General features: G+C 43.6%; 1 protein-coding gene across 1 annotated transcript; it reads left to right on the forward strand.

Annotated features, from left to right (window-relative positions):
• The first annotated feature begins 18,718 nt into the window (after positions 1–18,718).
• Positions 18,719–49,006, forward strand: EDA2R (ectodysplasin A2 receptor). Its single transcript, XM_036740461.1, has 8 exons — positions 18,719–18,795; positions 33,580–33,715; positions 35,486–35,664; positions 37,123–37,208; positions 38,085–38,249; positions 47,681–47,806; positions 48,331–48,755; positions 48,865–49,006. The coding sequence occupies exons 2-8, from the start codon at positions 33,629–33,631 to the stop codon at positions 48,898–48,900; spliced, it is 1,104 nt and encodes a 367-aa protein (XP_036596356.1). The 5' UTR covers positions 18,719–18,795; positions 33,580–33,628; the 3' UTR covers positions 48,901–49,006.
• The last annotated feature ends 23,083 nt before the right edge of the window (positions 49,007–72,089 follow it).

The following is a 72,089-nucleotide window of genomic DNA, read 5'->3' on the forward strand; positions in this document are numbered from 1 at the left end:
AGAGAAAAAGAGAGTCCATTCTGCATACCAGGGTCCAAATTCTTTAATATTTCATTTACCAACTTAACAACCCAAGGTGGGCAGGTACATATAGAAAAACCTACTGCACAGTAAAACCAGAAGTCCAAGATGTAACAGTGTATCATTTATCTATTAGGACTGTAATAAATAAATTTTTATTGATTTGATATCTTTTGCTTTTATGTGACTGACATTTCCTAATGTCTCCCTCCTCCCCTTCCCAGGAAGTAATCTCTCATAACAAGAATGAAAAATGAGGTAGAGGAGGGAGGTGGGGAAAAACAATTCTACAAAACTAAACAACACATTGAAAAAGTCTAACATTATACGTGGTGTGCCACATTCCCATTAAAAATTTCAGAAGGAGCAGCTAGGTGGTGCAGTGGATAGAGCACTGGCCCTGGAGTCAGGAGGATGTGAGTTCAAATCCAGCCTCAGATATTTGACACTTACTAGCTGTGTGACCTTGGACAAGTCACTTAACCCTGATTGCCTCCCCAAAATTCACTTTTAAAGAAGCTTATTCACTGAATGGGCATTGCCTCCCTCAAAGTGTGAACCTGAAAAAACCTTAGCCTGAAAGGGCCCAGGGTCTCCTAATTCATCCTGGGCCATTTCCAGTGGTCCTGGTGAATATCAGACCACTGGACCCAGATGGCTCTGGAGGAGAAAGTGAGGCTGGTGACCTTGCACAGCCCTCCCTCACTCAAATCAAAGTCAACTGCAACTCATATCATCATTCCCTAACATCATGGTCCTCTTCGAGAATGAAGGACAAACACACACACACACACACACACACACACACACACACACACACACACATTTCATAAAAGATGTCAAATTTATTATTTAAAAGGTCTTGCCTGATTCTATAATTCTTAAGCACCAGGAGTTTCTTTTCCAGGCATAAATTTAGTTCTCCCTTCAATGAAACAAATCTTGGAAGCAAAGAATCTCCTCTTCTCCCTCTTCTAGGTTAGGGGGAAAAATTAGTCCAATCAAATCTAACTTCAACCTTAATCAGCCAGTTTGAATTTTTTTACTGATATGACACAGACTCTGAAGCTAATCTACTGCCCCACTCAGATTAGCAGGTAAGGCCCCAAGAGTTTGGCAGTTACAGCTCCCTTCAAGATTTTAGGGTAATCTTAAACACTGAAGTTCTTTTCAAATACTATCACTTTTGAGCCCCCAGCTAGTGTGTGGTATATTTTCTCTCCCTGCCTCCCTCCTACTCATATCAATTACCAGTTAATATCTTTCCAAAATCATTTAATCAATTAACATCAATTAGCTTTTACAAAGGGATATTTATTGGGAAGGAATAGCAAGAAAGGAAGTACAATAATCTTCCAAACTGATACTTCACACTCCTCTACCACTTCAGCCTCTGGGGAGGGTGGGCTCAAATGTCAACATCTTTGCCACAAAACATTCACCCTACAAAGCTCACTTCTAGGCCTAAGATCAAGAAAGAACGAAATACAACAGAGACAGAAGAAACAGTGAGGCCATGTGTTCATGTCCACATGGTGGGGGAGATGAGACCATCTGCAGAAGGTGAAAGGCTATCTTTCCTCCCACCCAGAGGCTTCCAGCCATTCTTCCTTCAATTGCCACCAGGGAAGAGAAAGGGAGTTCATCTGTTCAAGCCTTTTTATGAAGACTCAGTTCAGACTCAGCGACCAGTTAGAAAGCTTTTGATCACCAGGCAGCAAGCCAACAAGAAAAAGTTAGAGGATATCTGTTTATGTTCTGAAGCAAGGAGAGAAAGGACCCTTCATTAGGCATGTAGATTGACAGCAGACAGAGCATATTGCCTGAGCTTGAAAGACTCGACCCTCAGTGGCCATTCTGCATGCCCCCCAACCCCATTATATGGAAAAGCTTCCTTCCCTGTCTCCAACTTGATTGAGGGTTATTTTCCCTTCTCACTGACTGTCACAGACCTAAAAAAAAGTATCGTGGTAATCATTTTAAAAATGAAAAAACAAAACCATTTAACTGTTTTTGTGCCATATCTGTTTCAATTCATGCCAATTTTCTCTTTTCCTTTCACACCTTCCCAGGCAGTATGAGATATGGGAAGGGGAAAAGGAGGAATAGGAGGAGAAGGAAAAACATGAGTAGGAGCAGGGAGGAAATGTAACTCTTATCTCAGAATTTCTTTTTATTCCCTAGTTGCTTGTCAGGTTGGTAAGCACTAATCTGAGGGTTGACTGGATTTGTCTGTCCCTGAAATAGTTAACTCCCTTAACCCTGTTGTTTTGCAGACTCAGTCATGCCAGGGCTTTTCCTTGTACAGCTGCTTGCATTTTTCTTCCCTCGAGCTGGGCAAGTGCTCTGAACTCCTGGGGGTGGTGGGGGCGGTACCCTTGCTGCATTCCCAAAATACAACCCAAAACAATTAGTCCTAAGCAACATTCAGGGACAAAGCATGTGGCATTTTTCTCCTAGGGCCCATTACCTTTCTAGGGAGAGGAGGGAAGTGGGTTTTGTCATTGGTCTTCCGGAATCTAGACTGGCCATTGCATTTAATCTCAATTCTGTTGTTCGTGGTGTGATTTTCCTTTCCATTATCATACTCATTTTATTATGATATTATTTACCTGGTTCTACTTTCTTCTCTCTGTGTCAGTTTATGCAAAATTTGTCATAGTTCTCTGAAATACTCAATTTGTTGCTTCTCCCAGTATAAGGGTACTCCATTACATCCGTAGAGGAAAATTTATTTCTCCCCTTTCCGATTGATGGGCACATAATTTAAAAAAAATATTCTTTGCACTACCATGAAAAATAAGTATCAGCTGCTGTGAGTATTTTGTTATATCAGGGACATTTCTTTCTTCCTTTTACCTCCTTGGGGCATATAACCAGTAGTTGAATCCCTGGGAAAGGGAGTTCTTAAGAGTTTAGTCCCTTTTCTCATGTAATTTGAAATAATATTGCAGAATGTTTGATTTTCCACAGCCCCTTCAACATTGACTATTTCTGTCTTTTATCACCTTGGACAATTGAATGGGGTTGAGGTGAAGCCCCAAAATTGTTTTAGCCTACAATATTCTTATTATTAGGGAATTGAAGTGCTCGATGTAGTTGTTGATGATCTGCATTTCTTCTTGTGAAACTTTATATCCTTTGTTGACTTAGCTATTGGGAAAAGTTAGCCCTGTGTCCGTGGTCTGTGTATAGTCATACCATTGACTTGTCAGAGCTAAAATCAAAATGAATAAAAAAGAAAGAAGAATGATGAGAAAAAGAGATGGCAGAAAATTGAACAACTCATTCCTGACCTATTTAAACAAATAATTAAAAGTCAAATGAGGAGGAATGGACAATATAAATGACATCATTTAACCAATGCAAAGCAGTGGCAGTTAGCAAGAAAAAAAAGAATCCCAGAATGTGTATTTGCCAACAAACATATGACTTACTTGCCAGAGAGAGGTGGCTGCCAAAGGCAACAGCGAGTTAGAATATAAAATTGTTTATAAAATCTTACTAAGAACTGTGATGAATAATCATTCATCTTGAGCAGTAGCATCTCAAAAAGCAGAGAAAATCAATGGAGGGTAAAACCAGTTTAAAGACAGCTTGGCAGGATATCTAACTAAACAAAGTCATCTCGAAGACATTTAAGGATGGTGATAGAAAAAGAAAACAAACAAAAGAAAATTGGAAAATATTTATAAAAATTATTGTAGCGAGCTGTTTTCTCCATCACAGACAATGGAACTCCGCCACCCTTGGACCCTTGTTAGCATCACAGCCCTGGAAGTGATATAAAGGAGGTCAAAATGGCAATAAAGAGAAGAAAGACAAAGAAATGCAGACAGATTGAAGTAAGTCTAGGGAGGGACTGGTGCTTGAGATGAAACGATTGTGTGAGTGTTGGGCTATAACAATACTCTTTCAGATGAAGAAACTTGTGTTGAGGGCAGTTAAGCAACTTAGCCAAGGGCACAAAGCTAGTAAGTGTCTGAGACAGGATTTGAATGCATTTAAATTCCTGCGTTCCATCTACTATCCTACCTAGATGCCAAATAGACCAGATACCTGCAGGAAGAGAAACTAGCAAAAAAATATGGGAAAAAATCTTGGGTTTTAGTAATTTTTGGTGGGGGGGAACCAGTGGGCAAGAAATCATCACTATCCTGTGTCCTTTCCTCCCAACTATACACAATCTTTATGAGGATCGTCTACGCGTGAATTAGGGATATCAGTCAGGAACAAATAGGCTTGGTTACATAAGTGATAGTCTATAATGGACCTCATATGTAACTGAAAGATGTAGAGGATATAAGATTCCATAGTGTTTGTTATTTGTTGATTATGAAGAAATCATTTGACTTGGGAGAACAAAACATTACCTTAGAGTCTCTTTTACAAGGTATCTGTTATCCATACGTCAAAATCATTTAAGAGTTTTTGAAACAATCCGGTTCAATGGGTCTCTGATTATAAACATCAGACTAAGCATAAAATGGGTCGATGTATACTAGCCAAAGGTGTTCAGCATTGTAACAGAGGAGATGCAATGCCAAGTCCAAGTTGAAGAGGAATTCCCCCTTAATTGGGGGTACTCTGGATGCCACCTTTTTAAAGAAAACTATGCCGATTTCATCAAACCCTGGAAAAATGCAGCACTTCCTAGAAGGTATCTGCAGTCCCTCAAAGGAATTTGGCCTGACTACTCATGAAGGAAATATCAAATGGATGAAGAATATATTTTGCCAAACTTATAACATGTAATTATATGAATAACCTAGAACACCCCCCCCCCATTTTGTATCACAGGTCATACAAATAGACAGTCAGCTGGGCCTGGAGTTGAACAGGAGGAGCAGAGGGGGCTGGATTCCTTTCAGGATATTGCAAAGCTCTTTTATTGACCTCAAGTTCCTACAAAAACAAAGAACAATCTTTTAAATTCTGACATTCTACTAGTGTTGTTTTATCATAGGGAGAATGAGACTGCTTCTGAAGAACTAAAGATGAGCCTCACACAGAGGACAATGATAGGTGTGAGCAGGCTGCAACATCTAACCAACAAGGAATTCTGAAGAATAGCAGGAGTAAATGATGTCATCAAAGAGAAGATGGATGGTCCTGTGTCAAGAGTTAGGAATGGGAGACAGAGAGCCAGTGTGCTCCCCTGGTACCCTAACAATATCAGGAAAAATTGAAGAAGGCTTTCAGCATAAGGTATGGACACATGGTGGGGGGGGGGGAGAGGGGGGAGGTCTTCCTAACTTTGGGGCTAGTACTCTATCTACTGTGCCTTCTGGTTGCTTGGCATGGCTGGATCATTGGTGGGAACTTCCACATCTATCAGATCACAGATTCATTTGATTGTTTGAATATCAGACTTTTACTGGATGTATTTGACACAAAGCTTTTTTTCCCACTTGAAAGCCTCTCTTTATTCTAGCTACATTAATTTTGTTTGCACAAGGACTTTTCAATTTTACATAATATAAATGTCTATTTTATCCTCCTTTGTGGTCTCTCTCCCCCGTAAATTTCCCCCCAATCATAGTTGCGAAAGATATCTCCTTCTCTCTCTTTCTCCCCCACTCAGCCTTAAATGATATGACTTTTCCCATGGAGATCCCACATTGTTCAATTTTCAGTATAAGCATTTACACCTCAGAAATCAGCAAATACTACAAATCATGACTTGATTGTTTTGTTAAGTGCCTAGACTTAAGAAAGTGATAGAGAAAATATTAATACAGATTAAACTTAAAAGTGTCATGCATACTTTTGTTTCCTAGAGAGCTGGTTACTACCCATTTACCAGTACACCACTGTCCTTATCCCTAAGCTACATCTTCTCTTCAAGGTTCTAGGGGTACTGCTGAGGAGTCTAATGCTATTGCCTCAAGCCCCCATCAGTGATTCCACCTGAGATTATCAGTTGTGAGTCAGTTTAGTTAGTTTGATTATTTGAGTATCATACTTTTACTGGAAGTATTTGACACAAAGCTTTTTTCCCACTTGAAAACCTCCCTTCTTATTCTAGCTACATTAATTGTGTTTGCCCAAAGGCTTTTCAATTTTACATAATAAAAATTGTGGTTTCCCCCCCCATGATTATAAATGATAATAAAGTGATAATAAGTAATAATAAAATTAGCCACTTTAATTGGCTTTTAGAAAGGGACTTTTACTATGGTGATACAATCAGAACAATTGTTACAAAACATCCCCCTGAAAGTATGTTACACACCCTCTCATAAGTACATACAGATTCCAGGGGAAAGTGGACTGAAGTTTAGAGGGTACATGTGGCAAATGGGATAACTCACAGATTCTGGTTTCTGGAAATACTTATCTCCAATTTATGGAGTGTTCAAAAGGTTCCCCTTAGGTATGGTATAGTTTCTTTACTAGTCTCTTTGTACATCCATGAATCTACATCCAGGGTGCCCTTGGCTCCTAATGCAGACACTGTTGCCAGCTAATCCAGGGATACCACTAATGGGAAAAGGGGAAGTCTAACAACTTTTGGACCCTTAAAATGTAGAAGCTCCACCTCTAGCCAAAGGGAGTGAAAAAGGAGTCCCAGGCCAAATCTAGAGCTGAGGCCTCTCCTTCCTTCCTCCAAGAAATTTCTCCTCAGAGGGGTTGGCTAAGAAGGCTCTATTTGTTCCAAAATCTTGAATGACTCTATTTCTAAACTCCCTTGATAATGGTGAGCCCTGGGGTATAAGCAAGTTTCCTCAGCCTAGCCAAACATGATTCCTGTCCAATGTAATAGAGTTCCAAGGACTTTTTCACACTTAGTCAAGGATTGAGACTTATGTACTGAACGTCTGATCACCTACTTGAAGTGGGGGGGTGGGGGGTGGCTTGATTGAGTAAATCAATCAACCCCACCCTTATACTGGCCTTAATGTCTTTTCTGTCAAATTATATTCCAGTTTTCTCAACTCTTCTTGTTGACTCCAGTGTCATTCTCCATATAGCTTGTTTGCTTGAGTTTATCCAACATGAAGCTACTGTATTCATCGGTTTATCTAGTCAGTTTCACTGAATTACTTTTCATTCTTTTTCTAGTGCCAAATACATTCAACGGTTATTGCATTTGAGTATCTGTGGTCATCTATGAAACCCATCATTCCAGTAGCTTTTCCTTATCCCATCTGAGCTTCATCCCTCTAAGTGAATTTTGTTATTATGTCGTATATTCTATAAAATTACACCTTGGTATTGGCATATATTCTATAAAATTACACCTTGGTATTGGCGTATATTCTATAAAATTACACCTTGGTATTGGTGTAGCACTAAATGTCTAAGTCAGTTTCTAGACACATCATCATTTTTATAATAATAGCACGACTCTGTTATGAGCCACAGATATCCCTCTAACCATTTTCTTCTTTTATTTCTATAAAGAATATTTTGGAGTCATGGCTATTTAAATTCTGAATGTGCTTTAGTTGGTTAATGCTCAGATATTTTGTCCATTTGATAGTTATTTTGAATGGAATTTCTTTTTCTTTGTCTCCCTCCCTTAGTGACTTTTGTCAATTTATTTCGTATTCTGGTATTAGCGAAACCATTGTAATTCTGTGAGGTTCTTTAACTACCCCCCAAGAATATTTGCCGATGAACTGGAAAGGACGATACTATGGCAGTGAAAAATGGAACAGATTTACCAGCAAGGCTGTAATGATCTTGTCTCATCATCAATAATGGCAGAACCAACACATTTGGACTCTACTGCCTCAGTCCTTTGTGTAGTATATGAGAAAGCAGAAACGGCACATGAGAAAAAGAAGAACATTCAGGTTTAATGAAATCCCCAACACTCCCATGGTTCTATGATCTCCTGAATCAGGATGGTCCCTCGAAAGATCCCTATCTCTGCCTGCCTGTTCTTTGTGACTCTTTCTTGGCCATGACCTCCCCCAAGTTTGCCACAGGGGTTCCACTCAACATGCTGGGGCTTTTCTCTCTTTTTACTGAAGAAGAAATCTGTACTCAAGGTAACAACTTGAAAGGTGCATTGGAATCCATTTTAGAGATATCTCAAAGAAGAAATGATTCCAAAAGAGTGGAAAACAAAACAGAGGACCATCATTTTAAAAATGTCATCAAAGACACAACAATAAACAATAACATGGTGCAATGATCAACTTTGGTAGACTTGGCTTTTATCAGCAATACAATGATCTTATACAATTCCAAAAGACTCACAATGGAAAATGCTATCCACATTCAGTGAAAGAACTATGGAGTCTGAATGCAGATCAAAGCAGACTATTTTCACTTTTTTTGTTTTTTGTTTTTTCATTCTCATGGTCTTTCTCTTTTGTTCTGATTCTTCTTTCACAACAAGACTAATGTGGAAATATATTTAATATGATTGTATATGTATAACCTATATCAGATTGGTTGCTGCCTTGGGGAAGGGGAGAGGGAAGGAGGGAGAAAAAAATTGGAACTAAAAATCTTATAAAAGTGAATGTTGAAAACTATCTTTACATGTAATTGGAAAAAATAAAATATTATTAAGTGAGGGGAAAACAGCAGTGACTAGTAACTCTGCAAAATGTTCATGAGAATTCTCTGAACACTGAGTTTAGAGTAGGAAAATGTGAATTCAAAACCTGCCTTGGACACTTAGCTGTGTGACCCTGATCAAGTCATTTAACTTATTTCAGCATCAATTTCCTCCTCTTTAAAATGAGGAAATTGGACTCAGTGGTTTCTAAATTCCCTTATTTCATTAAATCTATGATCCTACAATCCTGTGAGTTCCCATTCTTTCATTGCCACTTATTATGTATTGAACCTCATCTCAAAACAAAGGCCAAAATGTTTAGACTACACAGAAACCTCATGGCTATATCTCATGAATACCTTCTTTGAGAAAAGAGTTGGATTGAAAAACTTCACATTTCATAGGATTGCCAATGCAGAATTCCATCTCTCATTAGAGAGGTGGCCAAATATAGGTGCAGAATGAAGCAAACCTAGTCAGACAGACATAGCAAATGTGTTTATTTGTGTGGTTCTTTGTTCCAATAGATAATTCTTTGAGGTGGAGGAGGAGTCATTCATTGCAAAGTGACAATGATTTTTAAAGAGATATGAGGTTCTAAAATATGAGAATCTGAACAAAAATGCCCACTTAAAGGGAGGGAGAGGGAGAGAGACAGAGAAAGACACACACAGAGAGAAAGAGAGAAACAGAGCGAGAGAGACACAGAGAGACAGAGGGACAGACAGAGAGACAGAGACAGAGAGAAGAGAAAGAGAGAGAGAAGAGAGAGAGAGAGAGAGAGAGAGAGAGAGAGAGAGAGAGAGAGAGAGAGAGAGAGAGAGAGACGGGGGGGGAGGGAGGGAGGGAGAGAGAGAAGAGAGAGAGAGGAGGGAAAGAGAGAGGGGGGGGGGGAGGGAGGGAGAGAGAGAAGAAAGCCAGGAGGTAGTGGACATGGTGAGCACCAAATAACATAGCAAAAAATGAAATCGATTAGATTTTAACAGATAGGAAATTACTTGTTACTGAGTCATTCCTGAACTAGCTTTCTGTGTACAGGCAGACCACTGACTTGTTAAAGCAAAGATCAAAAAGGGCAGTAGCAGTTTAGAATAGAAATTCTTTTGTAACATCTTATGGAGGAGGATGGTAGAAGATTATAAGCAATATCACCTTATAAAATATCAAAAAGCAGCACAGGGAAAAACATATTTAAAGAGCACTTGGTGAGAGACCCAACTAAATAAAATTTTCCCAGGGGCATTTAAGGATGAAAATTGAAAGATGACAACAAATAGATAGAAAATGGAAAAGATCTGTAACAGTTTTTATAACAAACTCTTTTCATCATCAAGGACAGTGGAGCCACCACATTTGGACTTTTAATATCACAGTTCCACATGTGCTGCATGTGGAAGTGTAAATAGCATTGAAGGAAGCAAAGATGGAACAAACACTTGAAACAGACCAAGGATACATAGAGGAGGTCTGTGCTGGCAGCAACACAATTCTGAGGGTGTTGGGCAATCAATTCTCAATGTATCTAAGAGTGGGTAGGATACCAGAGAAGTGGGAAAAATTGGGACCTGTATTATAACTGCCAAAGAACTGACTCAACCATTGTGTACTGATATATATCTCTTTCCTATCTGTTCTTAAAAAAAAAGAATGGTTTATGCACATTGAGAGCATGGTTGATGAAGGCATGTGAGGAGAACAGGCAGGCTTACCAAGACAATATTCTACAGCAGACCACATCTTTACACAAAAGGCTGACATTGTAGAAAATACAAGGTAGCCCTGCCCCTGTGCTTGCAGTTTGATGATATAAAAACATAAAGACACTTTTCAAAGTTTCTACCACACATATATCAAAATCATATAAGATTCCATGAAAGATATGGAATGGAAAGATCCTTTTTCAATGAGCTTTTGATCATTAAAATCAAGCAAGGCACAACCAATGGAACCATGCTCACCAAAGCTGAGTAGAGTCTTTGAAATAGAAACAGAACAGTCCAGAGGACCTTAGAAAGGAAAATACACTGTGAGCAACAGGAAGGAACTGTGGGATGATGTAGGGCTAATATTTAAATAAGGGAAGAAGGAACAAATGTCTCTTTAGAACCTTAATGTCTTCAAAGGGGAATAAGGGAGTTCAATAAAAAATAAAAATAAAACAGGATCTGGGGATGAGTTGGTTCTGTTTTGAGTGTTCGAAGAGAAGAAAAAGAACGGAGAGTAAAAAGGAGGAAGAAGAGAATAGAACTTACTACCCTGCCCAGTAGGGGTGTGTGAAAAGAAAAAAAATGCATATATATATAAACATGGTGGAAGGAGCGGGGTAAGTGAACATCCAATGAACTTCACTCTTATCTGAAACAAACAAGAGGAGATTGAACACACACATACACAAACATTTTAGCATAGAAATAAATCAAACTCACCAGTGCAACAAGTGATGGGAAGGAGAAAAAGGGCAAAAAGGGATGATAATATTGGGGAGGGAACAATCACAAGCAAAACAAACTTCCTGACACTGAAGCAATAATTTAAAGGGGAAGAGGAGTAAAAAGAATTAAAATCTAAGGAGGGGGTGCCTTTCATGGGCTCTTAGGCAATTAGGAAATAACTGAACAAATTGTACCTGAATGTAATGTAATATTATTGTATTGCAAGAAATTATGAAATAGATGAGTTCAGAGAACCATAGGTGGCATGAACTGATGCAGAATGAAGTGGGGCAGAACCAGGAGATCAGTTTATACAGTGACAACATTGTAAAGACGAAGCACTTTAAGAGATTTAAGAACTCTCATCAATACGATATCCAATCATGCCATCAAAGGACCTATGGTAATAAGCACATTACCCATCAGAGAAATGATAGCCCTGGAGGGCCGAAAGAGATGTACGTGTTTGGACATGGCCACTGGATGGATTTGATTCCTTGATTGTATTGATTTTTTACAAGAATTTTTCCCTTTTACTCTTGACTAATGGCGGTGGTGGGAAATGGTGGAGAACAGTGTGTGTTCTATCATATTCATCTGTGGGAAAAGGGAGAGGGAAGTGTGTGTTGGTAAATGTTTAACAACAAGATTTCTGAGTAAAAAAATGCACACACAACACACTTTTAAATTTAATTTGCATTATTAACATTTTCTCCATCACTTTCTTAAGTCTAGACAATCAACAAAATAATAAATCAGGCCCTAATTTGTAGCATTTGCAGATTTCTGAGGTGTATATGCTCACATTGAAAATCAATCTGCTTTCTGAAGTCGATGTGAGCTCCCCTAAGGGGAAGTTAGTAATAGTGATGGTGCTGTAGGGGGCCGCTGTAACATGTTTTTAAAAGGCCCAGAGTTCAGAAGGAAATGAAGACAAGGAGAGTTTTGAAGTAGCACACAGTTTTTTTCTATACTTTAAAAAAGCAAGCAGTGTAAATTGGAGATTCATGGTTTCATAAGGAATCCCCCTTTTTAGGTTCTACTATATTCTCTTTAAGTGCTTAAACTTAGAATTTAAAAAATTGAAGAACTTACATACCTTTTTAAAAGCAAGATATGTGAAATGAACATTCATTGTTTCATATAAAATCTTATTTTTGTGTTCTGCTGGGTAAATGGAAATGCTATCTTTTTAATATTCACATTAACCATAAAATTCTTGAAAAATAAAACTATAGACCAATATTCCTAATGAACTGGCTGGTGCAATTATTTGCAATAAAATATTAGCAAATAGGCTACAAGAGCTTTATTTAAAAAGATGACATTCTGTGGCCAGTTTGTACTTAAATCAGAAATGCAAAGCTTTGTTCAATATAAGGAAAACTACAAACATAATAAGTCACATTAATAGCAAAGCTAATAAAAACCCTGTTATACTAATAGATGCTGGAGAAGGGCTTTTGATGAAATTTAATAGCCATTTCTGTTAAACACTAGAAAGCATAGGGAAAAATGAACTCTAATATGATAAGTAATATCTATCTAAAATCAAGAGCAAACATAATATGTGATGGAAAAGATAGAGGCCTTTCCAATAAGATTAGGAATATGTCAAGGATGCCTGTTGCCACCGCTACTATTCAACATCATACTGGAAGTGTTAGCTAAAGCAAGAAGATGAGAAAAACACAGGGAGGAAATAAACCGAGGCAAAGAAGAAATAAAGCTATTGTGTTTTGCAGATTATATGATGTTCTATCTAGAGAACCCCAAAGAGTCAACAAAAATAATTGGAACAATTAATAAATTCACCAATGTTGCAGGATACAAAGCAAGTCCACATAAATTCCTAACATTTTTGTATATCACCAAGAAAACCCAGTAGGAAGAGATAGAAAGATAAATTCCATTCAAAATAGTTACAGAATAGAGAAGTATGGAAGGAATAGTCTATCTACCAAGACACTCATGGGAACTGTATGAAAACACCTGTAAAATCCTCTTTAAAGAAGGACAGATCAAAATAATTGAACTATTAATTGCTCATGAGTGAGTTGTATCAGTATAACAAAATGGCAACTACCTAAATTATTTATTTATTCAGCACCATACAATTCAAACTACCAAAGGATTATTTATAGATATAATAAATAATAAAATTTATCTAGAGGAACAAAAGGTTGAGAATCTCAAGGGAAATGATGACCAAAAAAGTGAGAAACAAGGGATTGTAGCAGTGCTAGGTCTTAAATTGGCAAATAAGCGGCTTAGGGGAGCCTGGAATTGGACTCTTGGGCCTGGGGTCAGGAAGACCTGAGTTTAAATCTGGCTTCAGACACTCATTAGCTATGTGATCCTGGGCAAGTCACTTCACCTCTGTTTGCCTTAATCTATGGGAGAAGGAAATGCCAAACTGTTCCAGCATCTTTGCCAAGAAAACCCCATATGGGGTCACAAAGAATCGGACATTCCTGAACAAGAACAGCAACAGGGTCTTAAACTATGCTACAAACAGTAATCATCTATGTGTGTGTGTGTGTGTGTGTGTGTGTGTGTGTGTGTGTTTGTGTCAGTGAAACAGAAATAAACACAGTAGCATAGTGTTTGATAAACCCCAAAAACACAGTTACAGGGATAAGGACCCACTATTTGACCAAAACTGCTGAGAACCCTGGCAGAACTCAGGTATACCAAGATAAACTCCAAGTGGACACATGGCTTAGACATAAAATGTGGCATCATAAGCAAATTGAAGTATCAAAAAAGAAATTATTTATTGGTTCTAATGGCTAGGAGAAGAATCAATGACCAAAAAAGAGGAATGGTGAGGACCACAGAAGAAGAAGTAAACAATTTTGATAATATAAAATTTAAGAGATTTTGAATAAAGAAAACAAATGTAGGTAAAATTAGAAGGCTAACAGGGGGAGGGGAATCTTTGCAGCAAGCTGCTGTGAAAAAAAGTCTTACATTAAAAATACATTGAAAATATAATAAGGTACTGATTGCAATTTATAAGCACTGAAGCCATTCTCGAATAGACAAACGGTCGAAGAATATGGATAGGCAGTTTTGAAAGGAAGAAATGCAAGCTTTTAAAAGCCATGTAAAAGTGCTCTGAATCATCAGTGATTAGAGAAATATAAATTAAATCAACTCTGAGGTTTCACTTTATGCCCATTAGATTGGTAAGGATGATTTTTTTTTTAAAAGGAAAATAGTAATTGTTGGAAGGACTGCAAGAAAATGGACACATTAATGCACTGTTGATATAGCTGGGAATTGGTCCAGCCCTTTGGGAAAGCAACACAGAGCTATGACCAAAAAGTCACTAAACTGTGTATACCCTTTGATCCGGCGATAATATTATTAGGCTTACACTACTTTCTTCCTTCTTTCCTTCCCTCCTTCCTTCCTTCCTTCCTTCCTTGCTTCCTTCCTTCCTTCTTTCCTTCTTTTCTTCCTGCCTTCCTTCCTTCCTCTTTTCCTCCCTCCCCTCCTTCCTCTTTCCCATCCTTCCTTCCTTCCTTGCTTCCTTCCTTCCTTCTTTCCTTCCTTTCTTTTTCTTTCCTCAGTGGGGGATGGGAGTGGGAAAGGGAGAAAAAAATAAATGCTTGTTAATTGAAAGGAATTAATTAAAAATTTTAAAACATAGAGGATGACCACCAGCTTTTTGGGTGCCACTACCCTATGTGATCAACTTTCAGGGATACGTTGTCAAGAGTGACCAAGAATGGGCAGTCACGGGCAGTGTTGTGACCTGCATCTTTGAACATAGCATTTACATCAAAAGGTTCTTAAAATGCGGGTTTAAACTGCTTGTTTTTGAAAAATATTGTGATAACTGTATTTCAATGTAATTGGTTTCCTTTTAAGTCAATGTTTTTGAAATTTTTAAAACACCTAAAAGCCTGATTCTGAGAAGGGGCCCAAAGGCTTCACCAGATTCACTGCCAAGGGAGTGTCCATAGCATAGAAAAAGTTGGGAATCCTGGATCTAGGTCAACCACTCATGGTTATTTTTCATTTTTATTAAGGTTCTTTTTTACATCACCTTCATTTCTAAATATTTTTGGCCTCCATTTCATCTTCAGCAAGATCTCATTTGTAATAAAGATTTTTTTAAAGAGAGGAGGGAATAGTGGTTCAGTTATAGTAATCTACATATTACCCACATCTGCCAGCACATGCCATGCTCCTCACTCATAGTTCTCCCACCTCTGCAAAGAGAGAAGGGAGATGCCGGGCAGACAGTAGGCACTTAATAAATGCCTACTGATTGATGGGCTGATTTGAGTAAGGATCCATTTTCTCATCACTTCTTGGCAGCATTCACTTCATGTTTTCATTTTCTTCTTTCCAACTACATTGTCATAGTCACTTTATATGAGAAGAAGGAAATGAGTCAAGAAGACAGGCTCAAATTCTACCTCAGTCATTTCCCGGCTGTGTGACTTTGGGCAAGTTACTTGACCTCTCTGTACCTCAATTTCCTCCTCCATAAAATGAAGGGATTGGATTAAATGCCATCTAAAGTCCTTCCCAGGTTTAGAAGTCTAGGATCCTGGATGAGTAGTTTAAGGAACTTTATTTTATCATTCACTTCAGAGTAATCAGTTTATGGAAGGCTATTTTAAACTCTCATTTGACCAGTTCACACTGACGGATGAATGAATGAATGAATGAAGCATTTTACTATGTTTACTATGCCTAAAGAATTGCACTAAGCACTAAAGATACAAATACCAAAGTAAGACTATCTCTGCTCTCAAAGAACTCACATCCTAATGAGGGAGACAACACATATGGATGGTCCCAGGAATGTGCTGGAGAGAGCTCTCTCCATGAGAGAGCCAATTGTTAAATTTTCACTGAAAGCATTCACATCTCAGAAATCAACAAATCCTACAAATTGATGCTTGATTTATTATTTTCTGGGATGTCTAGACTTCAGAAAGTGATGGATAAAATGTTCACGATGCTGATTAAACATGTAAGTGTATCAGTCCATTTTTTGGAGATCCAGTTGTTAAACATTTGCCAACACACCTTCCTTAGGATGCAGCAGCAAATCAAACACTAATGCATCTTCTTTAATGCTATTTCTACTGATAAAATGATCAGGTTCTGATGTTGAGCCATTTGACAGGGTGAAAGACTTGGGAGATAAGAACTTGCTTTTCTGGGTCTTTCATAGATGTGACTGTAGCACCTTGAGGGATAGTTGTCAGGTTCTGTCTCAAGCACGAGCGCAGCTTCCCAGAATGTGCACTGCAGGCAATGGTCTGGAAGTATTGCTAGGCCACGGGTCTTGGTTTTAGTTTCTAAAGCCATTGGAACACTTCTTAATTTATTCATTGACTTATTCCCTCATTCATTTAGTCACTTAATAATCATTTCTATTATTAAGCACCTACTATGTGCAAAACAGTATGTTAAAAGCTGGAGTGGTGGGCATAAAAAATAGGTAAGTGGCAGGAAAGTCCCCAATTAACGTGAGACTACAGGAAGAGAGCTTTTGTTTGGAGACATCATTTGGCTATCACCTTCCCATGGAGAGTACGAGTATGCCTTGCTAAAAGGGTATGGAACTCTTCATTGGTTTCAAGGGACTGGGGCTGCCTCCAAGCTGATTGGTTGATGTGGAAACAGGAAGGCAGAATTTTGTAGGAGAAACCACCCAACTTCGTGGTCCATAAAAGCAAGCTGACAGACATTGTCTTTTGAACTACCTTGTTTCCTTCCCTTGTTCAGAAGCCAGCCAGACCATCATATAGAATAACAGGCCTGATGGAAAGAAGCCCCATGCCTATGTAGAAACAATCTTTCCCCCATTAATTGGAAATGGCTACTTTGGGGCAGAGACATTTAGCAGTTGTATGTGCTTGCAGGCAACCTCAATGGAAAGATCCAGAGCATTCACTTTTCTAGCCCGAAAGAGAGGAGCAACCAAGGCACTTACGAATTTCCTGCAGAAGTCCAGATGTTTGCATCTGTGCCCACTGAGCCCGAGAGGATAGTTCATGGACAATGCCCATGTGCAGAGGAGAGGAAATTTCCATCCTTCAGGTCCTGCTGGTCTTAGAGGTTGCTTCTTGGATAATCCCACATTCAAGAATTGGTGGCTCAGACCATCTAGAGAGAACAGACATCTTGAGACAATATGGTCCTTGGAGAAAGAAGGGGATTTCCCCCATAGTTCCTGACAAGTGCCTTTAAAGAATAAAACCAGTGAGTTATTTGTATAGCACAGATCCAACAGGAAGGAGTTCATTTATTTATCAATCCTCCCAAATATGTTTGACTTCTGTGAGTAATCCAAACCATTGGGTTACATATTGAGTCCAGGAAGGACTGTGTAGGACCTCCAGGGAGGGCTAGGCATCTACCTTCTGTTGTCCAAGAGTTGTCCCAATGACAACTCTGAGTTCAATTTCCCTCTGAGGGCAACTGATGTGTTATTTGAGCCTTATATGATTTCATATGTGTTTATGAGTTCTTTGAATCTTCTGCCTGGCAAAATGAAGGCTGTCCTACCTATATGTATTGCTAGCTAGCTTGGGTACCTTTCCAGGAGCTGGGACCCTGTTACTCATGTTTGAAGAAACTGAGACTCAAGCTCAAAGCTAGACTCAACCTAGATGGCTTCTTGGAATAATTTCATGTGGGGACAATATGCCAAAGAGACATTGAGCTTCTTGGGCCAGCCCTCAGGACTGGATTTGTTTATGTGAGCACACATATGTGGGGGGAGCAGACACCCTGGGGTTGGCACAGACCCTACTTTCATGCAATTCTCAACCTGGTAAATGTTCAGTTGAGTTCAACAAACATTCGTGTCTTCGACATGCCAGGCCTCTACATGGTCTTTGGATATTTTAGCTCTTCAATTCCACCTGGTCCTTGGATACCCTTGACCCTATTCCAGGGAATCGTAAGCACAGATGCCAAGCTCTAACAGCCTATGTACCAGGTGCTAAGGTCCCTCCAAGGTCTGACATTCTATGACTAAGGTGTCTTCCAACTCTGGCAGTCTATATTCAGAAACCTAAAGATGTAAAGCTAGAAGGAATCTGACAATTCAGCAAATCCAACCTTCCCATTTTAGAGAAGAGGCAACTGAAGCCCAGGGAGGTGAAATGTCTTGCTCAAAGTCACATAGGTCCTGAGCCAGGATCCTAACCAGGTCATCTGGTTCTGTGGAAATCACCACTCTTTTCACTATATACCAGAATGCCTCCGCATTCTAATATTCTCTGTTCCAGGGTCCATAGGCCTTGAAATTCTTGACCAGTGCCGATCGATTTTGTTTCTTTGTCAGTCTTTCTTTGTCTCTGATTCTCCCTTGTCTCCTTTTTCATAAACTGCCGGAGTGCCTGTTCATCGAGGTCACGGCTGAGACACGACATGACCCATGTAGGCCTTGGATGCCTTCCCAAACATTCCCATGGCTCATTCAGTTTCAGCTGGAGGTTGGGAGTGTTTACCCAGCCCATGGGTCACGCCCACTTGGAGAGAAGAGGCGGAGACCTGTTTTGGATAGCCCCTCCCAAGTGGGGGGAGAGGACCAATGGTTCTGGGTCTAGGCCTGGCCTGGGTTGGGGCGGGGCTGGAGGCTGGGACTACACGTGGATGAGTCAATCGGATATTTGACTGCTGAAGACTCAATCCCCTGCCAGTTGAGTGTGTTAGGGGGCAAACTGCGAGCTGGGCGGGGTAGGGGTCTGCCTGCTTCTCTGTCTGTCTGCCCTTCTGTCTCCCCAGCTGCCCGATTGCAGATCCTGTCTGACTCAGCCGCTGCTGCCACCACCTCCTAGACCGGTAGGGAGGGGACAGGCAGGTGTGGTGACTGCCCCTGGAGGGGAGTGGGAGTGGGTGGACGGCTGGAATTACGCAGGGACTTTGCTGGGGGGGGGGGGGGGTGCTTCCGGGCAGGCTGTCTTCCTTTGACAATGTTCAGGACATGGAAGGGAGGCTGCTTTCATGCGAGTCTCCTAGCCCCAACCCCTCAGGGAGGTCTCGGCCTGAATGGGGAGGAAAGTGGAGACCATTGTCTCGCCCTGCGCTTGGGCAGCTGTGGCCAGAACAAGTTGGCAGACAGTGGGGGTTGGAGGATGGGAGGAGGGGGGCCGGACTCGACCCCTGCCTTTATGACCCTAGGCAAGTCGTCCTCTCTCTCTGGGCCTCAGTTTCCTCCTTTGTAAATGAGGTCTCTGGACTAAAGTATTTGTAAGAGCCTTCCTTCTAAGTGTCCTGAAAGCTGAGCTTTTTAAGGTTCCTTCCAACTTAAACATTCTGTGTTCGAATGTCCCTTCAAAACTGTGACGTTAGGCATTTTAACATTGTGTCCTCACAATCCAGGGCCCAAGGTCCCTTCTCTTTGTGATGTCTGGTGTCCTGTCAATCTAGGGCCCAAGGTCTCTTCTCTCTGTGATGTCTGGTGTCCTATCAATCTAGGGACCAAGGTCCCTTCTCTCTGTGATGTCTGGTGTCCTAACAATCTAGGGACCAAGGTCCCTTCTCTCTGTGATGTCTGGTGTCCTATCAATCTAGGGCCCAAGGTCCCTTCTCTCTGTGATGTCTGGTGTCCTATCAATCCAGGGCCCAAGGTCCCTTCTCTCTGTGATGTCTGCTGTCCTGACAATCTAGGGCCCAAGGTCACTTCTCTCTGTGATGTCCTAACATCCCAGGGCCCAAGGTCCCTTCTCTCTCTGATGTCCGGTGTCTTGACAATCCAGGGCCCAAGGTCCCTTCTCTCTGTGATGTCCAATGTCCTAATATCCCAGGGCCCAAGGTCCTCTCTCTCTGATATCTGATGTTCTGACATTCCAGGACCCAAGATCCCTTTCTAGGTCTCACATTAGGTTTTCTAAGGTCCCTCCCAGCTCTGACATTCTGTGATTCCATGACCTGCAGGCTGCAAAAGGAGCGGGCTTGGGAACATGCCTGGACGCATCCCGCATCCTTAAGCATCCCAGCCTCTGGGAGGCCTGAGGGGGCGGGGAGGGTTGGAGCTAGAGGGAGGCGGAATGGGGCGTGGAGACTGTGAGGCCAGAGGCGGGCCTGGGCACTGAGATGGAGCTGGAGGGAGGCAGGGGTGGGCCAAGCATCCTCGGCATCCTGAGGGGAAGCTGAGCTTTCTGGCCGCCCACGTGGGCCTCTGGACAAGTCAGGGCTTGTTGCTGTCTGGGGGCTCTCCACTTGCTGGCTGCCTCTCTCTTTCTCTTGGCTAAGTTTCACTTGCTCTCGCTCTCTCTCCGGCTTTGTCTGTCTCTCTCCCCTTCTCTCTCTCTCTGGCTTTGTCTGTCTCTCTCCTCTCTCTCCCCTTCTCTCTCTCTCCCCTTCTCTCTCTCTCTCTCTCTCTCTCTTTCTCCTCTCTTTCCTTCTCTCTCCTTCTTCTCTTTCTCCTTCTCTCTGTCTCCCTCTCTGTCTCTCTCTTTATCTCTGTCTCTCTCTCTCTCTCTCCAAGGTTGGGCAAGGATGATATTTTGATCCTCCCTCATCCCCCTCCCCCTCTTCAGACACTGACCTGGGCCAGGCAGCTGTCAGGCTTTGAAGACGAGAGCTGCCTGGCCCTGGACAGGTGTTGACCATGGAGTCATCTGAAGTGGGATTGGTTGGCAAAGAGGGGTGGCATCCCTCTCAAGCTATAATCTTAGGAAAAAGATTTAGAAGTGGCAGGAACCTTAGCCATCATCTAGCCCAGCCCCCTCATTTTACAGAGAAGAGAACTGAGGCTCAGAGATGTCAAATGACTTTCTCAAGGTCACACAGCTAGTAAGAGTTAGACAGAGCAATGTCTTCAGACTCCAAAGCTGTTTTCTCTACCATGCTATTATTTAAAGGCCTCTTCTTTAGGGTTTCCTGTACTCATCCACATCTAATGGTACTTTTAGTCTTTAGACTAGGAATATACTGTGCTTCTGAACTGAATCTCAGCTCCCCAGGTCCCTACAGCTTCCCTTTCTCTGCTTTAGGGAGAATGATCTGTCTTACTGAAACTCCTCTTCCTTCAGCAGATAAACAGCTACAAGTGTATTGGGCTTCTCTTTGGAAAAGAGAAGTTTTTGGGGAAAAATAAACAGAAATCTTTGAAAAGGGTCATTAGAACCCCAAGCCATCCAATGGCTAGAAATTTGCACAAAGTAGTTATGGCATTTCTTAAGGTGCATCTAAGTCCCTAGTTTCTCTTCTTACTACAACAGCTCACTGTGCCATCCTTGGTCCAGACAAGAAAAACAGACAGAGAAAGGGAGAGACAGAGACAGAGAAAGAGGAGAGACAGAGAGAGGGAGAGAGAGACACAGAAAGAGAGACAGAGGGAAAGAGAGAGACAGACAGAGATAGAGACAGAGAGAGGGGGGAAGAGAGAGACAGACAGACAGACATAGACAAACAGAGAAAGACACAGAGAGGGAAGGAGAGGAGAGACAGAGAGATCAAGCCAGTCTGGGTAATTAATGCATAGGGAACGGGACTCCACATGCTACCCAGCCAGCTGCTTCTGGGGTCAGCTCTAGAGAACTCCAGCTTGACTGGAGGGTGGAAAGAGGAGTCATGGCCAACAAGGCTGGTAGGGAAGTTTGGAGCCAGATTCTGGGGGGCCTTAAATACCAGGATCAGGAGCCTGCATTTTAACCCAGAGACAGTAGGGAACTATGTACAGCCATAAGCACAGAAACTTAAGGAAGATTAATTGGCTAGCTTTGTGAAGGATGGCCTGGTGAGGTGGAAAGCAGAGAGGAGGAGGGGCAGAAGGACTAGTCTAATAACTGTTCTAGGCCAGGGGGTGATGAAGGCCTATATTTACCAGAGTAGAGGCTTACTTTAAAATGCTTTCCAGCTCTGAACCTTATAATGGGGAGCTCACAGTGTTCCAGAGGCCCAATGAGACCTGTGAGATGTGAGCTGGAGTCCAGAGCTCCGGTGAGAACCAATCGGCTGTCTCTCTCTCTTCCAGGAGTGGTATTTCAACCTAGAACTCCTGGGACCTCTGGGGCCCAGGCTCAGTGAAGTTTGCAAATTAGAGGGGAAAGGTCTAGCTTGGATGACAAGAATGGTGGTCATCTCTGCTCCCAACAAAAAAAATGAACAGAAATAAAAATGTAAAGCTCAGGGCCAAGACAGTCCAAAATGCATCCATACAATTTCCATCCCCTGGAGGTGTCCTAGAATCATTGATTCATGGATGGACAGAGAGGGGACTTAGAGACTGTTGAATCCAGACCTTCATTGTGTAGACAGGCAAACTCTCAGCTAGAAGGGCTAGCAGAGGAGAGGGGCCTTGCTTAGAGGTCACAAAGACCCTTAACCACCCCGAACCCCATGTTTCCCAGTACTCGAGGTCTTCCCTTCGCCCTCCCTCAATGATCAGAGTTTTTGTGCTTTTCATTGAGTTGGTATTCTAGCAATTTTTCTTGCCTCTGATGGAGGGTCCGAGTGCTCTGTGGCCCTGGAAATAGAACTGGGTTCAAACCCTAGCCATGTGACCATGGGCAAGTAACTGAGCCATAGATTCCTCTTCTATACAAAGATGGATAAGACTCTTCTGCTATCTGTCTCCCCTCCCCAGATGGAGATGTGGAAATTGGTGGTTGAGTCCACTAGTAGGGGATGGCCATGTGATTGTGGAAAGAGCACTGAAGTTGGAGTCAGATGATCTGGGATGGATTGCTGGCTTGGCCTAAGTGACTGGGCAATTCGCCTTCTCCGAACCTCAGTATCCTCATCTGAAAAATGGAGATGATGAGGCTTGTACCCCTTCACTGGCTGGTTAGGAAGAAAATGCTCCATTGATGCACTAAAAGCATCCTATAATTACAACAAAAATGATAGCTAACTCTTATGTAGCTCTTTAAGGTTTGCAAAGAGATATTATATACGTGTATAGAATACAGATTATATGTGTGTATATGTATGGGGGGGCAGACAAACATTTGATTCTCACAACAACTCTATAAGGTAGGGTTTATCTCCATTTCATAGTTGAGGAAATGGTTGAAGTGACTTGCCCAGGTTCACACAGCTGTTGTGTGTCTGGCAGAATTTGAACTCGGGTCTTCCTGACTCCAGGCCCAAGGATATATCCACTGTGGCATAGTTACCTCTTATTATTCATGTGTTAGAGTATGGATGCAAAGATGGCCTGGGACTCAAGAAGATCTGAGTTCAAATCCCACTAATAATATATCTTGGCAGAGTGAAGTGACCCTGGGGAAGTCACCTAACCTTTGCACCCCAGGCAGCTTGGTAAGACTGTTGATTAAGTTGCAGAGAAGGTACTAATCTTCATTCCTACTAAGATGAAATCAGAAGTCTGATTTAAAAAAAAACACCAGAACAAACTACTCAATTATTCTTATCAGCTATAATAGTGTCAGAAATCCGAGGAACTTCAGAGGCCATATAGTCAGTCAATAGACATTGGGCCTGGTGTGGGCCAGGACTGTGTTAAGCACTGGGGATATAGAGGGGCAAAATACAGTCTGTGCCCTCAGTGAGATTACAATCAAATGGGGGGAGGGAGCAACAAGCAAATAGGTAGGAACAAGCTCTATATAGGGGAAACAAGAAACAATAACCACAGGAAAGGCACTGGAATGAAGAGGGGGTGGGTAAGCATCCTGAAGAAGGGGGGACGTAAAGGAAGCCTGGGGGGTCAGGAGTGGAGAAGGGAGAGAGCATCCAGGCATGGAGGCTGATCAGAGAAAATATGAAGGGAAGGGAGAGAAGAAGAGACTGAGGCTCAAGGCGATAAAGGGAGCTGTCCAAGGTGACCTTGGAATGAAAATCAGCACCTCACCTGCAACTTAATGGACAGTCTTCCCAAGCTGCCTGGGGTGCAAAGGTTAGGTGACTTCCCCAGGGTCACTCTACCCGGCCAGGATGTATCATTGGTGGGATTTGAATTCGGGTCTTCCTGAGGTCCAGGCCATCTTTGCAGGATAGGGGCAGGAGAAATCCCTGAGACCTTCCAACTCCTTTTGTCTGTCTTTGCTCCCTTTGGGTATGTGGGTCCAACACGGTGGGCTCAAAGCTGGGTGCTCTCCACTGCCCTCCATTCGATCCCATTGCTTTTATTAATTTCTCTTTTTCTTTACTTAAAGAGAATTCCTTCTCAACAGTTGCCAGATTCAATCCAAATATTTATATTTTTGATTTTTTCTCCCACTTTCCTTGTGAACTTATGTTGAATTTGTCTTTTGAGGTTTTGTGTGTGTGTGTGTGTAAGTGTAAGGAATTTAAACCATATGGCAAGCATCTGCTTGTGGCTGGGCAGAGAGGGCTGGCTCCTCTTGGCGCACTAACTGTTTTTAATAAGGGTCCTCAGCACTCTAGCCTCTTGCTGGCACCGACTGCCCTGCTGGTGTGAGGAGCTGGCGGCAGAAATTGTGCGCTAATTGGGTGAGGGTCCCTCAAGGCTGATATGCCACGGCACTGATCTTGGAATATTAAACCCAGCTTCCCACGCACACTCAGTTAAAATTCTGCTGTCACTTTGGGAACTGGAGGGACTCTGAAACACTCCCGAAGACCTGGGCCAGACACAGATAATTACTGTGACTTTCCTTTTGCTCTTTTTCTGTCTCCCCTCTTCTCTCCTTTCTGCTCTCCTTCTTTCCTCTCTTTATCTTTCTTTTGTATCCCCATATGGGCAAAATGGAAATACAGATTTTTACTGTGACTCCAGATTAGCATTCCATGCATACAAGAGAAAACCATACTGCTATCCCTCCAGTCCTCATATTTCTGCCCTCTGAAGCATTTGCATTTCTCAACTTTGCCTTTCTCATGATGTTCTGGCATGTGCATGTGTGTGTATGTATATACGTGTGTGTGTGTGTGTGTGTGTGTCTGTGTGTGTATAGGGGGGATGGGTGTAGGGAGGGAAAGTGGGGAAAGGAAAAAAGGTCTGGAAACCTAGTTTTTCTCATAAGTCAACAAGCATTCCAAAACACCCACTATGTGCCAGACTCTGTGGAAGGCTAGGTGTTAGGGCTACAAAGACAAAAATTAAACATTTCCTGCTTTCTAGGACTCTTACAGTCTCTGGCTGGGGGGTGGGCGTAAGGGGCAGAATACAACAAGTCTGTGAATAAGCAAACACAAAGTAATTTCTGGAGGCCAAGAACAGTAACAGCTTGGGAAATCTGAGTCTTCCTTAGGCTGTACCTCCTGAGCTGTGGTTTTCAGAGACAGAAAGGAGGGAGAGGGAGTATGTTCCAGACATTGGCAGGGGTGGGGGGGGCGGTTGGGGTGTGTCACTTAAACAAAGGCCCAAATTCAGGATATGGAATGTTGTATGCAGGGCCTGAGTAGCAGCCCGATGTGACTCCAATGTAGAGTGCTAATGACATTAGAAAGGGAAGGTTGGTAGGTAGGAGCTGAAAGGGTCTTAGAAGCCATGTAAAAGTCCGTCAGAGACCATTTTTCAACTGCCCCACTCCAGGCTTAGCAACAGACCCATGCAAAATTTTACCAACTTTTCTACTTGAAACCTGTAACCCTGAAAACAAATAGCCAAAAAAGATGTTTCATTTTCTTCTCCCTCTTCGTTCCGGATCTTTCAAAGGGCAAAGCGGTCTAAAGAAGACGGATAACTCACACTTCTCTAGCGATCTGCAATTGACAAAGCAATTCCTCCTTGGCAATCTTGGTGATTAGAGAAACTCCAGTATTTTTCTCCCCCACTTTCTATGGGGAGCTGAGCCCCAGAGAGGTGGAGTGACTGTTCCACAGTCACACAGCACCCAGTAGGGTCCTGAAAAAATGCACTGGTCTTGCAGAGTGAGTCCAAGTTCTGTCGCTCACTAGGCAATAGGTGGACAAGGCACTTCATTTCCCTGTCAGTTTCTTCCTATGGGAAATGAGATGAGTTCTGGCTAAGCCAGGGGTGGGGAACCTGTGGACTCCAGGCCACATGTGGCCTTCTAGGTACTTGGGTGTGGCCCCTTGTCTGAGTCCAAGTTTTACAGAACAAATCCTTTTATGAAGGGAATTTGTTCTGTGAAGTTTGGATTCAGTCAGAGGGCCCCATTTGAGGACCTAGAGGGGATTTATTCTGTGAAGTTTGGATTCAGTCAGAGTGCCCCATTTGAGGACCTAGAGGGGATTTGTTCCATGAAGGGCTATCCCTTCCTCATGGCTCTAAATCTAGGACCTTGAAGATCAAGACTTGGGCTTAGGTCTCTGGCCTCCTGGTCCTTTATTTATTCTACTTCCTCCTAAGAACTTAGTTCTTTTTCTGATTCATCTTCGTTTGGGAAACAATGTTCTTGTCAAGCTTTCTCCTTTTATCCAAAAGGAAGATGAGGCCTAGTAGGAATCCGAGTGACTCGACCTATTGTCCATCTGTCAAATCCAGAGATTCTGTGCTCTTTCCACCAGATACAGGCCCCTAATTGTCACCGTGGGTGTGGGGATGGTGTTAATGGAGAAATGATCTTGGCCCATTAAAGGATGAGGGGACACCCTGTCCAAGTAGCAAAATCAACTTTGTGAATTGCACGGGAAATCAGAAGACCGAAACCTGGAAGGGACAAAGGCCTTGGGCAGCTCGTGAGGGGAATCCTTGGGTTCTGCCTCTCCCCAGACTGCTCTGTGCTTTGATTTGGCAAGAAGAGGTACAAACACTCTGGGGCTTGAGGGAAGGAAAGAATGAGAGGGGGTGAAGAATTGAGCAATGATGGGCAGGGTGCAGGGCTGCTACCTTGGGGGTTGTTTTCCACACCCGTTTTAATCTCCACCAAGTGCACTGTCCAGGAAAAGCAAATATCTTCCTTTAGGCATGGGGGCTTAATTTAGACCCATCATCCCACCCTCTGCTTGGGATAGACAAAGTGCTTCACCTCCTAGGCATGCAGCAAACTGAGAATAGGCTGGGGCTGGGGGCGGGGGTGGGGTGGGGAGTGGGGGGATGGACCAAATGATTGCACTGCTGCTGCCCAGACCAGTAGGGTACTTCATGTGGAGAAAAGTTTGGACTTGATGTCATAGGATTTTGAGGGGAGAGGGACCTTGGAAATCGTGTGGCCCAAGGATTCTGAACCCGGGCTCCGTGAACTTACAGATAGACAGTTAGATAGATAAATAGACAGATAGATAGATACATGTATATCTATCTATATGTATTTATATCTATCTATATGTATATATACACATATATTATATATACATATATATGTGTATATATAATATATATTGTATATATGTATATATTATATATAATATATATGTATATATTATATATAATATATATTATATATAATGTATATATATATTATATATAATATGTATTATGTATAATGTATATATATTATATATAATATATATATTATATATAATAGAGAGAGAGAGAGGGAGAGGGAGAGAGAGAGAGAGAGAGAGAGATCGATCTCAGAAGGGGTCTAGAGGCTTGACCAGACTGACTGTAAGAGGAGTCCATGATGCCAAGAAAAAAGGTTAAAAATTCCTACTCTACTCCAGATACCCTGTTTTATAAAGGAGGAAACCAAGGTCCAGAGGAGGAAAATGACTTGGCAGAGGTTGCACAGTAATTGACAGAACCAGGATTTGAATTCAGGTCCTCAGTTTCCAAATCCTTACTCTTTGTCCTATACCTATGCTCACCGCCTACAAGCAGTTATTAAGCACCTGGCCTGTGCAGAGCACTGTCCAGGGTGCTGAGAAAGACAAAGTATGAGTAAGATGTGCTTGCTGTCCTCATGGAGCTTACAATCTTTAGGAGGACATGGAAAGAGAATTCCAACACATAACATTACTGGATTTGTGATGTCACAAAGATAGCCTTGGACCTTGAATTCAGGATCTAGTCCTATTTTTTTTTTGGAGGGGGAAGGCAGGGCAATTGGGGTTAAGCGACTTGTCCAAGGTCACACAGCTAGTAAGTGTGTCAAGTGTTTGAAGCCAGATTTGAACTCAGGTCCTCCTGACACCAGGGCCAGTGTGCTACCTACTGTGCCACCTAGCTGCCCCTCTAGTCCTATTTCTACCTGTGTGACTTTGAGTGAGTTACTTCTCTCTGGGCTTGAGTTTCCTCATCTGATTGACCTCATCTTGATCCTTCCAATTTTGGGCATCTCCCACTCCCAAAATATTTTCTATTTTTGTTTGTATTTTGTACTTATGTCTGTTTTGCCCCCTGTTAGTCCTTTTGTAGGCAATTACAATTTTACTTTGGGCTTTTTTATCTTCAGTAACTGGCTCTTAATTAACACTTAGTATATGCTTGTTGAATGTGATGGAATTGGATCTGTAAAGATGCAGGTTTCATGATGGAAAAAAAATTGCTGGATTTGGAATCATGGGACTTGGGCTGAGTCTTGACTGTCAGTGGCCAGAGGCATTTTCCTCCCCGACAGTTCCTTTACCGGTGAAATCACAAAGCCATTCCTCCCAAAAGAAGATTCTATCATCTAAATTTACAGAGAAACTCCTTGGTATGTTGATTGGTGTTGAATTAAACATTAAAGAATTTGAGCAAGGTGTATTATCTTTTTTCCTCTCTTAATTCAGCCCATCTATGAGTGTGAATGTCCCTCACGTTATTGGGGTCCTACTTCATTTTGGTCTTTCTAGGTTTATGGTTGCCCCCCCCTTTTTTAAAGAAGCCCTGTATATTTCTGGGTCAGTTAATTCCCAAGTATTTGACGGGTTTTGTTGTTGTAAATGGGGTTTCATTTTTATGTTTCCTTGGTCTTTATTGTGGGTAAATAGGAATGCTAATGATGTTTTGTGGCCTAATCTTGTATTCAGTGACTTTGTTGTATTTCTTTATGTCTCCATTAATTTTTTTCTGGTTGAGACAGTTGGCTTGTCTACGAAATGCTCCCACCAAAATTATTCTGAAATTGGATAGACCGTCAGAGCTGGAAGGTGTCACCTCCTGAAATCACCTACCCTCCCCCTACCTCTTCATTCTACTGAGGAGCAAAAGAACCTAGGATAATGACGTGACTTACCCAATCACACAGCTAATGTGCCACAGAGCCAGGGTCCCTTTTCACTAGGCCATGCTGCCTACTCCACGTGGAGAAACTGAAGCCCAGAGAGGTGAGGCTACTTGCCCAAGGTCACACAGCTCTTTGGCAGCAGAGCTGGGATTTTATTCCAGATCACCTGACTCCTATTCCACTGTTCTTTCTGGCATATCATTCTGCTTTTTGAAACTCTCTTTTAAAAGAAACCAAGGTTTCACTCAGGGATTGCTTGCAAATGTTTAATGATTAGCTCTCCAGGGAGAGAAATCGAAACACTTTTAAGTTTAATCTTCATTGTCAACACCGTCTTCTGGCACTTTCTTAGGTCTAGACAATCAATGAAACAATCAGCCAAGCCCTAATTTGTAGCATTTCCCAATTTCTAAGGTGTAAATGCTCCCACAGAAAACTTACCAATCAGCTCTCAGGGAGGATCAGAGCTGGCTTCCACACCCTTGCCCCACCTAATATACTGTTACTCACTTGAGAGCAGGAGTTGGTATAAGGTACATCTGACTTGGCCTTCCTCCCAAGGGATCTGCCATTTAATAATGCTGGCTGACATTTATATACAACTTTACATGTCATCTCATGGTCTGGTCTGCCCAGCAATCTTGTGAGGCAGGTGTTATTATCATCATCCCCATCTTACAGATGTTAGACTGAGTCTCAGAGAGGTTAAGTGACCTGCCCTTAGTCACACAGCTAATGTGTCAAAGCCAGAATTCCAACCCAGACCTTCCTGACTCCAAAGCCACCACTCTATCCACTACACCAGGTGGTATCCCTTAATTAGTGACACAACTATAGCAGAATGGCTTCCCTTCTCTGGCCTCAGTGTCTCCATCTGAGGATTTCCAAGATCTCTTCCAGCTCTGATTTTCTGCGATTAATTATTCTAAGGAGAGCGGAGAAGAGAGCTGGTGGTCTGGAGGGGGATGCCACTCTTGGGGACCATTTTCAGGAAGGGGAAGGAAAAAAGAGATATAGGGAGATTCATGGCAGGGATAACACTGAGATCTGGAGATCATGGCTAACATTTGCCTCCCTGGTGCCTCAGGTCTAGGTATCTTGATTTGTCAACTTTGCTTGGTTTGATTTTTGTTTTATTTTGCACTTTGTGTGTGTGTGTGTGTATCTGGGTCTAGATTGTTATGTAGTCTTGGGCGAGGCAGGCTGAGAGGCTTCTCCTGTTCCCAGGGAGGGTTTGTCAGACATTAATTTGGGGAAGCGCTAAACGTAGCCAAGAAGGGGCAGTGGTACAGGCCACTCCAAGAAAATAATAGCCCACTAATTGGACAAGTCTAGGAACCTCGAGGCAGCTAGGTGGCTCAGTGGATAGAGCGCTGGGCCTGGAATCAGGAAGACCTGAGTTCAAATCCAGCTTCAGATACTTACTAGCTGTGTGACTCTAGGTAAGTCACGCCACCTTTGTCTGACTTAATCCACTGGAAAATTAAATGGTAAACCACTCCAGTTTCTTTGCCAATAAAATCCCATGGATGGTATTGGTGTGCTATGTTCCGTGGGGTCACAAAGAGTCAGACATCACTGAATAGCAGCAACAACAAGGAACTGATAGATAGTGTTGCATGGCTAGTGCTCAAAGGATCCTAGCTCTTGAGCTGGGAGGGATATGAGAGGCCATCTAGTCCAATCCCCTCATTTTCAAGAGAATTAGTAAACCCCAGACCAAAGAGGGCATGTAACTTGCCCAAGGTCCCAGAGTTTGGAGCCCAAGGCCCTGGAAGATTTGTTCTGTCAAATTCGGACTCAGTCAAAAGGCTGCACATGAGGACCTAGAGGGCCACATGTGGCCTTGAGGCCATAGGTTGCCCACCCCGGGCCTGGGCGCTTTGAGAAAGGATTGTCAAAAGCTGATGAGGATTCCTGTTCCAGTTTTTCTGCCTTCTTCCTCTCTGCCCTGGGGCCAGTTAGTGAGCCTCTGTGGATCTCCTACGATGGTCTTCTTTAGAGTTCTTAAAGGGACCCCAAAAGTCATTTATCCAGCCCCCTGATTTTCTAGATGAGGAAACAGTGGTGCAGAGTGGGGAAAGGACTTGTTCCCTGTCCCAAAGCTGGGAAGTGGCAGAGCTGAGGGTACCCCTAGGCAGCTCAGCCGCAAGTCCAGTAATTGCTGCTGCAGCTGCTTCTCAGTGGCCCTCAGCGTGAAACAAAGGTGTTGGACTAGAAAGACCCTTCCAGCTCAAATACCCTATGATCTAGATGACCTTGAGAAGCCCTTCCAAGCCCACAATCCTCTAAGAAATCAAACTAGATCAAGTGTCTCCCCTCCCAAAGGCTAGGAGTCACCACCCTGGAGATTTGAAATACCACTGTCCAGAGCTCACCCTGAGGACACTGTTGGTGGGCTGCTTCTGGAAGCCTCTTTCTATTTCTGTAGGGAGGAGAAGGATATAGGGGTACTGTCCAGACCAGTAGGTTGGCTCTAAGCCTCTGGCACTGATTCCTATTTGTCACGAGTGAGGCCTGCAAAATACTGAATTAATCTCTTTCTCCCTCTCCTCTTTTTCCCTCCCTCTTTCTCCTTCCCCCTACCTCTCCTCTCTTCTTCATCCTCCTCCTCCTCCTCCTCCTCTTACACCTCCTGTGGGTTTCTCTTTCTCCCTATCCTCTTCCTCCTTCTGATCTTCCCCTCTCCCCTTCCCTTCCATTTTCTCTCTCCTTACTTCTTCTACTTCAGTGCGGGGATGAAGGCCATGGCTCCACTGAGCTTCAGGTGAGGTGTAGGAGCCACCAGTTGAGTTTACGAGAAGCTAATAACTTCATAAAAGAGGCAAATGTTTCTAGGCTCCTGAAAGTGAGCTGTAGACAGAGCACAGTACAGTATATGTGCAATTCCATCTCATAGAGTGACTAAGGCAAGTGGACTTCTTTAGCTCAGGAGTTCTAAGCTGCAGCAGACTAAGGCAATTGTGTGTCTGTACTTAGTTCGGCATAAATTCATTGAGCCCTCAGGAGCAGGAGATGCCACCATGTTGCCTAAGGAGGAGTAAATCAGTCCAGGGCAGGTGAATGATCAGAGCAATGAGTAGTCCCTGTACTTCCAGCTTGGGTGAGATGGGAAGAGGAAGAAGGGAGGGAGGGAGGGAGGGAGGAAGGAAGGAAGGAAGGAAAGAAAGAAAGAAAGAAGGGAAGGAGGGAAAGAAAGAAGGAAAGAAAGAGGGAAAGAAAGAAGGAGGGAAGGAAGGAAAGAAAGAAAGAAGGGAAGGAGGGAAAGATGGAAAGAAAGAAAAAGAAAGAAGGAAATAAAGGAGGGAGGGAAGGAAGGAGGGAAGTAAGGAAGGAAGGAGGGAGGGAAAGAAAGAAAGGTTTGTCTAGTAGTTCAAGCTTTGTTCAAACACTATCTTTGCTGCTTGCTACTTATGTGACTCTTGACAAGTTGCTGCATTTCTTTAGGCCTCAGTTTCTTCATCTGTAAAATGAGGGATTTGGACCAGATAACGTTGGGAGTCTCTTCCAGCTCTAAATCTATTGGCCTATGAAATCAGTGGGGAGAAGGTTTTTCCTTTCCAGGAATGCCACTCTGGGTAGCTTTATCATGTGAGTTTTATTGGGGGTTCTATTCTCTATGCCCAATCCCCTCCTGTGACTGTAGGGTCAAACTTGGGAATACTTAGAATTGTTCTGTTTGTCTAGTGATTTTGAGTTTCCCAAGAGCTCTTCTCATGCCAGACTTGTGAAATGAAAGATGTTCATCTGATTAGCTCCATTTTACAGATAAGCAAACCAAGATTCATATGAGGAAGAGGACCTGGCCATGGTCACAAAGATTAAATAGGTCTTCTGATTTCAAGTCCAGCATTTTTAAAATTACACCACATTGTGTTGGGGGACAAAATTAAGAGCCATTTTTATTTTTAGAACAATTTGCAGTTTGAAAAAACATGCTTTGCTGGAAATATCTTTGGGAGGCAGGGAGTAAAAGTATAATTGTGGCCATTTTACAGAGAAGAAGATTAAGGTTGAGGAAATTTAAGTGGTTTTCTCACAACCATGAGAGAGTAGTGATGGTATGGGGATTCTAAACCAAGTCATCTAAAGTCAAATCCAGTGTTCTTGCCATCATGGTGTGCTGGAGTTTCCTATTCCCAAACATACAGGCCTCCTTAAAAAAGAAACTAGTTTCTTCACCTTGGTGTGGGATCAGAAAGGGCTGGACCAAAGAATCATACTTCTTCTGTTTCCTAAGCCCTCTAAACACCTTGAATCTCCTGTCTGGGTTCCTCTCACTGAATCCTGAGAAGGGCAATAGGTTGGCACAGATATTTGTGGAGATGAGGAAAATGAGAGTGGGAGTGGGTTACTAGGTTTGTCCCCATCCCCTGTGAGCTAGGGCTGAGTCTGAGATGGCCCCACTCCCTCCCCTGACATTACCCCCCACAGCTCTCTTGGCAGTACACCAGGCTATTTCTGCACCTCGCTTGTTGCCAAGGGCATAGTCCCTAATTCTGGGTGGCATTTGACAGAGAAGGAAGCCGCCCCACAGCTAGTTAAATAGCAGCAAGCCTGGACCTCAAACCCAAGGCCAATGTTCTTGCCTCTGCACTCTGAGCAGCCACATCTCTCCTTTCTTCCATCTCAGACCTTCCCTTGGTGTCTGCTCCCAGCTTCCTCACTCCTAGACCAGCAGCATGGAGTGCCAAGAGAATCAGTACCGGGACCAGTGGGGACACTGTGTCACTTGCCAACAGTGTGGCCCTGGCCAGGAGCTCTCCAAGGTAAGACCAGCTAGAACATCTTTTTTTCTGCCCTGAAAACAGTGTGGCAGGGAGAGGGGAAGGGAGTTGAAGTGGTACAGAACCAATCAGTGTCCAAATTAGGCAACCCCAAGCCAGAAGGTTGAACGCATCCCCATGGTGCTATGAGGAACTTCTTTCTGGGAAGAAGGCTTCTAGAAATTATCTGCCAGGCTGATAGTGGCTGACTGGAAAGAAACTTCCTAGTTTTCTTTCCTACCCCTAGGAAGGTAACTGTTCCCCTTTGGGTTCTGGGACAAATGCCCAAATATCAGAGACAGTCTATTCTGGCCCAGCACTGAGAATTGTCTCTGGTTAGTGACCATGCCATGAGCCTTCTCTTGAAAGAACTTTTAGAACTAGAGAGAGCCTTAAAGATTCTGGTGCCTAGAATCCAGACCAATTTGAATTTCTTAGAGGAATTCCTCCCTCCCAAGGTCAGAAAGGTAGTGAGCAGCAGAGCCAAACTACAGTACTCCAAGAGATCTCAGAGGGCACCTAGTCCCTCAGCTATCCTATCAGGAATCCCCTCCATGAAAACAGGATCCTAGGATTTAGAGCTGGAAGGAACATTAGGAGATCATTGAGTCTGACTCATTTTATAAAGAAGGAAAGAGAGGCTCGGCAAAGATAATGACTTTCCCAAGGTCACAGAGGTGGTAACTGGCAGAGCCAGGATCTAATCCTCAACACACAATCCTGAAGGCCTCCAGTGATGAGGGCTTTGGGAGACCATGAGACACACAGTGATGGGTAACCTCCCAAAACACCCCTTGCTACTTTGGGACCAATGTGATTACTAGAAATGCTTTTCTAATTTATTTACATTGAGTGAAAATGTGGTTCTTTGCACTGTCTCCGCATTATTCTTGGTCTTGCTTGTCCATTTCTGTATGAGAGTAAAGACCTGGACTTGGAGTCAAGAAGACCTGAGTTAAAATACCACCTCACGCACTTATGGACTATATGACCCTGGGCAGGTGACTTAACTTCTCTATGCCTTCATTTCTTCATCTGTAAAAGGAGGTAGCTGGGCTACATGGCCTCTGGAGTCCCTTCCAGTCCTAAATCTATGATAGTGATCATATTCCCTGTTAAGTCTCCTCTCAGCTAAAAGTCTCCCTACCCCCATTTCCTCCAATTGCACCTAGTTCTGGTCTGATTTTCCTCCTGGACACCCTCATGATCTGCTTCAACTTCTTAATGTCCTTCACAAAAAAGGATGCTTATTACCGACCACAGTAATCCAGATGGGATCTGAGCCTGGCAGCATATAGAGGCATTGACCTGTCATCTCCCTAGGGTGGAGAGCTGACCTTTTCTAAATACAGCCTAAGATGGCAACATCTTTTTGTTCTGCCATGTTCTACTGTGATTTCATAGCTCCACTAAAGGCCCCAGGTCTTTTACATGTCTACTCTTGCCCAGCCTCATCTTCTCTACCTTGTACTATACCCCCGTACTAGCCTCTCCCTCATTACCACCACATCCCCAACTTCTGCCTCCCCAGGGGTCATTTCCAGGAGGCCATACCACATCCCATACTAAAGTAAGGTGGTTACATGGTTTTTTCCCTCTCATCTTGATGGTATGGAATAGGGGATGAACAGTAATTCTGGATTCAAAGCCTTCCTAATCCCAACTGTGTGACTATTTCTGAAACCTTTAATAGGAGGTTGAGTTAGATGAGTTTCCAGCTCCCCAGGGAGAACAAATGTCTGCAATCTCTGTCCTGTGTACATTTCCTGCCAGGAATGTGGCTATGGGGAAGGAGGAGATGCATTCTGCACCCCTTGTCCCCCCCGAAGATATAAAAGTGGCTGGGGCCACCATAGCTGCCAAGCCTGCCTAACTTGTTCTGTCATCAACCGAGTCCAGAAAGTCAACTGCACTGCCACTTCCAATGGAGTCTGTGGAGACTGTCTCCCCAGGTGAGTTGATTGCCCAGCTTCTTGGCAATGGGAAGGAAACTAAGCACTCCCATTTCCAGAGGACTTTACACCTTCTAAAATGCTTTCATCTACTTAACGTTGTTTGAGCAACAACTTAACAACTTCCTGATATGATGGCCATGTGTTTGCAGTGGCACCATTGGCAAAGTGCTTTGCTGCCATAGACCTCTGCCTTCTCATCTCTACAATTTTCAACTTTGGGTCTCCTGAAGTTCCTTCAGAATTGATCGTTCATCTATAAACCCATGACCTTGAGTTCAGATACTGGTGTGGCCTTGGGCAAATCTCTTGGCCTCTCAGAGTCTCAATTTCCTTGTATTTAAAACTACATGACTCTGGGGATCCCTTCCACTGTTGACGTTCTATGTTCTGGATATACCCTTATGTGGCCATGTCTCCTCCAAGGTAGCATGGCTTAGGGGAGAGAGAGCACAGTGCTAAGCTGCCCTCCAGGTGCAGAATAAAGGCTTGTGGACTGATCGAGTCTCAGGTCAGGTTGTAAACATCCTATGTTTTATGAAATTTACATCCCTAACATTTCTCGATTCAGGAATAAAAACCATACTCCTTCCTTCCTTCCTTCACTCAGAAAACCTTTTTTAAGTCCCTACTGTATTAGTAACCAGGCAAGATCAAGTTTGGATAAGGCTCTTTGCTCCCATGAAGTAAGGGATATGACACAGACACAGGTAATGAGGGTCCTTAGTATAACACGTTACAAGCCTTGGGAGGGGCAAAGTGCTGTGCAGAGTATCAACAGTGTTATTGTCCCCATCTTATGGCTAAGCCTGTGGAGGTGACTTTCCCAGGGTAAAATCAAGTAAGTGGCAGAATCTGGTCTCCAACGCATGTCTTCTGCCTTCTAATATAGTATTCTTTCTGGCAGTGCCACCCCATGAGAGAAAAAGGTACAAGCCCGGGCTCCACTGAATGGTCATCAGTACCCACTTATGCAAAGGAAATATTTCTTTAGCATCAATCCAGCTTATGCCCAAGTAGGGATTGGTTTGGCCCTATGGTTGATCTCCAGTACTTCATAATAGCATCAAGGTGTGACCATGGGTACTTGATGGTGAGGCCAGATCCTACAAAACTGGAAAAAATGATAGGATCTTAGAGCTGGAGCTAGAAGCCATCTCAGAAGCCAGCTAGCTAGAGACCAAGGTCCCCTATGGGATCATTGGTTTAGAACTGGAATTGACCTCAGAGGCTAGTTAGCCAAACTCTTCTTATTTTACAGGGGAGTAAACTGAGGCTGGGGGAGGGAGAAATGACTTACCCAAGGCCATGTGGGTAGTAAGTGGAAAAGGTCAGATTTGAAGCCAAGTTCTCTGACTCTAGGCTTCAAGGACAGGCCTGGAAATGAAGCATCTATACATCTTTGGGAAGCTTCCTACCTTCTCCAAGTTATTCTTTTCCTATTTCCTCATCTTACAGGTTCTACTGTAAGACCCGAATCGGTGGCCTTCAGGACCAGGAATGCATCTCATGCACCAAGCAAACTCCTGTGTCAGAGGTTCAATGTATGTATCTTTTCTACTTCTCTCTTAGGGATGGGTAGAATTAGCAGGTCAGGGAGGTGGGGGCCCAGAAAGTTTGGCAAGGGCTCTTGGGATGGACATACAGGAGAACATCAAAACATCAAAACACCAACTGGGAAAAGCCATAGGGACTTCAAGCCACAGAAATCAGAGCCACAAAGAGAGGACTTTAGAGCCATGTTGTACAGTGGAGAAAGTAGGGATCTGGAGTCCAAAGACATGGCTTCAAATCCTTGCTCTGGGATACCTCTGCTGAGTCACTTGGGCCCTGAGACCATAGGGCTTTGGAACGGGTCAAAACTGGAGAGCACTAAGTGACTTCAGCAGCCATCTAGTACAACCTCTCCTCAAAAGGAATCCCTGCTTTAACATAGCCAACAAGGGGTTGTCCATCCTCTGCTTGAAAAAGAGCTACAAGGATACTTTGAGTTCTAGATCCAGGCTCCCCTGAACATCAGGGTTAGAAAGAACTTTGGATATCTTCAAGTCTAAGAAACTCATGTTGTGGGTAGTGTGAGATGACATGCCCATGTTACTGGGTCTTGTGATCATACAGTGAGAAAATGGAGGCAGAGATAACCCAGAACCCACGCCCTCTCACCTCCCAAGTCCAGTATCCTTTACATTGAACCTTCTTACTCTACCCCAGCAGGGAGGGGATCTCAAGTCAGTGACCTACAGGTAACCAGGATGAGGAGAGGCCTTTGGCACTAGGACTTGGGAGAGCTGCGAAGTAAGTGGGGCTCTGGCCTGGAGAAGCCCCCTTCATGGCAGGACTTGTGCCCAGTAAAAATGGGAACCTACTACCTTGTTCCTTGACCCATTGTGATGATCCATCCTTCCTATCTTGTACCACAGGTGCCTTCAGATTGAGCTCTGTGAAGCTCGAGGTGCCCACGGCACCCCCTCAGGAAGCCACACTCATGGTGCTAACAAGCAGTGTGCTAATTGTTTTTGCCCTGGCCTTCATATCCTTCGCCATCATCTACTGTAAGCGTTTCATCAAGCGTCAGTTCCGGCATGGTAAGGCGTGATGTGGATGATATTGATGTAGCATTTATATGGTGTTTTAAGGCTTACAAAATATTTTCCTTATATCCTCTTATTTGAGCCATCCTCACAACAACCCTAGGAGGTACGTGCTATCATTACCTTCATTTTATAGATGAGAAAACTAAGGTTGAGTGACTTTGCCAAAGTTCACACAGCTAGAAAATGTCCGAGGCAGGATTAGAACTCAGGTCTTCCTGCCTCTGTGCCTGGACTCTCAGTTCACTGCCCCGCCTGCTACCTCTCAGGTGGCATGAGTGAGTTCCAACAGACTGAGGAACTCTCTGGGACTTGGAGACCCACAGAGGCAAGCAAGCACAGTGGAAATTGTACTTGATTTCGAATCAGAGGACCTAGGATCAAATCCTGACTTTGCTGCTTCCTACCTGTGTGATCTCGGGCAAGTAGTTTTCCTTCTTTGTACTTGTTTCTTACTTTGTAAAATAAGAGGGTTGGACTAGATGCCCACTGAAATCTCTCCCAGGGGTATCATGATATTATGTGTAAAGATCATACTTTGGGGAGGGGGTCGGAGAGGGGAAGGCAGGGCAATTGGGGTTAAGTGACTTGCCCAAGGTCACACAGCTTGTAAGTGTGTCAAGTATCTGAGGTTTGATTTGAACTGAAGTCCTCCTGACTCCAGGGCTGGTGCTCTACTCACTGTGCCACCTCGCTGCCCCGTAAGGATCGTACTTTAACAAGGAAGCTGAATCCTGTGTTGGCATTCCTACTGAAAATGAAACTGGAAGATATAAAGTATAATTTTTAGCTTAATGGAAGAACCCATGAGATCTCAAAATGGAGGATAAAAGTTTGTTCATGGTAGATTCGTAATGCACCTACAGGCAATAATGAGGAATAGCGTTTCACAGGCTACTTGGTCATCTCACTTTGTAATGTTTATGTTGAGTGGACATGAATGGGCCACCATGAAGAAAATCTTATCTTATATGTCAGAATTGGATGACGTGGAGAGATTCTCAGGACAACAAAAAAACCTGACAGACCAAGTATGTATCTGTGATTTAATGTGAAGTTGGGCACCGGGGGGGGGGGTGGTAGAAAATATGTTTAGGGTTAAGACATAAAAGACACCAAAGGCTTGTAGAGTTCCCTCAGTGGTCTCAGCCCTGTCGATCGTGAACACTTTCAGAAGAGTACGAGAAGGCTCTCAATGTAGTTAGCCCCAAACAACATCATGAAAAATGAAATTGACAAACAGAAAACAGCTGGTTACTCATGTGGGAGTCATTTTTAGCATCAGGTGTCTGTGCAATCAGATCATTGACTGGTTAAAGTAAAGGTCAAAACCCAAACCAAATTAGAAGAAAGGATGAACATGAGAAGACACTGTGTACAATTATAGCAGCTCCATCCTGAGGTATTCAAGTAACTGTTGACCCTGAAACATGAGCAATGGATAAAGAAAAAGAAACTGACATTGACCATCACCATTTGCTACAGAAGTGTAGCAGATGTGAAGCAATGCTATAACAAGGAGGCCAAAAGAGCCCAGAAACCACTTGAACCAAGAGTTTGCTCATGTTGCCAAGAGGAGAAACACTGTCATCAAGGATTTCGAATAAAGTCATATTAAAAAAAACGTTGAAATAGTGGAAAGCAGTAGAAAGGAGTTGGTGTTAGACTCGCCTCAACCGATTACCCCATTAACCTTTGCAGATGGAACTGAAAGGAGAACTACAGATACATGTGATATAGAATAGATTTTCACATATTTGTATACAAGCTATTCTCATCACTGATGATAGTGGAACCATCATAGAATAAACTCTAAGACTAATTTAGTAATTGATGTACCATTCTGGGAAATGGCACCTAAGAAGATAAAGCTAGTCACAGATCAGTCAGTCAGTGTATTAGGAGGGCAGAGTTTATAATCTCAAAGAGGATCATATATGTCTGAAAGGTTCAGAACCGCCGGATATAAGAAACTCTCAAAGTAGGAGGCAGAAGAATCAAAGCATATATTTAGGCTCCACAGGAACCAACCCATGAACCAGCATCCCCATTTTGACATATTGATCAAAAGCTTCCAGGCCCAATAAGTACGCCTTACAAGAGTAACCAGGAGGCTACAGAGAAGCATGATGGTGTAAAGCAAAATCATGCTTCCCCCTCTATGGTAAAAAGATTACCCACTGGCCTCAAGTCCTTGTTCAGCTTCCTCCCGTAGGTCAGCTCTGCTACCGGCAGCTCCTGCTTCGGCTGTGGCTGTGGCTGTGGCAGCCTCTGGCTCCAACAGAAGCTGTTTTTAACCATCTGGCTTCTGCGGGGGAGTGAGGTACGCCGGGGAAAGCACAGGTTCTTTCAATCTGCTTAAGGAAGGTGAAGGGGTTGCCCAGGAAAGCACAGGTTCTTTCAATCAGCTTAAGCAAGGGAAGCAAGGTGAAGGGGCCAACAAGCTTACTCCAATCCGACATACAAACAGCATTCAGTTCAGGGGAAAAAGCCAAACTAGTCAAGGGCACTTGTTGACTAAGTGCTAAGGAGCCCATTTTTGGTTACTAACACAGTCAGTCAGTCAATAAACATTTATTAAGTACCTTCTCTATGTGGTAGACTGAGGTAACTAAATGCTGAGGATACAAAAACAAATCAAAACAAAGACAAATCCTGCCCTCAAGGAGCTTATAAGCTAAAGGGGGAAGACTATACATAAACAGAAATTTTAGGCAGAGTGGGAAGGCACCCTGCTGGGGATATCTTGGAGATTTCTAGCGAAGTCTCAAGGCTGTATAGCTAGTGGGAAATGGGGAGAAAGACTGTGCTGAAACCCCTCCTTAAATAGAGGCCCGGGAGTGTCACCCTGTCCTGCAACTGCACCTAACTAAAAATCATGTCCTTCCTTTTCAAAATATCTCAGTGGAGATAATTCTAAAATAGAAAAAATGGTACTACCCACAGGGCTAGTAGAGTCAAGAGAAATAAGAATCAGGAGTATGCTGAATCCAACACAGACAGAACAGATTGTTCAATTTTGTGGGTGAGCACTCACACCTCAGAAATCAGCAAATGCTCCAAATCAGGGATTGGTCAATTGTTCCCTTGACAGTCTAGACTTAAGAAAGTAATGGAAAAAATAATAATAATGCAACTTCTTGCATTTTCAGAAGCCTAATGTTAAACATTTACCAGCATGTCCTTCAGCAAACTTTAGGGGGAAAGCTAATGAGTTTTTGCTTGGTCACGTTGAGTTGAAGTGTTACCTGGACAACCAAGTGGAGATGTCTGAATGATGATTGGAGAGATACAGGTTTGGGGCTCAGAGGAGATGTCAGGACCGGGGCTAGAGATTTGGGAGTCATCTGATTGGGGGTGGTAGTTAAAGTGGTGGAAATGACTAAGATTCCTAGGAAAGAGCATGGAGAAAGAGATGAAGCGAAAAGGAAAGGGGAATAGAGGAGGGGAATCATCAACAGAACCTTGGGGAAGAAAGTGAGGTCTGACAAAAGGATGGGGAGTCAGCATAGAAAAGAGGTTTGCAAAGCTCTTTACAAATATTATCTCCAAATATTATCTCGTTTGATCCTCACAACTCTAGGAGGTAGATGATATTATTTTCCCCAGTTTACAGATGAAGAAACTGAGGCAAACAGAGGTTAAGTGACTTTGCTTAGGGTCACCCAACTAGGTAGTTTTAGAGGCAGGATTTGAACTTGGCTCTTCCTGACTCTAAACCTTGCGCTCTATCCTTGGCACCACCTAACTGCCTTAAAGAGAGAGAGAGATAGACCTAAGAGAACATAGCATCTCTGAGATTGGGGACCAAGAGGGAGTCACCATCAAGAGGTGGTCATCATTGTCCCAAAGTTGTTGAGGTCAAGGGAGATGAGGAGTGCAAAAATGATGGCTGAAATTCGCATCAGGAAATCATTGGTAACCTAGTAAGTGGCAGATCCGGAACACCGTTCAGTTCAAGAAATTCGCCTAAACACACATTAAGCACTTTCCAGGTCTGCTGACTGTACCTCCACTGCTCTTTCTCCACACATGGACCCTGGAAAGCAATTACTAATAGCTCACCTTACAGTTGGCAAAGTGCTTTTCCAAATCACAGCCACCCATCATGTAGGCAATGTCACTATCCCTGGCTTATAGACTATAAAAATAGAGCCAAAAAAAATTAAGTGACTTCTCCCTTGCCCATATTCTCACTGCCAATCAGTTGAACCCAAGAAGAATTGACCCCAAGGCTGTGTTCCAAAGTGAATCAAACCCTGAAGACTAAGCTTCAGATATAATTTTATTCATTCAACATTTTCCCAGGACAAACTGTAATGAGAGAACTCTACCTTATGCTGGGAAAATGCAAAGAGAAATAAGACATAGCCCTGGCCCTCAAGGAACTTCAGTCTTAATGGGGGAAGGTTCTTGGAGGTAAAGTAGTAGATCAAGGCAAGACTTACTTGGAAGGAAGACTACAGGGGTGGGGAGTCTGTGGCCTCAAGGCCACATGTGGCCCTCTAAGTCCTCAAATGCAGCCCTTTGACTGAATCCAAACCTCACAGAACAAATGTCTTTCACAAAAGGATTTGTTCTGTAGAACTTGGACTCAGTCAAAAGGCTGTACCCGAGGATTTCTTCTCTCAAACTTGGACTCAGTCAAAAAGCCGCACCTGAGGACCTAGAGCCATGTCTGGAACTCTTTGTCCTCAAGTGCAGCCCTTTGACTGAATCCAAACTTCACAGAACAAATGCCCTCTAGGCCCTCAAGTGTGGCCCTTTGACTGAATCCAGACAAAACAGAACAAATGCCCTTAATCAAAGGATTTGTTCTGGACAATTTGGACTCAATCAAAAGGCTATACCCAAGGACCTAAAAGGCCACATGTGGCCTCGAGGCCACAGGCTCCCCACCCCTAGGCTAGATAGTCTCTGAAATCCTTTGCAGCTCTGAGAGTTTGATTAAGAGGTAGTGTGGTGCAATAGAGAGAGCTTAGACTCAGGAATCAGAGGCCCTTAGTTGAAATCCTGACTCTGTCATTTACCAGCTGTATGACTTTGGGCAAGTCCCTTCCTGTCCCTGGGGCTCAGTTTTCTGTAAAATGAGGTCATCGGACTAGCTGACCTCTGGGGTTCTTTCTTGATCTAGAATTCCAGATCCATTGCTTATGATATCTCTTGGCTCCTACTATGCTGGTTGGCATCTAGTAGGTGCTTAATAAATGCTTATTGATTGCTCGATTCCAGCAATCTTTCCACTTTGCCACTCAGTCTTTCACACCACTCCCAGTGACACAGTATCATTTGTGCTGCTGCTGCTAATAGTATTCATAATAATAGCAGCAGCCCCTAGTATCCATATGGCATCTATTGTGCTCCTGGCACTGTGTTAAACACTTTACAAATAGCATCCCATTTGATCCTCACAACAATCCTGGGAGGTAGGTGCTACTATTATCCCCTTTTTACATATGGGGAGACTGAGGCAGACACAGCTAGTAAGTGCTTGGGGCGAGATTGAAACCTTGGTCTTCCTGACTCCAGGCCCAGTGCCTCAGCTAGTCTCTGGGTGGTCACTGCAAGGAGTCCTGGGTTACCCAGCAGGTAAGGACCTGTTGAGACAGGCCTCTCAGATTCATCAGGGGCAGCATTGACAGAGCTGCCCAGAGTCTGGAAATAGCACTGGATTGGGAATCGGAGGATCTGGGTTCAAATGCTCACTCTGTTTGCTATCCATGGGGTCTTGGCCTCGTCACTACTTCTCTTTTGTCGTCAGTTTCTTCATCTGTAAAATAGGACCCAGAGGATTGGGTCAGCTGATCACTAAGGTCCCTTCTATCCCTATTGTTCATCTTTTAGCTTTTAAAAAGCGATACGGAGTCTGCCTCCTTTGACTTAGATTTAGTTCTGCCAGGCAGCTCATAGCTGGGGGAACTGGGAGTGTAGGATAAGTTTCATTGGCATCAGTGAACATTTAAGGAGCCTAGTCCAGTACTGGGCCCTCTGGGCAATCCAGAGATGCTAAATCAATCAACCAACAAATATTTATTAAATGCCTACTGTGTACCAGGCACTGGGGATGCCAAACCAAAAACGAATGTGTCTGTGTTCCCAAGGAGCTTACGTTCTTTCAGAAAAGGTTGTCTTTGCCCACAAGGAGCTTAATGCAGTGGGGGGTGGCTTATACTTGGCAAAATAACCAGGAGTGCTGGGAGATGGGTAATTGCTTAGCAAAAGTCTAGACTGCCACAAAGAGCTGGAGGAGAGAATATGTCTCTGGCTTTGCTAACCTAACCTCTGAGTGACTAGAACACTGGATTGCAAGACAGATGTGTGTCCTCAGATGCTTCCCTGTTTGGGCCTGCTTCCTCATCTGTAAAACTAGAGGGTTGGATTTGGTGAACTCTAAGGTCACTGCCAATTTTACATCATCCGATCCTAGCTACCTTGGGGCTGAGGATTGTACATTGTCGGGGGGAGCCGGAGCCTTGGAGAGTTGGAGAGGTACAAGGTTGAGCATTGAAGAGATGAGCAAGGTGACCCAGCTGCAGCCATGTGGCCGACCGAGGGCTAGGTGTGGGAAGCGAGGAAGAGACAGGGGCAAGAGTTCCCCATGAAATTGTCACTAATAAGGTTATATAAAAGCTTCACCAGAGAAAAGATTGAATTCTCTGGGAGAGCTAAGCACAGGGCAGACTTCCATTTTTCTCCAGCTCAGTCACTGTCTTTCCTTGCAGGGCAGCCAACTGAGTCAAAATAGCCCACTGGTGCCCAGTGGGTCTGGATAGAGAGCATTGGCTTCCCTATCCAAGCCAGGCTCTGACACTGGCATGAGGAAGACTTGGGTAGCAGCAAGGAGGGCCCCACTTGGACCAGCCAAGCATTTGAGACTCAACCCACCTTCTGTAGTCTATAGCTATTAGCAGGGTGCCCTGCTTCTCAAAGCCTCATCTATCAACTGAGGATAACAATCAAGGAAGGGCAATTTAAATGATCCAAAGGTTGGTGGGAATTCTATATGGAACAGACCACTAAATTCAGACATTTTCAGTCTTGAAGAAAAAGGCCAAGAAGGGACATGATCCAAGAGAATGAAATCTTGAGGTCAAATATGGCCTTGCTTACTGCTACTAATTAGTCAGTGTTACTAGGTGCCACCCCTGAAAGACTGAAAAAGGAAGTTTCGGGGCTTAATACCATCTACCGGCAAGCAGGGATAGCTAGACGGTGCAGTGGTTTGAGCCCCAGGCCCAGACTCGGGAAGAACTGAATTCAAATTCTGAGTCAGACATTTACTAGCTACGTGATCCTGGGGGAGTCACTGTATGTCCCTTTGCCTGGTTCTTGATCTGCAAAGTGGAGATAATATTAGCACCTACTTCTAGGATTGTTGTAAAGATTAAATAAGATAATATTTGTAAAATGCTTAGCATAGTGCCCAGCACACAGTAAGTGCTACATTGTACCTACTATGTGCCAGGCCCTTTACTACGCACTGGGTGTACAAAGCCTCAAACAGAATGTCCCTGCCTTTCAGAAGCTTACAATTCACTTGGAGCAAAGGACATGGGTCAGTCGATAGGCATTTATTAATCACCCTAACTGTGCTAGGCCATGGGGATACAAAACCTCCAAACTCACCCCCTGCCCTCAAAGAGCTTCCCTTCTAATAGGAGAGATGTCATGTAAAGCAATTGGAAACATACAAGATATATGGGGGAGGGGAGGGGTGAAGGGAATAAGCATTTATTAAGTAGCTGTCCTGTGCTTTGTACGTATTGTCTCATTTGATTCTCCCAGCGGCCCTGGGAGGTAGGTGCTGTTATCATCTCCATTTTACAGATGAGGAAACTGAGGCAAACAGAGCTTAAGTAACTTGCTGAGGGTCGGACAGCTAGTAAGTGTCTGAGGTACGATTTAAACTCTGATATTCCTGATTCCAGACAAAATGGAATGATCCCTGCTCTCAAGGACCTTACATTTTATGGTACTTAAGGGACGATAACAGACTGTAACAACATGTAACACCAATAACATCAGCACACAGGAGGGGGCTAGCACAGGCTCTTTGATCTGCTTTTCTAAAGAAAGCAACTTTAAGAGGTTTACAACCACACTTTAATTAAACCTACATATATCATTCACTTAGTTCAGGGGAAAAAGACAGCACCCTGAACTTCAGAGAAAATACAAACAGAAATTACAAGCAGAAATTATATAAACAGAGCAAAATAACACAAATCAGCAGACAGGCTTCTAGCTGTCTGACCAAAACTATACATACATAGTTACCAGAGAGAGAAGCACCAACATGAGGGTTTTCAAAGTGGACGGGGGGGGGTGGTCTCCACATCAACACTCTTTCAATTAGTATGTCCCCAAAGCAAAATGCTAGCCTCAGAGTATATATACATTTCTTCAGGGTCTGAGGGCTTCACACCTCTTGTGACCTAACTAGCAAAAGGGTGTGGGCCTTCCTACAAACAAAAGCAAGACTCAATCAAAGGCACTTGATTGCCTTAGTGCTGAGAAGCACTCCAAAACAAAAGACAACAAAAAGTCCCACTCTGCTTGCCCTTACACAGGCTCATGCATATTAATCAATGTCTCAAACCATCAGAAAAAAAAGTCTGAAAAGAAATATGATGGAATATTGTCATCCCTGCTATGTAAATTAGAAGTAGCTGTTTTCAAATTTATTATCAAAGACAGCTTAGAGCAGTGGAATATGGGTCCAAAGGTTCAGGATCAAAATCCTGGCCCTTTACAGATGAGGATACTGAGGCCCAACAAGGGGAAATGAGGCACCCCAAGGGTCCCCCAACTTTAAACTTTTATTAACTAGTCATTTCCAACACACTGGCCTCCATTACTGGGTACTGGGACCAAACCCAAGGTAAGGACCAATCAGATGCTGATGTCACTGCTGACCCAGCTCTCCATCACAGGCAGTGCTTTGGTCATAATGGATGAGGTACAGTCCCACTCATTGGAAAGCAGACAATAAGATCATAATGCTGACTCAAAGCTTAGCCAATCAGCACCCGCCTGGCCCTTTAAATACCAGCTAAAAGCAAGTCTGGCTCCAGTGGGTAGGACTGGGCCCAGAAGGCAGGACTGGGCCCAGCGTGCAGGACTGGGCCCAAAGTCTAACTACCAACCTACCTGTAGAGGCTGACTTCAGGTGACCCAAGCTTGGGAGAAACAAAGCTGAGGGGTCTTTTTGCCTCTACTTTCTGCACAGAGACCCACCCCATTGCCTTTTTGTTATCTTAATATATTTAGACCCACAGAGGCATGGCTTGGAGAGCTGATAGCATGACTATCAGCAGGTAGGGAGCTAGTTGGGGAGGGAGGAGGAGAAGTAGTAAAAAAAATGGCCCCCTTCCTTTTGCCTGCCTGCCTTCCTCCTCACTCATTACCTTCTTTCTTTCCTGTAGGCTTCATTGGGTCTCCGGATTTTCGGGGGCAGAGAGAATTATCTCAGGCTTCTGATTATGCAGGCCCGTGCCCCAGCAGAGAGCTGGGCATGAAGAATTTGGGTCCTGTTGTTGAGCAAAATGGAGGTGAGTGTCTCTTACTCCTGCATTAATTCTTTGGAGTCCCTTATACAGTGGGCATCTCCCTACCAAAGCCAAAAGCCAGGCCCTCCCCCCGCAACCTTAGGAAGGGGTAATCTGAGCATTTGAGCCCATATTCATTAACTCTCTAGATGTCACTTAGACCTTCTTGGGTAAGTGGGCTGAGCTTAGCCTTCCCCTTGAAGCTAATAGCACTTGGAACTTTTCACCCAAGTTCTGTTTCTCAGGCCCACCACATCCCAGCTGGGGCATGATCAGTGAAAGACTTTGCCAAAGTAAAAAAGGAAGGTGAAGGGAATTCTGTCAGTGGCAAAAGCCTTCGGGGTTCAAATCCTCCCAGCTTTTGTTCTATCGAGGAGACAATTTAGTTCCTGTACCTGTAATAGCCCACCCCACCAGGATGGTTGGTTGTGAGGAAATTATAATCCTAGTTGGAATTGGGTGCTATTATAGTCTCATCTGTGGGAGCAAGCCTTTGACTTCAATATCGGGTGGCTTCCCGTTTCCAGCCTCTGAGGATTCGGTACAGTTTGTGGCCGATAGTCCGGCACCCAGAACCGAGGGAAATGAGAGTCTTCATTGCCTACATGCCAATCTTGAGTCCTCCCCGGGACAGCCAGCCTGCAATACCACCGATGCCCAGGTTCTCATCCATACTTGCCCGCCTTCTGAGGCTCAACCCGATCCAACGGGGCACCCCCTGACACTTCCTTCCTGCGCCTCGGAAACACAGTCATGCTGGGCCCATGCCCCCGTCGAATGCACCGAACTAGACCTTCACAAATTTTCGAGCTGCAGCCCTTACACCAGTGCAGAAGGACACAGGGAAGCTGTCATCTGGGCCATGCCAGGGGGCACCGGAGATAGAGTGGGGTTCACCCCTTCCTTATACCACTTAGAGGGAAAGTCTCCTGCACCGGATTCTTCCTTTAAGGTAACTACATAAGCCCAACTTCACAAGAGGGGTAGGCATACTGAGGACACATAGAGAATGATGGGTAAGATTCCAAGGGTCTAAACTGGCTTCTTTGCTTCCTCCCTAGGTCTCTTCGGCCAATGGTGGCCACATGTCCTGGTAAACTGTCAAAGCCACATACTGGACTTCAAGCCCCAGTACTGATGACTTATTCCATATCTGCTCTGCAAGTCTGGGGCGGGGTGCAACTTAACTCCCCAGGCTAGTTTCCCTCCATTTTCCAAAAACAACTGATTTAACTATTTGAATGGTCTTTCTTGTGTCTGGGCAAGGGGAAGTTGGGTGCCACCACAAGGCTTGCTTGTTGGAGGTTTCTTGTAATTTTTTTTACTAAGCTCTTCAAAGCAACCTAGAAGTTAAGGGGAAGCTTGGTAAAAGGAGGGATTGGAATTTTCACTAGCAACTACAACCCTGACCACAACCCTTCCCCTCCCCCAGCCTCCCATTTTTTAGAGGTTGGAGAAGGATCTGAATTTAGATGGGTTTGAACATTCACTTTAAAACCCTCGGTAGCTCTGACTGCCAAAACAGTGGTGGGCCCTGGGAAAAAATATACTTGGCCTTGAGAACCCAGGGCCAGATGGTTTCCATGAGCCAGTTGGTTTCCACTGCCCATCCCCACCAACTCAGGAAGTGCCCATCTTGTGGGCCTCACCTTCTTGACTCTTTCTGGCCAACCTGTGCTTGCATGGTGTTATTCCCAGCTACTTCTGGGGTCCCCCAATTACAACTTGGGCCGAAGACAATTGTTTTTTTTCTTTCGGCTGTTGGAAAATGGAATGCCAGCATTGAAGACCTCAGAAGAGGCATTTGGGGGGGGGGTTGGGATTGGCTGGCTCAGGGATCATATTTATGGTGCTTTCGTGAATTCAAAAGACCTCTTCTGTCTCACGTGTCTGTCAGTTGCAAGAAGAACAGCCATCTCCCCAAGATTCTAGAGCATCATCAGTTGGCAAAGGCCAGCCAGCCAGCTTGACTTGCACTGTTTTTTCTCTCCCCTGCACCCCTGTCAGCTCTGACAAATCTAACAATTATTGAGCACCTTCTTTTACAAGGCCCTGTGACTATTCTGATGGATGGAAATGATGTGGGGACTTAATTTATATAGGAAGCTGCTCAGGAGCTTAATAAACCCTGGAATATTCAGGTTCTGCCCTACCCCAGGGATGTTGGGGGATGAAGCAGGAGTTTTGGGGTGGGGTTCCCCCTCCACTTGTCCCAGCTGTACTCCAGAAGCCCCAGGGAGACTGCACAACATGTTACCATCTGAACAGGCCCCGATCCCCAGCAGGCACCGTCTTAACAGAGCCTGGCAACACCACAGGGGGCATCCCTTCTTCCTTCTGGTTTGAATTACTCAATCCCTCTCTGCTTTTAGGGATCTCTGATGAGCCTGTGAGCTGGGTGTGTGTGTGTGTGTGTGTGTGTGTGTGTGTGTGTGTGTGTGTACATGCGCGCATGTGTGTGTGTGTGTGTGTGTGTGTGTTGGGAGAGGGGGGAGCAGCCTGCCCAGGGGTTGGAATGAGTAGCAAGAATGCATTTTGAAACTTTGTTCTGGATACTACAATATCCAGTCTTCCCCAACCCAGAATTCCCCGCTTCTCTGCCCTGGGCTTTGCCCCCTTCTCTGTCTTTGGGGTGCAATGTGAGTGAGGCTTTGAATTGAGGGTGGGGGAGAACTTGGTAAGTATACCTGACTTGCCCCATAGAGTTTGAAGACATTTCATGGTTTTGTTTTTATAATTGAGACTTTTGAGGTTCTCGTTTTTCCAGAATTTCAAGAAGCCTTGAGGGGAATGACTATGACGTTGGGGTTGGGGTGGAGCTTGGGTTTAAATTTAGGGACAGCCACAGAGCTAATTGCACTACCGGCATCATCCAGCCTGGAACATGGCCAGGGACTTACCAGCCCCAGCAGATTCTGTGTGCTTAGCTCACTGTGGGCAATGGAGGCAAGGTCACAAAGCGGGCCCAGAGGAGAAGCTCTGGGGAAATGCCAGCAACCCAGTGGCCCCTAGGAAGATTGGAGGACAGTTCTAGAGGGATTTTTTTATCAACTTTTTTGTTTGTTTCTAGCCTCCTATATGAGGCTGAGGGGTGGAGGGACACCAGATTTGGAAGTGATAGGCTTGCAGGTTCCTTCCTTCACTGGGCCTCAGTTTCCCTCTTGATAAAATTGGGGATTTGGAGGACAGGTGGTGGGCCAGGGTCCCCTTTCCAGCTCTGAATCCAAAATTTGACTATTTTCCATATCGTTTCTTCATTTTAGTCTCCATTTTTGCATAGCATGTGATTTCTTTCTTATTAACCTCAATTGAGGGAAAATATTTTTTCCCTTTGTGAATTTGTGAGTTGGCATTTCAGATCACATGGTTCTTCTTGGTCTTCAAGGCTTTGTAATTTGTGAATGTGTTTTCAGAGAGGATTGTTATCAAGCTGTATTTCACCACATTTTGGTGATGACAGGGCAGAAGGAACCTTTGTCTCCTTCTCCTCCTCCTCCTCCTCCTCTTCCTCCTCCTCCTCTCTTTCTCCTCTTCTCCCTCCTCTTCCTCCTCCTGGCTAGTTGCCAAGCTGCTGTGCTTGCTTTCCTGAGCCTTGGAGCAGCCAACTTGGCCAAGAGGCCCAATTTCTCCCTTCCCAAAAGCCTTCAGGTGCTCAAGTCTCTGCTCTCAGAAAGGGGGGTATGTACTGTATGGGATGTTATTGCCAGAGGTGCTCTTGGACTCTTAGGGGAAGAGGAGCATATTTCCAGTCAAATGTGACTCTTAACTCACCTTGGAGCCTTTGCTAGGGCCAAATTAATTCCCCATCAAACTGGTGCTATAGCGGTCATCCAAACTCATCCCCTCCATCCTCATCCCCTTTTGGGGCCAGGTGGAGCATGAGGTGGGGGGGGGTGAGCGAGAGACCAACCTTCTACTTTTTTATATAAATACTGTAACTCAGGGCTTTCCCACCTGGTCACTAAGGAACTTTGCCTCCCTTTGCTGGCATCTGTTTAGAGTTTGTTATTCCTGAATCCAAACTATAGGTTCTATGGAGCCATTGGCTAATATATAGAATGTAGGCAACTGAATCACTGAAGCATTTATCTGGGGTAATTGATCACCACCACGAGTTGGTTGTGCCAGGCAGAACGTAGCCATGGACCAAGGATTTCAGGAATATATTGATTCATTTGGGATAAACAAAGCTAGCCTAGGCTAGATCCACTGGACCAGGACAGGACAAGGAGGGGTACCTGAAGAGAAATTTACTTGGGGGTTGGCAGTACAGCCAAGCCCACTGCAGGCACTGGGAGCAAGGCCTTGTTAAATATTTTCTTTCTTTTTTTGTAGGTACTATACACCCCTCATCCCTTTTTTCCTCTAATAATGGGGGTGTGTTTTCTGTTTGGGTTTTTCCTTTCCAGTCCCACCCCCTTGTTTTTTTCATCTACTGGTAAATGATGATGAGCAACCAGAATCCTATTGACATGAACAATTATTCCTAAGTCCTTCGTGGAGGCTGTGTAACCACAGTGCACACTGTGTTAACAAATGGTCAAGGAGTCAGTCCCAGCACTGCTGAATGCTGGAAGATGGAACACTGTGTATATAAATTGGGGGTTACACAAGCTTGTTGTATGACTTCCCTACCTCACAGGGATGTTGTGAGGACTTTGCTTAGTTAGAAGTGTGTATAAGCTGAGTGATTCTTATATTATTAATCATCATTGTTGTTCTTGTTACATATTATATTGTGCTTTCCCTGGAAGGGTTTTTTTATTGGTGATTCATGCCTATTGGCTGGTATTGAGGGTTCAACCCCTAGAAGGCCGAAGTTGGTGGCTTTGCTTAAAAGTGCCGTTCACATTGTCAGCAAGTGGGATTTGAACAAAGCTTGTAGCTATTTCTATTCTTGGGAAGAAAGGTTTTGGGGGTATTATGGAAACACTCCAGTTGGGGCTTCTATAGGTGAGGGGAGCTTTCTAGGAGGGGAGAATAGAGAGGGGGAGAGGAGAAGAGAGGAGGGAGAGAAGAAAAGAGAGGGGGAGGGAGAGAAGGGGGGAAGGAGGGAGGGGGAGATAGAGAGGAGAAAAGAAAAGGAAGAAGAGGAAAAAAGAAGAGAGAGGAGAAAGGGAGAGAAAGAAAAGAGTAAGAAAAAGAGGGGTGCAGGAGAAGGAAGCTCTAGAGAGATAGAGCAGGAGATGGGAGGAGAGACAGGGCAGAAGCTGGTCTCAATTTCCAACACTATCTCTCTCTGTTTATGTCTCTCCCTTATCACCCTCCATGACTCCCTTTACCCTACTCACCTCATACCCAAGGAACCATCTCCCATTTTCTTCTTCCACCCTTCCCATATGAAATTTGAGTGCAAAGCAACAATAAGGGGTGGCAAGGGGTCAGCAAAAGCCTTCCTTTTTGTTACTATATCACAGTTGGCTTAAGCTAAAGTCAATATGAACTATCGATAAGTCTGGAGTTAAAAATAAGGTGTTTTGTTGTTCCTTTTTTGTTTTATGATTTTTCTTGTCATTGTTTTCATTAGTTTTGTAGATGTGGAGCTTAAAAGGGTGCTCAGAGACCACATGAGGTGAAGCCTAAGATATGAAGTGATTGGTTGCCCCAGTCACACTGGTATAGAGTTGACAGAGGCTTGAAACTGGCCCTGGGCCTTCTGCAAGGGCTCCAGATTCACTGGGACCCATAGGGCCTCTGCTGAGCCTTTTGGGGGAAAATTCTGATATGTGTGAGGGTTGGTGCTGTTAGGGGCAACATTGCCTGCTGGCTCTGGATTTAGTTGACACTTGGAGTTTCAAATCCTGGCTGTGCAACTCATGTGAACTGGGTCTCACTTTCCTTATCAATAAATAAAAGGCCTCTAGAGTGTCTTTGTGGCTCCTAAATTCTTGAATTCTAATAAATAGCCATTTGAGCTATTTTGTGAAGCAGGGGGCGCAAGCAGGGAACCCCAGTGGGGGATGGAATGTCTGCTACATATTTATTTTGGCAGCATTTCCAGGTAATTATTAAATGTTATTAGATAGTTTGAGATTTGAAGGCTTGTCCTCAAACCAGAGGTTATGTGGGGTAGAAAAGGAGTTTGGGGGGTGGGGTCAAATCCTACCCACGGTTCTTCCCCTCAAAGCGTGCCCTGTCTTGGGTTGCTTATTCTCACCTCCTCTAGGGGCTCAGTGACTTCAGCAGGGGCACCCTTACTTTTGGACAAGCCTGGGGATTTTATAGTAAATGTAAATGATTTTCTGTTGTAATCGATATTTATGGAGGTTCTACAGATCTTTGGACATCTTGCATGTTTGTCTCCAATATGTTGGATTTGGTTTTCTGATACTCTCTCTAAATAACCTCCTATAATTGTCCACGAAATAAAGAAAGAAAGGAATATTGGTGTTTTGATGGATTTCTGGGTCTTTGCATGCCAACTGGGTATATGGGCAGGCAAACTTTGTCTCTAGTCTGCTTCTCTATTGCCTACCATGGATCTCTAGAGGGATGTGAGAATTGGGAAAGACAACTGGGAAACTGACCAACAAGATCATGAAATTTATTTTCCTTTAAAGCTCACATAGGACGTTGAGGAGAGAAAGGGGTAGAATTGAGAAATTGAATAAAGAAAGGGTTGAACCTTTATTTAGAGGGACATCTTATTAGGAAAGAAAGTTGAGAGTTGAGAGAGAAAGGACTTTATGTCATCATGGATACTGAAGCTAGACCAGGCCGGTCAGGGCTACCCTTAGCACCACTGCCAGACTGTGCTGAATTCAGTCCACCTCCCTACTCCTGATGAGCATGCAAACCCTTCTGAGTCTGATGGATGGAGGCATTGAAGTTGCTCTTTAAAATGTTGTGCTGGGAGATTCTTGCCTGGTTGTTAATGATCCTTTCATATGGTCCAGGAACACTTGCATATTTCTGGGCTGATTCAGTATGCTCCTCTCGCCTTGGAGTCAGTGTTGGGCCTGGATCTTTGCCCTGGCTCCAGCCATATCCAGCCCCCACAGTGGCATTCCAGTAAAGGCCTCAGAATAACTTCAATGGGGAGATTGGATAGCTACAGTGGTGTCACATGGTCAAGTTTGTCCAGGGATGGTGGAGACCCCCCAAGGTAGTACAAAAAGAGCTACGTATCTACAGCCGGTGATCACATACATGTGGGACCTTGAGCTGAGAGGGAGGACTACAGAGACCACCTAGCTAGCCAACAGATGGGGAGCTCTGAGGCCAAGGTCACACTTAGATCATGTATTGGGAGAAGACTGGCTGGACCTTAGAAGCCCCTACAGAGGTCCTCATTAACCTTTTTTGTATCAGACTCCTTTGGGCTCATGGAATCACCCCTTCTTAAGATTATGTTTTTAAATGCATAAAATAAAAAAAATACAAAAACCCTCAAATCCCTCATTTTAGAGAGAAGGAACCGAGGCCCAGGGAGGTCACATGTTTTATGCCCAAGGGCCCACATAAGATTGTAAGATGACATCTTGAGCGGACCTTAGGGAACCCTCCTTTATTATACAGATGAGGACAGGCACCAGGGAATTAATTATAAATCGAAAACTGGGGGGAGATTCCACAGATCAGGTACAACTCATTTTTCATTTGAGGAAACTGAGTCCCAGAGAGGTTGAAGTGGCAGATAAGCACAGAGGAAACTTGAAGCCCCAGGGAGTTTAATTTGTGTGCCAAGTTCACACATATGTAGTGAGCAAATTTGAACCCTAGTTCAAAATTGAACACTCTAGTTTCTGCCCATGTTCTTTTCCACTGGCAAAAACCAGTGGCAAGGGATATGAAACCAGGTTCTACCAAAAAGTCATTTAACCTCTCCAGAGGATAAAATGTGTGGGATCTTAGATATCTCCTATACTTATGAGGGTATAGAGGGGTCTTCACAGATCAAAACCCTCCAACTCTTATCAAGTGCGGTCCTTTGACTGAATCCAAACTTCACAGAACAAATTTTTCTATGAAGTTTGGATTCAGCTAAAGGGCCACATTTGAGCCTGAAGGCTGCATGTTCCCCACCCCGAAAATCCTTTGACTCTAGTAGACTGAACTAGTCCTTCTTCCATATCCTAGAATTTCAGTACTGAAATGAATGGACCTCCAGGGATCAATCTTGTCCAACTCAACCAACAGGAATTCCCTGAATATCCCTTATAAAGAGGTCACCCAGCATCTGCTGGAAGGCCTTCCAGTGACAGGAAAACAGCCTGTTCCAATTTTGAACAGACCTAACACATCAGGAAGATATTTCTTGTTCTAAACTGTTTTACATCAAGCCTAAACTTGCTTCTTCTTTGCATTTCCCAACCCCCAACCCTCCCCTCCCCCACACCTCCTAGTTCAGCCACTTTGGGCTAAGCAGGACATGGTATCCCTCTTGCATGTGGCGAATGTATTCCCGAAGATGGCTTCTTCAGGCTGAACGCGATGGGCTTTTCAATTGCTCCTTATGTCAAATTTCCCCCTTCTCCTTCTCCCCTTCCTTGGGACACAATCCAGCTAACCAATGTCTGCCCCCAAATTTGGTGCCCCAAATTGGACATTTTATTCCAAATGCAGTTTGTCATCAATCCGATCGATCAACAAACATTATAAAATGCCTACTATGTGCTAGGCACAATAGTACTTGCTCGGTATACAAGGACTTAAAAGCTAAACCATCTGTACACTCTAGAATCTCATGAACAAGTCAAATCACATGCACATATGCAGGCAACTAGGTGGCAAATGAATGAATGAATGGATAGATGGATGGATGAAGTGCCTACTATGTGCGACACTGTGTTGGAGATACAAATAGAAAAGTCAGATGGTCCCTGCTCTCAAGGAGCATTCACATTCTAATGGAGGAGATTATGAGGAAGGATTCAGCTGCAAGTCATAGAAAGACCCTATGGTCCTTGGGGTGCAGCAACAAACACATGGTTTTTAAATTTCGTTTTTAAATGGTTTTAAAGCCTCTTTTTAATGCCATTTCCAGTGAGAAAATCATATCATTTTCTGATTTTGAATCATTTGACAGTATCCAGGACGATGGAATCAGGAAACCTGAATTAGAACTAATGCTCTCTAAATCTACTTTAATTAGCTATGTGACAAATCACTTAATTTCTCTGAGCCTCAGTTTCATCATCTGTAAAATGGGAGGTAATAATAGAAACTCTCTCACAGGCTTGTTGTAAGGATCTCATGAAATTAAAGCTCAGTAGTGAAAGTGTACTATCAGCCTGGAGGAGGACCTGAATTCAAATCTGACTTCAGACAGTTACTAGCTGTTTCCTCATCTGTAATAATACCAGCTACCTTCTGGGGTTGTTGGGAGAATTGAGGGAGATGATATTTGTAAAGTGTTTTCTAACACAGTGCTTGGCACATAGTAAATGATATATAAACGTTAGCTATTATTATTAAATAATACTTAAGGCATGTTTGAAACTCAAAAGTACTATATAAGTTTTTAATTAGCTTTCCATATTTGTTAGCTATCTTTAAGATATAGAGAGACATAAAATAGATTGAGGATAATTCAGGGGTCAAAGGCACTAAGCAGCTTGGGGAATCAGGAAAGATTTCATGTTCCTACAGAGAGAAGTACCCGTCCAATACCATTGGTAGTTAGGGTTTGAACTTTGTCTTGAAAAAAGAAGAGATTTAAGAGGGGGAAGGGATTGCATACCAGGCATAAGGGACACATCAGAGCAAAAGTGAAGACATGGGAGACTTGGGTGCTACGTACACAGAAAAAGTAAGAAAGTTGGTTTGGCTGAACCACAGATTTCATGAAAGAGATGCATACTACCGAGTCTATACTAAATATTAATATGTATTAAGGCTAAAAAGCTGGGATGGACCCAGGTTGTGAAGAGTTTAGGTATTAGGGAGACACTGGGGTTTACTGAGTTGGAGAATGACAATTAGTCCAACCATTAGAAAAATCACATTTACCGGCTGTGTCATGGAAGGAAGGAAGTGGGGAGAGATTTGAAACAAGGAGATAAAATTGGGAAGCTATTGAAATAGTCCAATCGAGAAGTGATAAGGGCCTGAGAGAGTCCTTGGCCAATAACCAAGGGGAGGGAGAGGGTGGCATGATCCCACGAAACTCGAATGCTGCCCAACAGATTCAAACATCTTCGGGAAATGTTTACCAAAATAAATCAAAATACAATACAACAGAGATAATGCTCATTTGTGGTTTCCCAAGTCAGTGTGTTGCCCACAGAAATCTGTTTCTAGTTGAGTTTGAGGCCGCTGGTCAACAGTGCTAAATGTTGTGGAGGGGTCGAGAAGGATGGGGACTGCCAAAAAGGCTGTGAAATTTGACAATTGAGAGATTATCGGTAACTCTGGAAAGAGCGGCCACTTTAGTTTTGTGATGTTGGAAGCCATATTGCAAAGGACTAAAAGGAGAAAGAGATGAGAAAAAGTCATGGCAGAGGATATAGACAATCTTCTCAAGCAGTTTGTCTGAGGGAAGGAGGTGAGATATAGTAGAAATGGCTGGATCTAGTGAGGGTTCCATTTAAAAGATGAGGAAGACCTGGGTAGCTATTATTATTTTGTTTGGAGGCAGAAGGGAAAGAACCTACGGATAAGGAAATATTGAAGATAAGGAAAAGAAAGATCAATTCTGAGGGCAATTTGCTGAAGAAGATAGGAAGGGATGACATGATGACATCAGGTGTTGGCCTTGGCAAGGAAAAAGCATCACCTCTTCCTCAGATGCTGGAATAAAGGAGAAAGATGTGGATGATGTCAAAAGTCAGTCTATAAATATCAATCAAGTGCCTACTATGTGTCAGACCCGGAGCTAAGCACTAGGGATACAAAAAGAGGCAAAGGTTGTACAATATAAAGAATGAAAGAATAGAATGCTCATGATAAATATTCTTTATTTTCTCAGTCATGTGTGAGGTGTGGTCCTCATCTGAGAAGGGAGGAAGGAGAAAGATTCTGTAGGAAGCTTGAGGAGAGAGGAAATTTAAGGAGAGAAGAGTTGGGATCAGCCTCTACGTTGAGTGGTCTAGGAAAGGAATTAGAGAATAGTAAACATATGCTCCTGGATGCAGTGAGGACCCCCAGACGAGGTTATATTGCATCAGTCTGCAGTGGACCCAGTTCAGTTGAGTGATTTCCTCCTGCTCCTTTTGGCAGCACTTCAACAAGAGGAGAAGAGGAATAATTCAGGTGGATGTTTGACAAGGTTATAAACAGTGATTGTTCAAGAGAGAGAGACTCAGTTTTCACCAGGTTGCTCCAACTTGAAAAGGTAGAAAAGAGGGTCTCGACTGGCATTACCTTGAGGGCTCTAACGAACAGGGCGTCTCAGCAATGGTTCACACTGCTAACACTGGTAGATGTCACTGTAGGAGGGCCAAGTTGGTCAGTCAGTATTCAGGGCCTTTCTGCCCCCTTCTCCCTGCTAGATGGGGGCCAAGCTAAATACTTTCTCAAGCTTTCCTTGACTCCCCCATGGAGGGGTGGAAGGATAGAATGGCTTAGGATATGATCTTTTCTCTAGTTCTAGTCACCTCCCTTTCTTACTCTTTCTGTCTGTGGAGAGTTATGTTAAAAACATATCCGGTAATTTTTCATTTCGAGCCCTCAAGACCACATTGTCCCTGTCTCTGTTTTATGATGCTTATAGACAACAAAACATTTCAATACAACTACAAAAATCTGAAGTCCCTACTTCAGCAATTTTCCAAAATTCAGACAAAAGTTTGGTTCTCTGTCCTAATTTAAATATTTGTGTGTCTGTAGTCAACCTCTGACCCTTTTATGTATGAGGCAAAAATCAGGACAAAGGAAACGTTTAGTTAGTGAATGAGCGTAAGAAGTGAGCACAGTATATGATAGCATCCATCATTGCACCAGCATGGGGAGAGAAAGTCGGGGAAAGAGCAAATTGATTTTTTTGGAAATCCCACGCACAGTCTTTGTAGCTGGTGCAGTCAGTTGTGTCTTCTGCTTCCAGATGCCTAGAGAGGCCCAATGGCTTGCCTCAGTTTCTCTGTTTTCTGCCTCAGCTGAGTCCTCCACCTACTTTCTCCTTTCAAAATCTTTAGTTTTTCTTGTACATGTTTCCCATATGCTATTTATTCTTTCCAACTCAGGTCTCTAGTGGGGCCGGGGACTTTGTCTCCTCTTTCCTTTCAGTGAAACCATAAACTTGAAGCCCTGCAAGGATTCTAATACTGGCTTTGCCACTAACCTGTGTGACCTTGATCAAGTCATCAGTCCCTGGGACTCAGTTTCCTCATCTTACACATGAAGAAATCAGCCAACATGATTCCTAAAGTCTCTTTTGGCTCAAAGACCTATGAGTCAGACAATTACTTTTGAATGGTAAGAGGTAAGATAGCTGGAGATGATGGAGGGGAGTGACAAGGAAACAAACATTCATTAAATGCCTCCTATATTTCAGGTACTGTCTAAGCACTTTACAAATATGATCTCGTTTGATCCTTACAACAATCCTTGTTTTATAGTTGAGGAAACTGAGGCAGACGGAGGTTAAGGGTCATACAGCTAGTAAGTTTCTAAGGCTGAATTTGAATCCAGGTCTTCCTGACTGCAGCACTGTGTCACCTAGCTGTCTCAGGCTGTTGTTTGTCCTTCATTCTCAAAGAGGACCATGACATTAGGAAGGAGATGTCATGAATGCAAGTGAATTGGATTTAAGTGAGGGAGGGCTGTGCAAAGTCACCAGCCTCCCTTTCTCCTCCGAAGCCATCTGGGTCCAGTGGCCAGATTAGATCAGGATGACTGGAGATGGCTCCCAGCTGTCTCAGAGTTAAAGAAAAAGGGTAAGAACTCTTCTCTACTTTCTGGAAAGAAATTTTAAAAATCCAGTTCTTTAATCTCATCCCCTAGCTAATTTGGATGTGCCTGTTCTAGAGAAGCTATTGTCTGTCACTCCTCTGCTCAAGAAATTTGAGTATTTCCCTCTTACATTGAGGATAAAATATATACCCCTCTGGCTATATACCCCTCTCACAGTCTGGCTTCAGTTGGTCTTTCCAAGCCTACGTAGCATGCTATGTTCTAGCCAAACTGGCCTGCTTTCAATTCTCCACACCCTATGATCCATCTCCTACCTCCAGACCTTTGCCCACGTGATCCCCCATTCCTCAAATGCTTTTTTGCCTTACCTCTACCTCACAGATTCCCCAGTTTTCTTCAAAGCTCAGCTCAAAAGCCACCTCCTATGGGAAGCCTTCTGTAATCCTCCACTTCCTAGTACCTTGATGCAGTAATTTATTTCTATCTACTTTGCATGTAAATTGTATTTATTTTTCTAAATAAACGAAAAAAAAAAACACTCTAAGCCTCAGATTCTTCATCTGTTAAATGGAGGGCCAGCCTCAATGGCCTTTAAAGTCTCTTCTAGCTGAAAATCTATCTGCATAATACAGACAGGCTAGCTTCTTTGGGCCATCAATCAAAGACTGATGATGACCTTTTAATGCATACTCTGTGAGCTACCAATACCAAGAGAGTGTCTCAGGCTGATACACACACATATATTATACAAACATACATATTATATATGTGTGTGTGTGTGTGTACGTACATGTGGGTACACACATATACAAACACACATTGCATGTGTGAATACATGTGTGTGCATGTACATATATTATACAAACACACACATTATATATGTGTATGTACATGTGTGTACATACATATACAAACACACATATTACATGTGTGAATATGTGTGTGCATGCACATATTATACAAGCACACATATTATATATGCATGTGTATATGTGCATGTGTGCACACACATATACAAACATGCATGTTACATGTGTGAATACATGTGTGTACACATGTATTATACATAGTGCATGTATGTGTGTATACATGCACACACATATATGCAATAGCTGAGTATCCTAAGTGTTACTATGGATAGATTGTATAGATAGATATGTACAAACATACATTAGACATACACACATACATATGTACAGTATAAACCTATGTAGACATACATATTAGAGAAGGAAATGGCAAACCACTCCAGTATCTTTGCCAAGAAAACCCCAGATGGGGTCATGAAGAGTCAGATGCAACTGAATAACATATACATAAACACATGCGTATGTATCATATGTGCATTCTGTACATGTATACACATACAAGCACTTCTACATGTGTGTATTATATGTGTACTGATTTTTTTAAATCTGTAGTACCACCTCCCTCTAGCTCTTGGGGGAATCCTTTGCTACAGTTATTCTTATAAGACAAAGAAACACACCAATCCAGGAGGGAAAAGGCATAAGGGAATGGAATATTTGATGTGTACCAGTTGAGAGAGCCCTCTTACCAATGAGATGGACCTCAATATCTATCGCAGTAAGTCTATCCAAGAACTTTCAAACACTTGGACTGGAAACTCCATTAGAGCAGGGATGGAGACTTGGCTAAACTTTTAGCTATAGTAGTGTCCAGCAGAGAGAGTTCCCTACGCACAGTAGGTATTTCATCAATGTGCATTAAGGGAATTAGAGCTGTCCAACATTAGCGTATGCTGCCTTATGAGGTGGTGAGTCAGGGGAGGCCTTCAATGTCGAAGGAATGTCAAAAGCAGGATTTTTGCTTCAGTTAGGGATTGAGCTAGGGGGCCTCCAAGGTGTTTTCCAATTTCAAGATTCCTGGGGTTCTGTGATTTTCTCTGTGATCCCTTCAAGAAGTGATTTTTTTGGGCTGCTAGGGAAGGGGATAAATGTTCTTTAAATTTTAGCAGAGGTTGTAAATGTGTTTCATTCCAATGCAAGTAGGAGGTGTTCTAAGGCTTACCATAAGGAAACTGAGTGGGTCATGGGCCAAGAGCAGGACCACTTTAGCAAAAGACTGAGATGTGTGAGAAGCTGATGGGAGATTTTGCATGTGGGCGCACAACTCTCCCCTTCCCTCTTGGCTATTTGCAGCTTTTCACCCTGGGATGAGACTTGTGTGCCCCATCATTCCAATCCTTGCAAATGGCCAGGAAGGAAAGGGTCCTAAGGCTGGGAGCTCTATGTGGGCCAGGTGGCCAGAAGCCACATGCTGCTTGCAGCTAAGCCCTGCTTCTGAGCAGAATACTACTTGGTGACAGCAGTTACAGGCTAGGTCCTGGGCGGGGGTGGGGGGAGGAAGGTGGGGAAGGGAGCAGCACAGTGGAGATCCAGACCTAGAATAGAGATGTATGCTGCTTACCAGGAATAGTCAAGCTAGGACTAGAGGACAAGAGCCAAGCTGGAATTATGAGGGTACCATATCCTCTGGTGAGACGAAAGAGGACAAATTGTCTTCTCACAACATTTCCTTGCTCCTAGCTGAAATAAAACATTGACCCCTGAAAAGGGGGGTCCAGACATTTAATTCCTTCCGCTCTCCTCCCATGAGCAATGAGGGTAGTTGGGAATATCTGAAGAAGATAACATTGAACAAAACAATTTCTTTATAGTTTGACTATATGACAGCTCCTATACTGTGTTTTAATAAATCATGTGATTAATTTTAAAAGAATGTGGCCACTGAAGACACCGTCTTCTATGCTTTATGAATAAGGCTGGTCAATGAGAAAAGCAGATTTCCCAAATGAGTGGTGGTAGTACAGCCACTATTTCCATAATTTTAATATTTCAGAGTTATAATCTATTTTCCTATTCCTAGATTAATACGGAATTGAGGCCAATACCCAGGTGCCATGGACTGAACTAGCTTGGGGTGATGGGAATGGGGAATACCATAAAAGTTTATCAGCAAGCAACTCCTGGTGAATAAGCTGTAGATATTGTGGCTTTGGGGAAATCTAGTGCATGAGCACTGAATGCCTTTTGATGAAACCATGGGCTGATTACCAAAATATCTATTACGTTCCCTAGCTGATTGGTTAATTAATTAAGTGACAGCGTGTCTTTTTGCAGATGGCATAAAGCAAGGCAATGAACCTCCTGTGGACAGACATTTTTATGGTAGCAATGCCAACATTACTGATCAGCCAAAAGTAAGTCCCTACCATGTGAAATGGAGTCTGTCTCATTCTTCTTCTGCTATTAATTGGATGTATGATATTGGATAAGTCACTTTCTGTCTCCGGGGCTCAGTTTCCTTATCTGAAAAGAAGTGGCTAGGGAACGATGACCTCTAAAAGCCCTTTTAGCTTAAATGTCCCGCTGGCCCTCCTCCCCCTAGCCATCTCTAGTCTCTCCGGCCTTGGGCAGAGGCTGCCACGTCTGGACTTTGCCACCATGAAACTCCTATGAAACTAGTGATGGTTGCAACCAGAAGGGAATGCTTTTCCCTTTTAAATTCAGCTCTTCACCTTGTGAAACTGTATTTTAGGTTATTCCTAATCTCCAGGGAATGGGCCTCTAGTAACCATTCCATTTAGAGGATTAGGCTCTAACCTGCAGTCTGGTTCATGCTACTCTTCTTGGTTTTTTCTGCTCAAGGTCTGGAGTATAAATCACAGCTACAGGAAAACTTTGAAACGATACTGAAATAGCACATACAACTTGGTAAATAGAGGCATAAAGTAGTCGCTTTCCAGGCCTGGTCCTTGGTCATCCCATTCTCTGACCTAACCCCTAGTGAGCAAAGATACTTGATGGGTACTTTAACTGGGCCCTAATTTTCCCTGGGTCATCTGTCCCCCACTGGGGTAAGGTTGAGCACATTTAGCAGACTTTAGACATAGATGAGGAGTTTGGGAAACAGTTCACAAGCCTGGAGCAGAGGTCTATAGTAGTGATAGAGAGTGATAGAGACTTCAACTATCCAGACTCTCCCCCTCTCTCCCTCTCTCTCTCTTTTTTTTTTTCTTTCTCTTTTTCTCTTTTTTTCTCTCTCTTTCTCTCTCTCTCTCTCTATCTCTCTCTCTCTCTCTCTCTCTCTCTCTCTCTATCTCTCTCTCTCTCTCTCTTTTTTTTCCTCTCTTTTTCTTTCTCTCTCTCTTTTTCTCTCTCTTTCTCTCTCTCTCTCTCTCTCTCTCTCTCTCTCTCTCTCTTTCTTTCTCTCTCTCTCTTTCTCTCTCTTTCTCTCTCTCTCTTTCTCTCTCTCTCTTTCTCTCTCTCTCTCTCTCTCTCTCTCTCTCTCTCTCTCTCTCTCTTTTTCTCTCTCTTTTTCTTTCTTTCTCTCTCTCTCTCCTAAAAGCTAAGCAATTCATAATTTCTTGACTTCATCATAATTCAAACCTTTAAAAAGGCTGGAGACACCAACATGGGGAGTGTCTGTCCTGGATCTTATTTCCACTAACAGCAAGAAAATTACTTCTAGTGTGGAAATGATTGGAACCTTGAAGACAAGAGGCTATTACTTCTTGGAATTTGTGTTAGGGGAGAGGAAAGTGAGGCATTGCTTGAAATGTACCATAGATTTTGGGAGGGCAGATTTCAAAAGGCCAGAGGAAAAATAGATAGGATCCTGTGACCTGAAATTATGTAGAGAAAGTCATACCAGGACGGAGAGGAATCTCTCAAGTATGATATTCTGAAAACACAAAGTGCAGGGGAAAATCCATTAGGAGAAAACAAGGAATTGTCTGGTCGTGGATTTTTAGAAGATTTCTGCAAAAGATACAAGCAAGGATAGACAATGAAAGATGAATACAAAAGTGTGACAGAGGGCTGTGATAATGGTGTGTTCAGAGTGCTAACACTCAGAATGAGTTTATGCTGGGGAGAAAAACTTACAACAAGAAAAAGGGAATTTTTGTTTATTTGGTTGACTGTGGGTTTTTTTGTTTTTGTTTTTGCGGGGAAGGGGCAGCTGGAGCGCCGGTCCAGGAGTCAGGAAGAGTCATCTTTGTGAATTCAAACCCGGACTCAGACACTTCCTAGCTGTGTGACCCTGGGCAAGTCACTTCACCCCATTTGCCTCAGTTCCTCATCTGCAAAATGAGCTGGAGAAAGAAATGGCAAACCGCTCCAATATCTTTGCCCAAAAAAACCCAAATGAGATCACGAAGAGTCAGACACAACTGAAAAATTACTGAATAACCACTGTGGTTTTTAGCTATGTCTGGAGAAGTAAAGGCTAGGCCGTGGGCAGAGGATGGATGGGGCAATGAGAGCCAACTGTTTAACTCTTATTCGACTTCTAATTTCTCTTCCAAGGAGAATGATCTTTGGACCAAAAAGGACAGAAAAAGAAAGAGACTTAACAGAGAGTTTCTGTCAAAGAGAAGTTAGGTGCTAGGAAAAGAGTATTTGGAGTCTCTTGATGAGTTCATCACCTGGCCCCAGCCAATGACAATATTCAGCGGATGTCAATGATCTTTGAAAGATGGTGGGGAATAAACAAGGTGTCACAGGAGCAGGGGAAGGCAAGCATCCTCCTGCTCTGCAAGATAGGGAAAAGAATGCAGTCTGCATACTCCAGACCAGGAAATTTGACCTTCCCTTCTGGACAAAATTCAAGAACATAATCTTTTTTTTGGGGTGGGGAAGGCAAGGCAATTGGGGTTAAGTGACTTGCCCAAGGTCACACACCTAGTAAGTGCATCAAGTGTCTGAGACTGGATTTGAACTCAGGTCCTCCTGACTCCAGGGCTAGTGCGCTACTCACTGTGCCACCTAGCTGCCCCACAAGAGCATAATCTTAAGCCATAGAAACCAAACATCTTTTGGTGGTTAACACAAAGTGCCCACCTGGCCTCATCAAGAACAGGTCATGTAAGGCTAATCTTACTCCTTTGTAGACGGGGTTACCAGGATGGCTGATCAGGGAGGAACGCTGGGGATGATAATTTGGCGTAATTTTAGGAAAGCATTTGACACAGTAACAATACTAACTTAAATCTTTAAGTTGTATAAAGTTCTTTACAAATATTAGTGCATGTGATTGTCACGACAACTCTGGGAGATAGGTTCTATTATCATCCCCATTTTCCAGATGACAAAACTGAGCCTGAAAAGGTTAAGTGACTTACCCAGAATTCCATAGCTGGTAAGTGTCTGAGCCAGGATTCAAACTCAAGTCTTCCTGACAGAAATCCCAGTTTCCTCTCATAGACCTAGCAGATCACATATTCAGAGCCTGGATGGGCCTTAGAGATTATATATTCCAGTCTCTTAGTTTTATAGATAAGTAAATGGAGGACAAGATTATAGGAAGTGACTTGCCCAAAGTCACATAGTAAAGGGCAGAGCTAAGATTGAAACCTACATCTTCTGACCCCAAGTCAGGAGACTTCTTTCCATTAGGCCCCTTGGATTGATAAACTATGTGGCAGGGTAGCTCTTAAAAATGTACCTTCTGCGGGCAGCTATATGGTGCAGTGAGTAGAGCACCGGCCCTGAAGTCAGGAGGACCTGAGTTCAAATCTGGCCTCAGACACGTGACACACTTACTAGCTGTGTGACCTTGAGCAAGTCACTTAACCCCAATTGCCTTGCCTTCCCCCTTAAAAAAAATGCACCTGCTTTTGCCATGTCAGAAATGACTATCCCAGATACCTATTAATAGTGAGACCCTGGGTAAGTCACTCTCTGTCACTCAGTTTCCTCATCCATAAAATACGGATAATAACACAAGGTTATTGTGTGTGAACCTCAATTTTTTTTTAACTTTTGCACTCCTTAAAGTACTATATAAATGCTACCTTTTATTATTATTGTATTTTGTGGCCAGTCAATCTCTTCGCCATACAGTTAGCAAACCAAAACTAGTTTCAGAATGTCAACACACACACCAAATCATGGAGCAGAAGTCTGCCATTATAGCCTCTTGTGCAAGGGGATTGTAGCAGGTCAATGTTCCCCCGGTCGCCATTAATATAATAATGATAATAGTAGTCATAAGTAGCATTTATTTAACACTTTAAGGTTTGCAAAGTGCTTTACAAATATTATCTGGGAGGCAGGTTCTACCATTAGCCCCATTATACAGATGAAAAACTGAAGTAAACAAAGGCGAAGTGATTCGGCCAGGGTCACACATCTAGGAAATGTCTGAGGCTGGATTAGAGCTCTGGTCTTCCTAACTCTAGACCTGGTGCTCTAACCACTGAACCACCCAGCCACCTAGTTTCATTTAATAATAAACACACTTCATTCTAGCTCAGCAATTTATGAGTCATTAGTCTTTTCAGATCTTCAGCCAATTGGAAAACTTTTTATCATCACACAATGCTGGTTCCACAGTTACTCACGGCTGGAAGCAAGCGCAGGCTGCCATTTTGGAATCAGGCAGAGAATATCTGGACATGCTCAGTATCATCCTAAGAGGAAGAGCAGATCTGACTATGCTCCAAAGCTTGGACCTTTATTGGCCAGTCCCCACCCCCATATGTGTGTGTTTATGTGCATGTATATGTTTATATGTGTATGTATATGTGCATGTGTATGTTTATATGTTTATGCATATGTGTTTATCTGTATATGTGTGTTTATGTATTTATGTGTACATGTATGTGCTTATGTGTGTGTATATGTATGGTTATGTATTTGTGTGTATATGTATGTGTTTCTGTGTATGTGTGTATGTATATCTGTTGTCTCCATGATACAATGTTAGCTCCTTGAGGGCATTTTTATCTTTGTACTGCCCACCCACCCCCACCCTCTACTTTCCTCCACCCTCCCCTATTCTGGTCCCCCCAGCAAGGCCCCAGGCACATGCCAGCTGCTTGTTTAATAATGTACTTGTCAAGTGATTGATAATGGAAAGAGCTCCAACTAGAGCAGCATGGACAAGTGGGCCTCTGGGATCCTCAGTTTCTGCATCTGTAAAATGGGAATAAACTGCTTGTTCTACCTTCCTCCCAAGGCTATTGCCAGGAGAGCTCCTCATTTCCTTTAAAACGCAGACATTGCTGCAAGCTCCGTCTTTTGGTGCTATTGGAAAAGACCAAATGCTGCTCTCTTTTCTTCCAAGTAGCTGCCATCTGCTACAACCCACTAAGGAAATCACGAGCATCAAGCTTTGTTTTTCCACACGCAGAATGGGGATAATTGGGAACAGTCTGGCGGGAGTGGAAAGAAAGACCACTGGGCCAATTAAAAAGGACTTGGCTTAGGCAGTCAACAGAGTGTTGGCCTGGGAGTCAGGAAGACCTCGCTTCAAATTGGGCCTCCGATGCTTGTTAGCTGGGTGACTTTGGGCAAGTCGTGGGGGCCTGACCACCCATTCAGCCACTGACATCAGAGGTGTCAAACACACCACCCTGACCCATGTCACCTGCACCGCTCTCTGCTTAGATCAGAACCAGATTGAAATGTCATTGGGAAATGTTTTACAAAATAAAGAAAAATACCATACAACCCAGATGGCATATTTTATAACAATTGATACACAACCCACAGGGATCTTGGTATATGGATTAGTGGTCTGCATTTCTATTTGAGTTGGACACTCCTGATCAACATCTTTGGGCCTGTGGGCAAGTCATTTCCCTTCTCTGAGACTCAGTTTTCTCATCTTCAAATGAGGTTATACACACACGCATAAGGTTATACATATATACATGGATATACGTATGTATATATACATACATGTGTGTACACATACATATATACATGTATACAAAGATATTCATAACCTTATAGCAGAAGGGTGGCTCTCACAGGAAAAGTGGACTGGAAATATGGTTTCAATGTCATCTGCCTTGGAGTCTGAGGAGCTGAGTTTGAGTAGTGGCCCAGCTATTTCTAAGGCCTGTGTGCCCTTACATGAATCACTTTGCCTGATATATAAAATAAAGGTATTAGGCTAGTCAGGGGTGGGGAACCTACAGGCGTCAAGGCCACCTGTGGCCCTCTAGGTCCTCAAGGGTGGCCCTTTGACTGAATCTTAACCTCACAGAACAAATCCCCTCTAGGTCCTCAAGGGTGGCCCTTTGACTGAATCTTAACCTCACAGAACAAATCCCCTCTAGGTCCTCAAGGGCGGCCCTTTGACTGAATCCCAACTTCACAGAACAAATCCTTTTATTAAGGGGATTTGTTCTGTCAAACTTGGACTCAGTCAAAAGGCAACACTCAAGGACCTAGAAGGCCACATGTGGCCTTGAGGCTGAAGGTTCCCTACCCCTGGCCTACCTAATCCTTAATGTGCCTTCCAGATTGAAATCTGGGCCCATAAGTTATAGGGACATGTGGTTTTATTATTGCTCCTGTAACATACTTTCTATCCTAAGGTGGATGGTGAGAGAAAGAAATGGTGAAATTGGACCTAGGCAACATGCCTAGAACATGGGAAGACAGGACAACATGCCTGAAGATCCAAACGATATTCAGCTTGGAGAAGAGAAAATTTAGGAGGGACTATGATAGCTGCCTTCAAGTACAGGCTTTCTCAAGGAGACTTATTTAAATAGCTTAAAACAATACTAAGGCTTTGGGGACATCCTGTACTGAAGCAGCAGAGCACAGTGTAAATAATGCTGGCTTTAGAGTCTGAGGATGTGAATTCAGATCTCGCCTGTGTCCCTACCTATGTGTCCTTGGGTGAATTGTTCCCTTTCTCTGGGTCTCAGTTTGTTCATCTATAAAATGGAGGCTTTGGACTTCTAGGGTACCTTTCCACTCTCAGTCTGTGATCCCTGACGAAAAGGGATTAGTCTGGTTTTGCCTGGGCCCAGAGGGCAGAATCAGGAGTAATTGAGGGAAGCCCCAGAGAGAAATATTTAGGTTAATTATAAGGAAAAAAGTGCCTGAGGATGAGAACTATCCCAGAGTAGAAGGGGCTGCCTCCCAGAGGTGGTAGTTTCAATCCATGAATCAATCAAGCATTTATTAAGTGTTTACTATGCCCTGAGCAGGACGATGGATACAATGAAAGCCCAAAACGTGGTCCCTGCCTTCAGGGAGCTCATGTTCTAATGGGAGAGACAACATGCAAACAAGTATGTACCTACAAGTACAAGATATATTCAGTGTAATTGGAGACGAGCACAGAGGGAAGGCACCAACAGTGAGGGGACCCAGGAAAGGATTCTTGCAGAAGGCCAGATTTGAGGACTCTTAACGGAAGCCAAGAGGAGGAGATGCTGAGCAAGGGCATTCCAGGCAGCGGGCAGTCAGTGAAAATGCCCGGAATTGGGAGATGGTGGCAAGGAAGCCATGCCACCTGATTTCAGAGTATGGTGGGGAGTAAGTAAGGTATAAGAAGACCAGAAAGGTCAGAAGGATCTAGATTATGAACTGCTTTAAAAGCCAAACAGAGCATTTAAAATTGTATCCCAGAGGGAGTCACTGGAGGTGATCGAATGGGGGTGGTGACATAGTTCCCCTCTCTAATGTTTTTCAAGTAGGAGTCATCCAGCCATTTGTTGGGTGGCCCTTAAAGAAAAGTCTTGCTCACTTATGGGTTTTAGTGCAGGGCCCCTGAGGGTTTTCCTGGCTTTCAGATCTAATTTTGTATTTCTCAGGGCTTCAATTTCTTCCTCATCTCTAAAACTTGGAGATTGTCCTAAGGTCCCTTCTAGCTGCCAATCCACCTACTCTCTGACTCCTGAATCTGTATTTTTAGGGGGGAAGGCAAGGCAATTGGGGTTAAGTGACTTGCCCAAGGTCACACAGCTAGTAAATGTCAAGTGTCTGAGGCTGGATTTGAACTCAGGTCTTCCTAACTCCAGGGCCACCTAGCTGCCCCCTATGTATTGTATTTTTCCTACAGAAGGCTCTAATGGAAGAAAGATGACATAGGACAGCAAGCCCCTCTGACCTCTCACCTCGACAGTACTCTCTTTCCTCTTGGGTCTTGGAGGAAGGGGTCTCAGCCGGATTTTTTGGGGTCGGGAGCAAGGGGCCCTTTTCTAGCAATTGGCCAGGGGCAGGAGGGATGGCTGATTCAGGACTGTCTGCTGGGGAAGGAGAAAAATCCTTAAAGCCATTCCTCTGTGTCCCCAGGGAGCTGTCCAGCAGACTAAGAGAAATATCAGCAGCTGTATGGGCATCAGGCAAAAGGCTAAAATATTCTATTGGCATTGATTCTTGTGGGGAAAAGGGATTTTGTATGGCTCTGCCCAATCCAAAAGATGTGTCAACTGCTACAGGAGTGCAGAATGTATTTTCTTTACAAAGCCCAAAAGAGAGCTGTAGCAATGACTCAGTGCCTTTCTAGTCTCAGCCCCTCCCATCTGATAGTCTGTCTTCTTCAGTTAGCCCCAGAAAGGAGGAAAGTGAAAATGAGTTTCTGAAACTCAGACTGGAGGTTCGCTTGAGAGATCATAGCACCCATTTCCCAGTCTCCCCCAAGGTCTGGGCAGAGGGTGATCATGTTGTCTAGAAAGACTGCTTTGGCCAACCTTTACCAGCTATGTGACCATGGGCAA

This window comes from Trichosurus vulpecula (genome assembly GCF_011100635.1).
Source record: "Trichosurus vulpecula isolate mTriVul1 chromosome X unlocalized genomic scaffold, mTriVul1.pri SUPER_X_unloc_1, whole genome shotgun sequence".
Classification (NCBI taxonomy): Eukaryota; Metazoa; Chordata; class Mammalia; order Diprotodontia; family Phalangeridae; genus Trichosurus; species Trichosurus vulpecula.

What these genes read in the sequence shown, in the direction of transcription:
- EDA2R (XM_036740461.1), top strand. Translation starts at nt 33,629, where the DNA reads ATGGAGTGCCAAGAGAATCAGTACCGGGACCAGTGGGGACACTGTGTC. An exon ending in CTGGCCAGGAGCTCTCCAAG is followed by an intron (nt 33,716 to 35,485) that starts GTAAGACCAGCT and finishes ATTTCCTGCCAG; the next exon opens with GAATGTGGCTATGGGGAAGG. An exon ending in TGTTGTTGAGCAAAATGGAG is followed by an intron (nt 47,807 to 48,330) that starts GTGAGTGTCTCT and finishes TCCCGTTTCCAG; the next exon opens with CCTCTGAGGATTCGGTACAG.